Source organism: Natator depressus, chromosome 1, assembly GCF_965152275.1.
Source record: "Natator depressus isolate rNatDep1 chromosome 1, rNatDep2.hap1, whole genome shotgun sequence".
NCBI classification, from domain to species: Eukaryota; Metazoa; Chordata; order Testudines; family Cheloniidae; genus Natator; species Natator depressus.
The window spans coordinates 337835662-337891234 of record NC_134234.1 but is presented as its reverse complement, the minus strand read 5'-3'; the positions used below and the strand labels follow the sequence as shown (position 1 = coordinate 337891234).

Genomic DNA, 55573 nt, shown 5'->3' with positions numbered 1-55573 from the left:
AAAGATTTTTCTGTCGGCTGAGAACAGCTATCAGAGACAAAAGGTATCAGGTTACAGCACAGTAAAATTTTACAAGCCAGGGTTTTTTTTTGTTTTTCTAACTCTCGGGTGTAAAGTTAGTTAAAAACAGAGAGGTTAGGATGACAGAATGCAATGTTCAACAGAAGCTGGAATTAGCCAGATTTGAGGCTGAGGAAAGACAAAAGGAACATGAAAGATGGGTAGAACTCAGACAGATGGAAATGGAGGCAAAAGAAATGGAGGCAAAAAGAAAAGAAAATCTAACGCATTTTCTAGCTGGATTAGTTACTAACTTAACAGGAGTTGGAAGGCTTGCATTTCTGATCTGTTCCTGGCAAAAGCATCACACAGACAGACAGAACCCTTTGTTCCCCCCCCCTCCAGATTTGCAAGTATCTTGTCCCCTCCTTGGTCATTTTGGGTCAGGTGCCAGTGAAATTATTTTAGTTTCTTAACCCTTTACAGGTGAAAGGGTTTTGCCTCTGGCCAGGAGGGATTTTATAGCACTGTATACAGAAAGGTGGTTACCCTTCCCTTTATATTTATGACAAGAGGAATGTGTCAGGAGAGGGGATCTTAATGAATATTGTACATTGTGTGAAACAGCAGAAGAGAAACATGCTCTGTCCCTACATATGAATAAATCCATATGTTTGTGTAGTACTGCAGTAAAAGAACAGACGACAAGTAGCTATGACATAGCTAATTAGTGTTAGCTAATGGGCAGCTAACCAGTAGCCAGCATCTTTAGGGAGCATAGTGTTATGAAATTTCTTTCCATTAAGTATTTTTAAAAAATTGTGTTGAAAGTATTTGTAATATTCCAGAAATGAACCAATAATGACAGTGTTTCTATGTAAGAGCTTATATCAATCGCTCATATAAATGATAATGTCACAGTAAAACCAATATGGATAATGGGTAATGGAGTGCAGAATATGCTTATAAAATTTGCAGAGGGGAAGGATAGAAAGCACTTTTGAGGACAGGATTAGAATTCAAAATGACCTTAAGCAATCCAAGAATTGGTCTGAAATCAACAAGACGAAATTCAATAAAGATAAATGCAAAGTACTGTACTTAGGAAGGAAAGGTCAAACACACAACTACAGAATGAGGAATAAATGGCTAGGCAATAGAAATGCTCAAAAGGATCTGGAATTATAATGGATCACAAATTGAATATGAGTGAACAATGTGATGTTGTAGCCATGTCAGTCCTGAAGAAGAGCTCTCGTAAACTCAAAGCTTGTCTCTCTCACCAACAGAAGTTGGTTCAATAAAAGATATTAGCTCACCCATCTTACCTCTCAACAGTGTGATGCATTTGCAAAAGAGGCTAATATCATTCTGAAGTGCATAATCAGGAGTGTTGTGTGTTAGACACGGGAAGCAATTGTCCTGCTCTACTAAGCACTGGTGAGGCCTCAGCAGGAATACTGTGTCATATTCTGGGTGCCACATGTCAGTAAAGATGTGAACAAATTGAATAGAGTCCAGAGGAGAGCAACAAAAATGATAGGAGGTTTAGAAAACCTGACCTATGAGGAAAAGTTAAAAAAACTGTGCGCATTTAATTTTGAGAAAGACTGGAGGGAGGCTGATCAGAGTCTTCAGATATGTTAAGGGCTGTTATAAAGATGACAATGGTTCTCCATGTCCACTGAAGGCAGGACAAGAAGTAATGGGCTTAATTTGCAGCAAGGGAGATTTAGGTTAGATATTAGGAAAAATGTTCTAATTCCCATCACTGGAGGTTTTTAAGGACAGATTGAGCAAACACCTGTCAGGGATGGTCGAGGTTTACTTGGTCCTGCCTCGGGTGCAGGGGGCTGGGCTAGATGATCTCTCAAAGTCCCTTCCAGCCCTGCATTTCTATGATTCTATGAATATGGGATTGGTTCAGAATTTTACAAGAAGCAATACTTCCCTGACACTAGACTGGGCAGTATCCCCCTGTGATAGGGTTCCTGGGGTGCAACCTGGACTGTGGAACTGCTGAGTCCTCTGTCCCACTGACCTGGGGTATCCCTCTCACACTGTGATGCTGTTGCTAAGCCACAAACCTCTGGCAGGTACCACACATACACAGACATCCACAGACAGGACACATCCAACTGAGTTATATGAATGCTTTGCCAGCCACTCCCTGCAACCCCTAAGTCTGCCTCCTAGTCCCCATCACTCTCCTCATTCACTTTCCACAGTGTCTCCGCTGCTCCTCACAGTCCCTATGTCCTGTCCACCCCTCTGAACCATGGAGTAGCAGCCATTTTGCCTGTGGGTGTGGCTTCAACCGCACTGAATACACTGGGAGGTGGCAGACAACTTTATTAAGGGCAGCCTCACTTCTACATGCAGATGGGCTACAGGGAAATGGTGGCCATCTTGCTGGCTTAAGCCCCATTGACATAGTAGGATGTGGCAGCCATTCTGAATATGGGAAAATTCATGAGGTGGCAGCCTTTCATCATGTTTTCAAGAGACAGATTTAAAACGCTAGAGTCGCGATAAAATCATGAGAGTTGGGTTACACAATTCCCCTTCTTCAAACACAGGGAGTTTACCCCAAAACAGATTTGTTTGGCTAAAGCTGGCACAGCACTGTCCCTTTTACCTCTACACATATCCCCAAGGCAGTGCTCTTTCACAGTGCAAATTAAATACCAAGCAAGTGACTATTTAATGAGGCTATGTCTTGTGAGCAGAGCTGTAAAAGGCCTGATTTTCAACCTATTCTCCTCAGACTTATCATCTGCTGAGCCTGGGGTCCACCTTAAAACCTCTTTTTATATGTTTAAGTTTCATATACTGAGCAGGCTGTGGGATGTGTTATTATTACAGGCAGAGCTGGGTAGTGAGCCCTATATTTTGATTGCCTAACACTCTCTATAAAAGATTCTTACAACCTATGTTTGGAGATAGAGAGGAAAGTGTAAAAGTGGCACGTCCTAACCTTGAGGGGTTAGGCTGATGGCACCATTCAATATAACATAATATCATATACTGTATATAGCTACAGAAATGAGCCAGTCAGAGAGTACACACTGTCCAGGATATAACATCCTTTTTTAACCAGTGACTAGACACTGAGAGAGTATGGAAAATTGTAAGAGAGGAATAATTCATTTGGTCACATGTACCACATGTAAAGTACAGTATATTATATTCTACTATTTCTATGTCACTTCTGGCTATTAGAACATCATGACATACAAGTATTGGTGAGTCTCCTGGTTGACAATCCTGGATTAAATCTTTCTTCCACTTGCAACCCAGGACCTGGGACAGTTTACTGAGCTGTCTGTCATTCCTAGAGGTTGTTATATATTTCTGGGTAGAGATCAGTTGAATGAGGACATGATTAGTTTCAGCTGTACAAATGGGTGTTGTTATTAACTTGTTGGCTGACTTAGATGCACTTACTCAGCTCTGAATTTACCGCTTCATAAGGCGGTTACAAAGGGTTCCAAGAATTAAGCTTAGTCAGCCAGCCCATTTACCAAACTATAGCATTTGATACATTTTAATTCTCAGAGTGTTCTTTTCCTCACTATTTCAGATGAACTGAGTTGTATGGTTTCTTGCTTATGGTTACACTTAGGTCCCTAGGTCTGTGTGAGAAAATTGCTGAGGTCCCCAGGAAGGAAGCTGTTATGGTGAGAAAGTTAAAGCAGAAGGTAGAAAGGTCACATCTCATCAATCAGGTTAAAAAAACAGAAGAGTCTTTTCCTTTGTGCAGATAAATATATATTTTAAATAGATTGTTTTATCCATTATAGATTCATAGATTCCAAGGGCAGAATGGAGCATTGTGATGATCTATTCCAGTGGTTCTCAGCCATTTTGGGCTCAGGACCCATTTATAAATGTTTATGGCCTGTTGCGACCCAGTAAATAGTCTGGGGGTGGTTGCGACTCAGTAAATAGTCTGGAGGCCCTGGGGTGGTTTCGTTGAGGTCCTTCCCCCCGGGGAGTGCTGGATCCTGCCCAGCACTCATCCCACAGTGGCAGCTCCTGCAGTTCCTGTGCTGTGGGGCTGGCTGGGCTTGGCTCTCTGCTTTGGCATTGTAACTTCCAGGGTTGCAATGCCGTTCAGGTTTGGCCGCGTCCCCCCTGACTGGACAAAATTTGTGTGAGTGGAGCTGTGACCTGGCTCATGGGGCAGTGCCACTCACTCAGATTTGGCCTACCAAGACTCCCGTTATCATGGCGGCTGGGCTAAACCTGAGCGGTGCTGGGACCCCAGAGGTTGCAGTGCCTGGAGCAGGGAGGTGAGTTCAGCCAGCCCCATGGGACAGGAGCCACAGGAGCTGCCACGCAACCCTTTGAAACATTCTGGCAACCCAATTTTGGGTCCCAACCCATGGGTTGAGAAACCCTGATCTAGTCTCACCTCCTATATAACACAGGCCATAGAAGTTCCCCAAAAATAATTCTTAGGGCATATGTTTTATAAAAACATCCAATCTTGATATAAAAATTGTCAGCTATGGAGAATCTATCATGACTCTTGGTAAATTGTTCCAGTGATTACTTACTCTCAAAATTGAACATGTATGCCTTATTTTCAGTCTGAAATTATAGATCAGGGAAGTCCAACAGCTGGTTAATGACCTCCAGTAAGGTGTTTTGAAGTATAGCAATGGGCTCAAGACTGTCTACAAATGATTCACTAAGCTACTTCTTACACTGTGGTGAAACATCTATCAGGCTTCAAGCAGTGACACTTCCTGCTAGGTGTAGCCAGCCCAGGACTGTTTGAGGGGTACCAGACTCATTTTTGACATCTTCACTATAAAAACCCAGCCACCTCTCTTCACCTTTTGTTGCTGCTTCAGGGATGTCTCTTTCCAGTGTTTCTTTAGTGCAAATTCAGTCGTGATCAAATGTGGCAATGACACTACAACTCAGGGTGTAGCAAACACATAGGAAAGCAGAACTAAACTAGGGACAATAAAGCAGTCAGGTCGGTGGGCAGTTGGTGCTAATAAATGGAATTGTAGATCCAGAGAGAGGAAATTACAGGACAGATACAGATAAGTGGTTGGCAGCACCCTTTGCATTACCTTGCCTCCTCGCCTTATTGCTGTCCTAATGTTACTCTTTTGTGTAACCAAGCACCATAGTTGCCTCAAGGAAGGCATGAGATCAGGATTGAGAGTGGAAGGGGAGGCAGTCATGAGAGGAGCTCTTTAGAGAGGTTCACTCTGTGAAAACATTTGTGTTGCAATGATTTACAGTGACTTGAACAGTCTGTTCTGGTACATCAGAGAACTTCAATTCCATGTCCACTCCCAAGCAGAAATACTCCTGGTCTGCTCTGCCTGGCAGGGAACACTTTGGGATTGAAAGTCTCCAGTCAGTTTTCACTTGCACAAGCAAACTCCATCTACTGTAATTGTGCATTGGCTGAGGGCCTGTGATCACATCGAATCATAGAATATCAGGGTTGGAAGGGACCTCAGGAGGTCATCTAGTCCAACCCCCTGCTCAAAGCAGGACCAATCCTCAAATTTTGCCCCAGATCCCTAAATGGCCCCCTCAAGGATTGAGCTCACAACCCTGGGTTTAGTAGGTCAATGCTCAAACCACTGAGCTATCCCTTCCCCCACATCTCCCAATAGTTGCTGGGCTCAGCAGGAATAACACCTACTACCTGTTGACAGTGGATTGATTGACTCCCTTAGCTCAAAGTAGGAGGGGCTTTTGCCAAAGGTCCTGGCTGGGGTCAGTCCATAATGACAACCATGATATCTGTGGGGAGCCAGCTCTGTTTCCTTGCCATGTCCCACCTTGATGGTAAGTTTGCACGCTTCATTTTGGAACCAGCTCCCCAAAGCAGAGCCATACTACACACATATGGATAATTAAAGCCAATGAAAGTAAAGAAAGGGGTTGTAGATGTAAGCAGAGTCAGAATGAGCTCTACCCTGACATCTGGTGATGAGCTGTGGAAAAGGACTTCAGGGGCTGATCTCGTTTGCATGGGCACACCCACCCTGCCTAGCATGATGGACTGCTTGCCCAAATGTTCACTTTGGCTGCTGTGGGATCCCCAGTCTCTCTGTTATTGGGGCAGGAGTAATAGTGTTGTTATCCTGGTTATGTGAATCAAGGACAGTAGAACTGTACTTGGCATTTTATGACGGAGGGACTCGCCCTCAACTAAGTAGCACTCGCTAGGCAAGGGACATGGGTTCCAAAACCCAGTGAATCGAGAGACGTTGGGGACAGGTGTGTGTACTTGGTAGTGTGGGCCCCTTCTGCCCCCCCGCCCCCGCCCCCGCCCCCGCCATGGTGTAATAACAGAGCTAATTTTGGCTCCATTAGGAGTCTTGTTACAGGCTGTAGAGCTGAAATCACTGACACCTAGGTTTAAGCGTTAAATCTACTTTAGGCTAGTGGTGTACCAGCAGTGAGGCTCCCCCTATTACCAGCTAAAAATCACTGAGAGCTTTGTTAAGTGGGGGGGGGGGCCTAAAGACAAGTTGGTGAGTGGACAGCAGGCTGGCAAGAGGAGAGCAGATAGCTAGGTGGCTGGCGGAGGGGAGTGGACAGTGAGAGGAGTGCACAGCAGGGCAGCTGACGGAGAGGCGCGGCTGGTGGTGAAGAGTGCAGCAGAACACTGGCACTTGGCCATCGACCTGAGCAGCGGAGCATGTAAGATGCCCCCCCATACCTCCCTCCACTTCCACCCAGGCAGGTAAACTCTGCAGAGGAACTTCTGAACTCTGGGGGGCTGCACTGACCAAGGACAGAAACTGCGGGGGAGAGGGTGACTATTGGGTTGCTGGACTTAAGACCCTGAGGGGAAAAGGACACTGCCAGACTTACTTGGGGGTGGGTCTTTTCCTCATGGTTGGTGTTTTGAATCCTGTTTGTGGTGTTTCCCCAACATAATGCCGCATTGTTTCCCTCCTTTATTAAAAGGCTTTTGCTACACTCAGACTTTGTACTTACGAGAGGGGAAGTATTGCCTCTTTGAGGAGCCCAGGGGGGTGGTATGTAATTGTCCCAGGTTACTGGGTGGGGGCTTGAACCGGTTTTGCATTGTGTTATTGGAACGGAACCTCTAGATACTGAACCCGGCCTTTGTTGCTGCCAACTCTGACAGGCAGAAGGGTTACATATAGAAAAAATAGTATGAAATCATAGCATTAAAGACTGTATCTTAATGCATACACACAACGGGGCCAAATTAAGGTTGCCTGGCATTTCCTAACTTCTGAGTATCTGACTCTGCAACCTTTAATGTTCTTTTAATTTAGTTTTTTAAAATGTAATTTACTGGTAAGGACAGAACAGCTGAATGCCTGAAAATAAGGACATTCTGTTACCCTTCCAATGTCTACATCAATGCAAAATGGTGTTAAAAAAAGCCTGATCAGCTGTTATTATGGTGCGCAAGAGTGGAAAACCCAAAATGTTTGTTGTGACTAATAAACACCACAGACAATGAACATCCTCATTTATTAATGTTTTGTCAGCTCTTTTAAGGTTTTCAATGGAAAATACTCCAGATGTGATGTGTAGATATGTTCATGAGTTACACAGGAAGAAGTGTTACAATGCAATATGGAAACATGAAGAAGGATAATCGGACAATATCTGCGTACTTGGCTGTCTATCTATACTATTTATAAAGTGCCCACCAAGATAACACAGGATGTAGCCACCTGAGATGATATTAAGTTTTGCTTCAAATGAGCTTGGCTTTTCCCAGTCTTTGATTCAGCTGCTAATATCTAGAGTATTATTTTTTTCTTCCCTGCTTAGTTTGGAAAAAATTGATTTTGCATTGTGTTTTGAAACGGGTCAGGCTAGAGTTCATTCTGATCTCCGATGGGAGTCCCACAGTCTCTTGATAACCCACTCTGGAGAAAATAACAGGGTGTGGTGGTCTTGGGATGGAAGTTAGAAGGTAAAGAAGATACGGATTAGTAGAATACTATTTATCAAGAGCATTTAGTCCAGAGGGATCCCAGAGCACTATCTGTAAAGCTCATTCACCTGTCACTGGTGTGGAATGTGGCAGCAAGTGTGAGTTTTTAGCAGGGGGAATTAAGAAAAAGTTCTCCTTTTCAATTCAGAAGGTGATTTTTTGACAAGTAGGATATACTCACCCCAACTGAAATTTGGCCAGGTCATACCCATGCTCTGTGAAAAGAATCATGGCAAATATAATGACCACATATGGTCAAGCCTTCATTTTTTTTATCATCTCTGGAAGATGGCATTTTCAGTAGCACAGCATCACCGAGCAACAGTACTGATTAACAAGGGACAGTGCCTCAATATGATTCCCAGCAGCACCCTGAATTTTCCTTTGAGGTGCCCTGTCCAAGCACTGACCAGTCCCAAACTCATTCTAGAAAGATTAAAAATAAACACTGGCACGTAATAAAGGAACAGAAGGAGCTAGAAAGTGGAACCACCTGAGAATAAGAAGCAGTTTCTGCCACCAAGAGGCAACAAGATGAAAAAGAACGAGCCCAGAGAAGAGCGTTAAAACTCCTGAATTCTAATATGGGCTCTTCCACTGATTTACTATGTGACCTTGACCAAGTCACTTCTCTGCCTCATTTCACCCCATCTGTAAAAAGATGCTAATAATCCTTATCTTCTTCAATGGCGTGTTTGAGCATTGTCTTTATTAATGATGCTGCAGACTTTGAACATGCACAATGCTAAAAGTTTTAAGTAGTACTACTGTTTGTTAATTCTCATTAATTGAAAAACTGAATAGAAATTATAGAAACTTAGCTAAATAGTTCTTTAACTAATATATAAAGACAGCAGCTTCATTTGTTTTTGCTCCAGGAAGCTCTCCACTCTAACGGAGAGAAAAAAGTCCCTTTCTAAAATAACAAGAAAACCATTAGCATTTCTTGTTCGCTTTTTTTAAGGTCACCATTATAGATATTTTGATAACACATCCTTTTACGTGCATGTGGTGTCGTCTGATGATGTGGTAGATGGAGATAATACTGTTTACAAGCTTGTCACCTGTAGAAGGGATAATTTTTTGTCTGAGTTCTTCTGTGTTTTTCAGGAACAAAAGGATGGCTGCTGCTCATTCTTGGCAGATATAGACTTGTGTTCATCATCTTCCTTCTATAAAAAGTACAAAGGGTGTGAGGGGAAGGGAATAGGGCAGAATGAACATCATCATGATAAAAACAAATGAAAGCACTTACCTGTCATCTTGTTCTAGCTAATTAATTTGCCTTGCTTTTATACTTTTCAACAAGAAGGACCAGATTACAAGATGTTTTACAGACTCTCTCTGTGTCTATATTCTGTTTTCTTAAGGATTCTTTAAGAATTGCCACACTAGATCAGACAGATTCATGGTCAATTTCATTCAGTATCCTGCCCCCGACAGTGGTTAGCACCAGTTGCTTCAGAAGAAAATGTGAGAAACCCTGTGGTATGTAGATGTGGGATAATCTGCCCCTCTTGAAGATATTATCCTAGATCCTAATGGAGGTCGGCTAAATCCTGAAGCGTAAGATTTTATAATCCTTCCTATTTTTTCTTAGCATTAGTAATTATAATGCTGGATATTCTTGTTATCCACAGAAATTTCCAATCCCTCTTCGAATCTTGCTCAATCTTGGCCTCAGTGATATTATGTGGCAATGAGTTCCTCAGTCTAATTATGCATTGTGTGAAAAAGTACTTCCTTTTAGCTGTTTTGGACTTGCCACTTTTCAATTTCATGCATGAACTGTCCCTTTCTTCTTGTGTTACGTGACTGGGAGAACAGAAGCTCTCTTTCACCCACCAGTATAATGCAGATAATTCTTGGGTGACTTGTAATGCTCATTTGCCAGGGGCCTATTTAAGAGATTATCATAAGGAATAAATTAGCTAATTAAAACTACTGGGGGGGAAATGTAACAAGGCAGACTATAATGACCTGAGCTGAAAGGTCTGCCAGAACAACATGACTAACATGATACATAAGAGAAGCTATGGGGAACTGGGTGTGAGAATGCATGAGTCCTGTATCTGAATTGAGGGAGACAGCAACAGCATAGCAAAAATTTGGGATGATGGGAAATGTCTCCCACACCTCCATCTCTCTGTGGTTGCTTTTATGGCTAACACCCCTACCCTGGGAGGAGTGCTATGGAGAGGGATGGGGTTGTTGAGGAATGCTGCTCTTTGTCATCCTATGGGAAATTGAATTACTATTGAATTTAATCCCTGGAGCTGAATGTTTATTTTAAGGGGGCTGAATTTGTTGCTTTCAGAGGATGGAAATCTCTCTCCTTCCTGCTGATACAAGGGGGAAAATGTAAACAGGGTCGGAATTATGAAGAACTTTGAAGGAGCAGAGCTGTGATCTTAATACAGAAGAAGGGAAGTCTGTGTAGAGATTCAAGTGGCAGGGAGACATTGTCTGAGAGATGGGGAAGGAAGATAATCTTAACAACTGCATTTTGGATGGATAAGAGGGATACAATTGGAAGAGGGAAACACCAGCAAAGAAGAGAATGCGATAATTAAGGCAGGAAACCACCAGAGCATGGATTTAACATCTTGGAAGTTGTGTAAAAGGAAAGAGGTGAGTTCTGCTAAAGCTGGATAAACATCACAGCGTTTGAGAAAGACATGTGTAGTGATCTGTGTCAGTCCTCATAAATGACATGGAGAACTCTCAGATCCAGTGTTTCTCTACTGTACATCCAATGCTTCTATATTCAGAAAAAATAACATAGAACATGTTCTTAACCTAACAACTGCCACTGCCCACAGTGACTCCTGTAGAGAGGAGGTGGCAATGAAGGGGTTGAGATGTTGGTAGAGGTGCACCATTCTCCATCGTTAGAGGCTGGAATTAAGCCATGTCTAGATGATAATGAACATTAACATGACAAAGAATGCAACTATGGTATTGCTTTGCTGCGTACTTTCCCCTGCCTCAACAACAACTGTTATCAGATAATCTGAGGTCTTCAGAATCTAGGGCTGCTGGAAATGAATGAAGATTCAGGAAAATAAAATATGAACAGCCTAATTTTCAGGAAGAAATCAAGTTCTACTTCACAACAAATACTGGAGAGCCTAGAGAAGCTACCTTGCCCATCCTCCATGCCTCTCACAGACCCATCTCTTTAGCACTAGAATATCCCATTTCATTTGGGTATTTATTGTGTAATGTAATATATATTTGTACAGTACCTTTGACTTAAAAGTACTATAGATGTTTCACAGCTGATTATAATATATGTGGGCAAATTACAGCTGGAGGCATGTAGGTAAGTATAGCGGTCAGTAGGTTTCCGGTATAGGGTGGTGTTTATGTGACCTGCCTCCAGCTTTCATCCAGACCACATCACACGATCCATTGTCTACAGCCAAGCTGTAAGATACAACCGCATTTTCTCCAATCCCTCAAAATTACAATACCTACCTGCTGAAGTGAAGAAACAGATTGACAGAGCCAGAAGAATACCCAGAAGTCATCTACTCCAGGACAGGCCCAATAAAGAAAGTAACAGAAAGCCACTAGCCGTCACCTTCAGCCCCCAGTTTAAACCTCTCCAGCGCATCATCAAGGATCTACAACCTATCCTGAAAGACGACCCATCACTCTCACAGATCTTGGGAGACAGGCCAGTCCTTGCATACAGACAGCCCCCTAACCTGAAGCAAATACTCACCAGCAACTACACACCACACAACAAAAACACTAACCCAGGAACCTATCCTTGCAACAAAGCCCGTTGCCAACTGTGTCCACATATCTATTCAGGGGACACCATCATAGGACGTAATCACATCAGCCACACCATCAGAGGCTCTTTAACCTGCACATCTACCAATGTGATATAGGCCATCATATGCCAGCAATGCCCCTCTACCATGTACATTGGCCAAACCGGACAGTCTCTGCGCAAAAGAATAAATGGACACAAATCAGACGTCAAGAATTATAACATTCAAAAACCAGTCGGAGAACACTTCAACCTCCCTCGTCACTCAATTACAGACCTAAAAGTTGCAATACTCCAACAAAAAAATTTCAAAACCTGACTCCAACGAGAAACTGCTGAATTGGAATTAATTTGCAAACCGAACACCATTAAATTAGGCTTGAATAAAGACTGGGAGTGGATGGGTCATTACACAAAGAAAAACTATTTCCCCATGCTAATTTTTTCCCTTACTGTTACTCACACCTTCTTGTCAACTGTTTGAAATGGGCCATCCTCATTATTACTACAAAAGTTTTTTTTCTCCTGCTGATCATAGCCCACCTTAATTGATTAGTCTCATTATAGTTGGTATGGCAACACCCATTTTTCATGTTCTCTGTGTATATATATCTTCCTACTGTATTTTCCACGGCATGCATCCGATGAAGTGGGTTTTAACCCACGAAAGTTTATGCCCAAATAAATTTGTTAGTCTCTAAGATGCCACAAGTACTCCTCGTTCTTTTTGTTGATACAGACTAACACGGTTACCACTCTGAAACAATAAATAGAATGGCCAAATTTGTCAGCGTGATTGAATACAGAAAATCTGAAAAGTCTTTGCCTCCCTTGTTTTTAAAGAATGATCCTTCCCTAGCTCATAACAAAACTTTACCTCTGAGATGCAAAGAGATAAATGGGATCATGTAGGCGGGGACTTGTTAATAAGCTTGGTCATTGTTTGAATTTTGTTCCTACTGGGAAATGCAGATTGAATTTGCAGCCTGGATCAGGTTGTGAAGTTGTTCATATAAACATCAGTTTTTACGGAAATAAATGATAACCTCTCCTTTACCTCCCCACTTCAATCTCACTGTAGAACACAGTACCTAACACAATGGGGTCCTGTCCATAGGGCTCCAAGGCACTACAAATAATAAATAATAATAATAATTAACATCCACAGGAAATTCACTTCAATGCAAGTTGTGGATGCTCTGAAAATCAGGCCATGACTGTATTGCCATGAATCTGAGCACTTGGACGGCGTCGCTTTTCTCTGTGCTCTCCTACTCATGGACTTTCTCTGTTACTGCCTGGGAAGGTCTCTGTGCTGTGGATAAAGCAAGGGAGGCCAGTGTTATTAACTGCCAATAAAGGATACACGTGTGATAATGTTAAAGCAGCTCTTGAAGGCCCACCGAATCCCACTGTGAAATTCCAGCATGTTTGATCTCATTGCTTAGCGACGGGGACCACCTTTTCAAAATAAAAAGCCAGGATGCCTTTGTGGCAACATTTTGTAGGCTTGCAAAGTAGTGATAGAGAAGTATGTTTTTTAAAAACAAGTCCTGGTGTATCTGCTGCCAGCTTCTGACACAACAGCTACACATGTATATTTCTCAGAGAAGAGGATATTTGCCAGCTGTAAGCAAGGTCTAAATGAACTCTCCCCTGACATCTAGTAATGAGCTGGGGGGGGAAAGACTTGAGGACAAGACCACATAGGCACTGACTCCAGGCCTGGAGCACCCACAGGGGAAAAGTAGTGGGTGCTGAGCACGCACCAGCAGCCCACCTATCAGCTCCCTCCCTCCCAGTGCCCACCAGCAGGCCTTGCAGATCAGCGCCTCCCCCTCGCTCTCCACACCTCCCTCCGCAATCAGCTGTTTCGTGGTGTTCAGGAGGCTGGGAGGGAGGGAGGAGGAGTGAGGACGTGGCGTGCTTCGGGGAGGAGGTGGAACTGGGCGGGAAGAGGCAGTGTGGGGGTGGAGCGGGGCCAGGAAGAAGTGGGGCGTGGGTGGGACCTTGGGGGAAGGGGTGGAATGGGGGCAGGGCCTGGGGCAAAGCCAGGGGGTTGAGCACCCCCCACGGCACTTTGGAAAGTCGACGCCTGTGCCAGACCATATTTACATCCTAACACGCCTACTCTGCTTCAGTATCCAGCCTGCACTAGTCCTGAGGTTCCCTACGACCCACCATAATCACTGAGGGCCGGCTCAAAGTGTGGCGGCGTCAGAGTAAATGACAGCATCAGCGTGAACCGTGGCCGCAGAGTGAGGGATGGTAACTGTGAGTCAGTTGTGGAGGTGTCAGCTGCAGCTGAAGAATTGCTCAATACTTCCTTTCCCCCCTGCCCCGCTCTCCCCAGGGGCAGGATGTGAACCCACATGAACACACCTCTGGGTCTTTGCTGACCAAGAACAGCCAACTGTGAGTGCGGGGCAGTGGAAGGAGAGGCGAGCGATGGGCTCACAGGCAAGCGATGGGCTCATGTCAGACTTTCCCACTGCAAGCTGGGAGAATGAGGCAAAGGGCACTGCCCAATGCACTGTGGGGTCAGGCTGGCTTATGATCGCATGTTTTTGAATGTGGTTGTGGCATTTTCCCAAACCAGTGCTGGGTTCCCTTTCCCTTTTAAAAAAAGTTCTCTCTTGTTGTACACAGACTCACTGCTTGTGCGTGGGGAAGTATTGCCTCTTAGCAGCACCTGGGGGTGGTGTTAAGTTTTCCCAGATTAGTGGGTGGGAGCTCGAGCTGGTTCTGTGTTGTAGAGTTAAGAGGAGTCCCTGGATATTGAACCCGGTCCCTCTTGCTGCCAACTTCACCTGGCAGATTGGTTACACAGCTGCTTAGTGATCTCTATGAATTCATCATGGGATGGTGGACATGTATCATTAACATTCACTTGGAGCAAAAGAACAGCTTTTCTCTCCACTCCAAACTGCTCATTGCACTGAACTCTTGTTCCACCAGACGGTTCGCTCCCACTGAACACAGAGCAAATGCTGCTCACTACAGCAATATGTCTTCAACACATATCACATGTGATAAAAACCCAAACATTTTGATTGATGAAATGAAAAACTGAACACATTTAATGTGTCCTGAAAGCAGTTCCTGGGGCACTGGAATATCATATGAAAAATCAAGACTGTCCCAGTAAAAGCAGGACATAGGGTTACTTTATATTTACACTTCATTGTAACAAACCAAGAAAGGAAGGGGTTAATGAGTTCTCTAGCCCCGAGGGGAACTTTGGTAAACACTGTCTAATGTTGAAGAAACTTTCCTCTGCATGAGTCTTCTGCAAACTCTGTAGTAGCAGGAGCTGGATTGTTCCAAGCATGGTTGGGATGGGGGTTGGGAGGCTGATTTATCTTCCAAATACGGAGAACCAAACCCACCAATGTTTCCTACATGTGTGAAATGCTTTGTGTGCAGCTCCCTGTGGGTGTGATAGAGGCTGCGGAAATGAAATTTCTCTGAAGACCAGGTCTCTAAGAGTTAGTTCCATTTCCTACACCAGCAGAATTCGATCAATATGTGCATATTCCAAATGGGCTGTTAGGAACATGTAGACTCATTGTTTTTTGATAATTTACTTCTCATTGATTTTCTATTTTAAAAGTGTGATGAAAGTGGAATGACAGTGCAAGACAAATATAACAAGACATTTCAACACTTTTATTAAGAGGCGTGAGCTCTTCAGAGTGCACTGGTGACACCTTGTGAGAATAAAGATGAAAGCAATTTAAATTGTTGCTTTATATAAGTCTTTCCTGGGTCTCCAAATATTGCTGTGTATATTCCACTCTAACGAATTTCTCTTTTACATTAGCTGGCTTGCTATTTATATGGCTTTCATCACTGTAGAAATGAGGCACCTCACAAACACTAATGTATTTATCCACACAACAGCCTTCTGAGGTAAGGAATTATAATTATCCCCATTTTACAGATGGGCAGAGAGAATACGTAACTTGTTGAAGATCACACAGGATGAACTCTGATGTCCTAGAACACACACTGGCTGACAAGACCACTTTTCCTCTATTCCCAGTGCTGAGGATGAGAGAGTTCTAGTAAACCCAGCCAGCAGTATCATTCAGGCCTCCTCCATGGCAGAGGTGAAGTTGCCAGAGTTTAGGAGCAGGAATTGTACAGTGATGTATCAGCCTTCTGATGATTCTCTAACCCTACCTCTCCAGGATGCTTTCTAGAGACACTGAGCCATTTGGGATGTAGGATCCATCCTTGAGGGACTCCTTGATTGTAACACACAATTGTCCATCACAACCAGTTGGACTCTGCCTGGAGGGAAATCCCAGATCCAGCAGCATTCCCTGCTCCAAAGCAACAATCCATGGTCATTCATTCAACATGATCAAAATGTAGCTTGTAAATTCATCACTCTGCTTAGCATGGCCTCAACTCTAAAAAAGGGCAGGAACTACCCAGGATGTTGCTGGTACCCAGCTGGGCACACCTGAAGAGCCTGCAGCTTCTCCACACAGGGAAGCATAAAGACTAGGTAGCAAGTGAAAGTTGTGCCAGCATGAAGAGACTGTTTAGTTGGGGAATCCAACCTCTGTCTGTTTAAGGGTTGTCAGTCCCTTCTGCTTGCTGGGGGGAGATGCTTGTAATGCTGCAGGCCAACCCATGCATTCAAACAACCAGGAAGAAAAATTCCCATTTATTCTAGAACATCACAATCTGGGAAAAACATCCCATGGAGGAGCCTGGATTTTCACAGGATTAGCACGTAGCTAGTCTGAATCATAAGGAAGCATTGTGCCCCGGGGGGCTGGATCATGTAGGATCAGTCTCCCTATATGGGAGGCCTGAATCATAGGGCATCTCCAAGGGGTGTGTGATCTGCCTGGATTTGTCCTGTTGGGAAGCTGATTCTCTGCTCCTGGAGCAGTGGCCTGAACTGAACCCAGAGGAGCAGGGAGCACCAATCTCTGCCATTGAGGAGACTGCGAGAATGATTTCCATGCCTCAAACCAAGAGCAGCCTGTTCCTTTATTGACAGTGAGGAAGTATTGGGTGTTCAGTGTCTCTGTCAAAGCTGTATCAGACTCACTTAGTCCTGGTCTCCCCCTGCTGTGTTGGGCCCTGGGAGTCCTTCCTGCTCCCTCTGGACACTTAGGTCTCGCCCCCCTGGGTGTAGGGTCAGTGGGAGAAGTAAGAATATCAAATGACCTTCCACACCTGTGCTGGAACCAAGAGAACATCAGCTCAGTCTTAGTAACAAATTAATGCACAGGCCCTGGACAAATTGGGGGTCCCCACAGGAGCACTGGAACCTGGGTAAAAGTGGGGGGGCACCACTGCTGGACCTGTGGCCCTGCCCCCTGCTCCTCCTCTTCCCCCGAGTCCCTGCCCCCTGTAGGGTTGCCAATTTTCTACTCGCACAAAACTGGACACTCTTGCCCTGTCCCCCGCCCCTCTTTTGATGCCCCACCCCTTCTCCAAGGCCCCACCCCCGCTCACTCCATCACCCCTTCCTCTGTCACTTGCTCTCCCCACCCTCACTCACTTGCTTATTTTCACCGGGCTGGCTTGGGGGCTGGGGCGTGGGAGGGGGTGAGGGCTCTGGCTGGGGATGCGGGCTCCAGGGTGGGGTCAGAAATGAGGAGTTCAGAGTGCAGGAGCGAGCTGGGGATGAGTGGTTTGGGGTGCAGGAGGGTGTTCGGGGCTGGGATTGAGGGGTTTGGAGGGCGAGAGGGGCATCAGGGCTGGGGCAGGAGGTTGGGGTCCAGGAGGGGGTCAGGGTGCAGGCTCCAGGCAGTGCTTACCTCAAGCAGCTCCAAGAAGCTGTGGCATGTACCCCCTCCAGCTCCTATGCGGAGGCACAGCCAGGCAGGTCTGCTCGCTGCCCTGTCCACGGGCGCTGCACTCGCAGCTTCCATTGGCTGCAGTTCTTAACCAAGGGGATCTGCAGGTGTGGTATTTGGGGAGGGGGCAGCATGAGGAGCCCCCTGGCTGCCCCTACACATAGGAACCATAGTGGGGACATGCCAGCTGCTTCCCAGGAGCCGCGCAGCACTGAGGCTAGCAAGGAGCCTACCAGCCCCACTGTGCGGCACCACCAATTGAGCAGTCAACAGCCCAGTCAGCAGTGCTGACAGGAGCCTCCAGGATCCCTTTTTGATCGGGTGTTCCAGTAGAAAACTAGACACCTGGTCACCCTAGCCCCCTGACCAGGCTGGGAGCCAGAGTTGGGCAGTGGTAAGAGCTGCCCAGGGAGCCCGGGCCGCTCTGGTGAGTCCTAGACCCTCCACCTGCCCTGGGCAGGGGCTGGAGTGCCTGAGAGTAGCCTCAGGCCCTTGTCTCCACCCCCTGTGGAACACCACTGCCGGTGAGATCCAGGGGCGGGGGCTCCGGTCCAGCCTCCTCCCCCTTCCCCGGGACAGGCAGACACGTTCTGCGAGGAGAGGAGGTCCTGTTCCAGCTGGTTGGCGGCAGGGAGTTATTTGGGTTATTCTTCAGTAAATGACTGCAGAATAACCCAATGCCCTAGGAGTACGGGGAAAGAGTTACCACGTGGTAATATTGCAAAAAATTGTCCAGAAGATTAACTTTAAATCATAAAAAAACTGTAAAGGCACATCTGTTTCCAACATGTGTCTTAACCACAGGATACAGGTGTTGTGTCAGTGGTAATAAGAATAAAGAAAACCTACACAGCCTATAGAATTTGGGCTGCCTTATGTTTCTAGGCAACCCAGACCAGTAAGGAAAAGAGGGTTGACACTTCCATGTACATGTGCAGCATGTAGCTATAGACAGAATCACATTATAAAAGGAGGTGCCCAGAATGGGAAAATTTAGATTCTTGTGGGATAACTCCAGTGGGACCCATCCCTGTATTAATGATCATAGAATCATAGAATATCAGGGTTGGAAGGGACCTCAGGCGGTCATCTAGTCCAACCCCCTGCTCAAAGCAGGACCGATCCTCAACTAAATAAATCCATGGGAGAGCCATCAGACTCTAAGACTATCTAGGAGGATGCGCGTATGTCTGTAGTTATAACAGGTACATAAATATATTTAGGAGTATAAGCTGTGACATTCATAACTGTGTTGGCAACTTTAATAAAAGCTGGTGAATCTGGCTCTTGTAATTGTATGTGTTACTTGCCTATGGTTTCATGTGTTCCTCTGAGCTCCCAATCTAAAACAAGCAGAGATAACTCTGTTAAACTTAAGACTGTAGCCACCAGAGCTGAACCCTCCCTCATGTAATATAACTACTAAAATTAACTTCAAATAAAATAAAAGGCTGCAGGGGCAAGGACCTGAGGACAAATGGACTGTTCAGGTCATTGACTTGGTGGGAGAATGGAGGAACAGTGAGTTCTCAAACTTCAAGGGCTGGGAGTGAGCAGGGGTTGTGCTTGTTTGGTATCCCATTGGGAAGAGACTAAGAAGAAGTAAGACTTTGGGGGTTGCTATCTGGGGGTTGATATTGGTGAAGGACTGTAATGATCCAGAAAGGGTGGTCTGCAGAGGGACCTAGCTGGAGGGCCAGGTACCCTTATGCCTTGAGATGGATGACAATGCTGCAAGGCTCTTAGCCAGGGAGCGATGGCAGTGCCATGAGAGAGTATGTGAGAAGGTGAGGGATCATTGCATGCACCTTTATAAAAACAGCAACAAATATTGCACCCAGCAAATATTGGTTATGCAAGTGCAAGGTGTTCTTTAGGGGGAGCTAGTTTCCTTTTGGAGACACTGACCGGGACAGTGTCCCTTCATTACCACCTCTGGCTGGCCTCCATGACCCATGTCATTGAAGAACACCCTGCCAACTAGCCAAGCACTGCACAGCAGCATTAGGATAAAGGACAGAACAGTGGACCATAGCTTCTGCAGGCTACTCTTGAGAAAATCCAGTGACAAATATCAATGAGTTATGTCAGCAAACAAGGTGTGGGGGTAGGATAAAAGGACCAGGGTTATAACCAGGTTAGTTGGTGCTACAGGCACTAGTTTCCAGTCAATCCCTCAGTGCTGACAGCAGTTTGACTTAGGGAATAGAGGGGCCAGTTTTGAACTTTACAGTGCTGCAATGAAAGTAACCCTAATGCTTTAACCAAACTGTGAGGAAATAAGAGACCTGCCTGCTAGGGGGCGTGAAACAGGACCATTGAAGAGGCTGGTGTATTTCCTATTATAGCCCAATGACCTGAGGATTTCTTTCATCTCCATCACATAAATATTTCACTGGGTCATGCTCCCCTCTAACCCCTCAGTCCCCGTCCCCCCCTCCCCCCATTCGTCCTCTCCTTGTTCTGGTTGTGATTAAAGATCCAGTTTGAATTTTCTATAACTCCCAGTGGTAAGAGGGTTTCATATTTAGCCATGATACAAACTTAGATGAGGAAAGGGAAAACTCTTCTAATATCATGCAGTTCTTCTCTTCATACACACGCAAAAGCACCAATGAAGGCAACGTACAGCAGCTTAGAAATGGCTCTTACAAGCCTCAGATGGTTAGTAATATTATGGAGGTAACCTGAATGAGAGGTGGTCTGTTAAGACCATTGCTTACCAAGCCACCTGTGGTCTCTGGGCAGGGGCCCCAATCAAAACCCTTATTCTATACTACCACCATAAAGTACACAAAGAATCATTAGAGAGACAAGGGGTGAGGTAATATCTTTGTTGGACCAATTTCTGTTAGTGAAAGAGACACGCTTTTGAGCTTACACAGAACTCTTCTTCAGTTAGTTCAATAATAGACACTATCTCACCTACCTTACCTCTCGAATATCCTGGGATCAACATGACAGCAACAATCCTGCAAACAAAGAATGAGGGCTGCCATAGCTTGACATAACGAAGGATTAAGTGAACGTGGTTGTAAAAAGAAAGGAGAAAGAGACAGACAGGAGGTAGAAGAGAGGAAAGAGACTAAGTAGAGAATGATGTAGCTATGTCTTGGGCAGGCAGTATTTGTGAGCTACAATACTGGTAGAAGGCTTTGTCTTTTCTGTACTCACGCTAACTGTGAACCAGCTTCCAGCATGCTTTGCATCACATTATGAGAGCTGTGGAAGCTGCTGCTCACTTTGCTGTAGCCCCTCTTGTGCTGTGAGGCGCACACGCTCCGCAGCAGGGACTTGCTCAGATTGTCACAACACACCGCAGGCAGCAGCACTAGTTCGGGGTGCATGTTATTGCTGCAACTCCTGTCCAAAAAGTCGGGGGGGGGGGTTAGATTCAGATTCAGAAAGACCATCCTCTAAGGGCTCGACCAGCTAATATACTGTGCTGTACTAATACTGTACTGTACTGTACTAATAGAGGCTCTGTTTCTTATTGAAAGTCTGTAACCCACTCTGCAAACACTGCCAACCCATGTACCTCGATTTTACACGTCTCCTCTCTCTATGGGAATTTCTGTCAATGTATCCCTTGGCAGACAAGAAACAAAGAAGCGTTTTTGATAGAGGAAGGCTCACAAGTCTCCTTGCAAACAGCACAAAAGAGCAGTGTGGGTGTTATGTTTAACCAGCTGTCATTACTATTGTTACAGTAGAGACACCTGGTCATACACCCTTTTTAAGGAACTCCTCAGAAACAAGCAATAAAGTGAGGGGAAGAATGCAGTGTTTAGATTCATATCTGCTTTTATATCACAGCCCTAAGGGTTAGGACCAGCTTTTCTCCAGGGGTGGGGAGACATTTTGTAAAACTAGTGTTTAAGGTGGAGGAAGGAAATCATGTGACTAGCAGGAGGTAACGGTTTACGGTACCTTGAGACCAAGACAACAGTGCCATCTGCTGGGGTAGGAGAGCTCACTTTGTTGGCAGCCAACTCACCCCAGGTGCTTTCTTCCATTAAACAGTTGTCAAGCACGAAGGAAAATGGAATATGTTGAAACCATTTCAGGTCAGACAGGCAGCCAGTCAGTCTCTTTCCTTCTCCCCTCCACCACTTTGGGTACTAGCTGGACCAACCTTGTATTTTCACAGTTTCACTACCCTTATGTTCCTCTGTAATAGACAACTAGGTACTTTACTGCTTTAAGTGTTCAAACAGGTACTGGTTTATGCTCTGGATATTTGTCTCTGCAATAGCAATAGAAAATTCCCTTTGTCTCTCAGCAAAAAAGGTGGGGCTTACACATGTGCTGCGAGCCACAGCAACATGGCATCTGGGAATAGGGGTGAGAGGAACATGGGAGGAACAGAGAGCGGAGGCAGAGAGAAAGAATCCTGCTAGCAGATGCCCAGTGTTTCATAGACAGCAGCTAAAAATCACACAAGAATTACTGTAGGATTTCTGCAGCCTTCTGAAACTTATCGGCAGGCCAGGAGATTTGTAAAATGTCTGAATGAAGCAAAATCCTCAGAAGCCTATGATAGTCCATGATACTTGGAGAATTTTGACCAAAAATTGCAGATTGTGCAAAATTGGGTGTAGCGGGTATCTCCCAGAAGCTGTGGCATGATAATATTCTCATTTATTTGAATTGTGGTAGCAAGTAGGAGCCACAGTCATGGACCAGGACCCTTTTGTACTAGATGTTGTACTAACACATTAACAAAAAGATGGTATGTTCCTCAAAGAGCTCACAGTCTAAGTAAATATATACCTAGGGACAGCATAGCTTGTGGGGCCGTTTAATTGCAGTGTAGACTTCTGGGCTTGAGCTGGAGCCCAGGCTCTAGGACCCTGTGAGGTGGGAGGGTCCCAGTGCTGGGGTGACAGCCCAAGCTGGAACTTCTACCCCACAACTAAACAGCCCTGAAGTCTGAGCCCGTGAGCCCAAGTCAGCTGGCCTGGGCCAGTATAGACATTGCCGTAGGCTTCAGAGGTTTTGGTTAAGTTGAACAGGAAAAGCAGGTTAACACATGTATGAATTAGGTGGAAGGCTCTGTAGTAATAGTCTTGAGGACTACCCGGGGAGCGTTTGCTGGAGGGGTGATGCTGCATCAACTCAGGAAGAAAATAATAAAAACACTAGTGTGTTAATTTCAAAGCTTAATACACTGTTTGTTCACTGCACTGTTTGTCTGCGAGTGGCCTGAATTCTGAGAAAGCTCAGCTCATTTGCCTATATGTCTAGAAGTGCAGAACATACCTGGATATTGTAAACAAAAAGGTGATCAATTCTTTCCCATAAGCAAAAGAGGACAGAAGATGCAGTAATGGACTTGAGCTGCAAGACAGGTTACTCTGGGCAAGCTGGAACAAGCTACGGAAGCTGTGAAATTGCCCTTCCTGATTAAATTCCTGGCTGGACTGGACACCCATCTCTTAGGGATACTTTAGTTATAATGAAATTAATCCAGCCACTATAGAGGGAGATAGACTATGTGACCCACTTCAGGCCCATATAATGCAGTGATCTTTGATACAATTCCAATAGCCTTTAATTTATTTTAATAATATGATTGTCCATACGCAAAAATTAATTCTGGTGGAAATCAAAGTAAGCTTGTGTTAAGCTTGTCTGACTGACTAGCTGGGAAACCTCAAATGCCTGTTTAAGTGGGATGAGTAGCACTCCCCTTTCTTTCCTCCAAGTGAGCAGCTACTTCTAGAATGTTATTCAGTTCTTCTTTCACCGTGACTATATTGTCAGATTCTTGGGGGAAAGTCCCACATTTTTAGGTAAACTGCATTAATTACGAGGACTTTAAATTAGCTAATTCAATCATTTCATTCATGATCAGTAGGGCAGTAAGGCAAATAGTTGCTTAGGTGGATGTCCTGGATTTTTACAGTTGCTCCCCCCTGCCAATTGATAATCTATCATAGACTTCCAAGGGTAATACTAATGTGCATTGTCATTCTGCTTGGAAGGATTAGATTTTTATTGGCAAATGTCACTTTCACCGTACACACACACATTGATTAAAACATACTTCCATAGATAATACTCAAAATTTACAGATAGGCAAAGTAAGAAAAATGCTATTTGAGAACTTATTAGAATTTGATCTAAGGATATTTACTTTATATATTTTGACAATTTGTGTTTTAACAGTTATAAAGCTTTAATTTTTTGAATCTCAAATCTACTGTTATCTACTGTCATTAAATAATTGTCTGTCCCCATAGTTTCCTGTAACTGAAAAATTTGAATGGATAAAAATGGGGAAAAAATGCTTCAACAATTGATAATATTCATCCAAATTATTTAAAATAATAAAAATTGAATTGTGCCAAGCTTAATTGCAATGCAATAGAACTTAATGGCATCCGATGAAGTGAGCTGTAGCTCACGAAAGCTTATGCTCAAATAAATTGGTTAGTCTCTAAGGTGCCACAAGCACTCCTTTTCTTTTTGCGAATATAGACTAACACGGCTGCTACTCTGAAACCTGTCATTAATGGCTAGTGTGCATGTATTTTCTTGCCCTCTGCTGGTTGAAATGTCTTTGCTGTAAGCCCTAATACTTATGCCCTAATGCAGTGAAAGGACGCTCTCAGCCTGGGTTTGGCTGTCTGTTACATTGGTCAGGATCCTCAAGAGGGGAGGGGTGGGGGGACAGAAGGAGTTTAAACAGTGTTTTTTATTCTGTTTCTCCCCATTGGTCTGAATTATCCATGACATCCATACTGCATCACAGTCCAAATCATTAGAGGAAGGCCTCTGCTTGCACAGACCAGAGGATGTTTGGATTCTGATGTCGGCCCAGTTCTGCAGCCTGACAGGAATCAGGTGTTGTCCCCAGTGTACATAGAATTCTTCTTTGCAGCCAAACTAGTCTAACATGCATTTTGTTAACTGGAACTGGAGCAGCAAAAGAAAGAAAACAAATGCCTAATTTTCCAGCTTTGTGGGTGAGAGAACTATAAGTGAAGATTATAATGCTGGACACTGACAGCCTTAAACCAGCTGCCTCAGGAATCTGCCAAGAACTTTGTTGAAAATACGTTCCTCATCTTAGCAACAGAGCTAAGACTTATCACACATCTGCCCACCTTTATTCGAATGAAGCTCCTTCTGATCTGACAATTCAGGCATTGTCAGTTTCATCCAGAACAATTTACAAACTTGGAACCTAATCTTGTAAACCCTTAATCATTTGATCAATCCCATTGAAGACAATGGGACTATTTGCATGACTATGGACTGCTTTTGTGGGCTGGTAAGAGTTTCAGGAGTCTGTTCCTATAAAGGAAGTTGAATCCCCCATTCAAATGCAATGTTTGGGTATAATACCATAAAGCAGTTTAGGATACAGTTCTACCTAAAATTTGTCTTTTAATAAGTCACACATATGTTTAAATGGCTCCTAACCCAACACCAATATTCCATATAAACAGACTGAATACTACATATTTGGGGGGAAAATGTGCAGTTAAGCATGTTGATGTTTGTATATACAAAGGTGGGTGTCGGAGGGGATGGGGAAAGCATGGGGGCCCCAGGCTGGGGGGGGGCGGGGCGGGGCAGGGAGGAGTCACATGGAGGGTCACATGGGGAGGTAATGGGCCCCCCTTTTGTTCCTTCCATGAGGGCAGTACCAGCAAGAAATGATTTCTACTTGCACCACTGGAGCCAGGGGCCTTGGGTACCCCTCTTAGCTCTAGTTCTATTAGGCCATCTAGAGCAGCAGTCCCCAAACTTTTGAGGGTTGTGGCCCCCCCCCCCTGTTTGTGCCATCCCCAGAGCTGGGCCAGGAGCAGGACTGTGGCTTCGGTGGGGCAGGGGGGCTGAGGCTGGGCCGCAGCTGGGGGCAGGAGCAGAACCTCAGCCAGACTGTGGTGGGTTGCAGGTGCGGGTTGCAGGTGCGGCTCTGCTGCTGGCCTTGCCCTCAGCCTCGGCCACGGGCAGGGAAAGGAGCCATGGCTAGCAGCGGAGGCTGGGGGCAGGCATGGGGCCGGGACCCATGTCCGTGGCTGGGAGCAGGACCGGAGCAGAGCTTGGGGCGGGGAGGGGCTGGGGGTCGCTCCCTTCCCATCCCCATGGAGGCTGGCCCGGGCCCCGCCGCACACATGGATGTTCCTCCACGCCCCCCTAGGCGGGTGCACTCCACAGTTTGGGGACCTCTGATCTAGAGGCTCAGACCAGAGCTCTAGGATCTGGAAAACCCCAAATGGGTGTTACATGAATTTCAGAATCGATACTGTAAATGTGGGATCACTAGTGTTAATACCCAGTGCTGGTATTATAATCTGATACTGTTTCATATAACACATACCTATGGCATGGTCCAGTGCTCATCTGAGCCAGTGGAAAGATTCCAACTGAGTTCAGTGGGTTTTGGATCAGGCCCAAAATAAGGCCATGTGGCAAAGTTACACAAGTATGTCAGTAAAAGGACAAAACCCACTCAATATAGTTTGAAATAGTGACTATTTCACTATTACTGTAGTGCAGCAGGTGTTCCTATATGTGCTTGGGCTCAAACGTAGGCTGAAGAACTAGATGTTGTTTAACAGAAGTATAAACCTGGTGATAGCACAATCAAATATGGGTGGTTTCTTGTGTTCTATATTACAAAGACAGGGGTGCTGCCAGGGAGCGGGGTCGGGGTGCAGGGGCTTCCGACTGCAGGCGGAAGGGGTGGGGCAGGGCCCCCGATTGCTCTGGCCCAGGGCCCCACGAACCCTTAATCAGCCTCTGTACAAGATATTCTGGGCTCAGTTTCTCTCTCTCAGTACCCAGAGAATTCTTCTCAAATGAGTTTGAAGAAGCTGCGTTATTTAGCGTGTCATTTCATTTTTCAAGCATCCCTTAGCTGAGCTGGGGGATATTGTATTACCATCAAATATTATTTTAAAAAACCAAGAGAAAACAAGGAACAGAATTTATTTTGTTTTTATCGATTCCAGTGATTAAAAAAACCTGGTTTTGTTCCTTTCTCAAAGATCGAAGCTATTTTCCCCTCACTGTCTGGCTAGAGGAGTCAAAGCTGGAGGCAGACACTGTACAAGAACGCCCCTGCGCTGTCATCTCTTTCAGACACCCTCTTCCTCCCAGGCAGTTATTGGGATAATATTATGCAAGGTGTATCTGTGATCTCTGAGAGCTGTGCACTATGCATCTATTAAAGAAACTGGAAGGAAGCTTGTAACGAATCCACCTATAGCAGGCACCACCACATCAGTACAAGACAAATTACACACACTGGTGGAGCTGGACAAGGCCCAAGGTCCTTCTTCAAAAACACAGGCCTCTCTACTCAAGGACATGCCCCCTTGCTAGCTATAATAGTAAGTCCCTTGTCCTCCCTGTGGGCCAACCATTAGTGGGTGACATAACACTCATGTGCTTTACATGCACAAAGGGCTTGATTCCCCCCACAGTGCAGGTGCAGAATGTTGCACAAGGCAAAAAAGGAGGAGCAGGATAGGAGCACAGGGAAACACGCTCCTATATCACTGTGTTGCTGCTGAGGTCCCCAAGCTACTCCTGCTTCCCAGAGTTGCAAAGTGAAAACCAGGGCATCTGCCATAGAGCATGAATAAGGGGGTGGTTTTGGTCAGTCTCAAGGAGGTGTGCATCAGAGGGTGAAAAACGGGAACCCACTTCTCCTTCACAGCCAGGTAGCCCCTGCCCCCCTTTGCTAGTGTCCCATGGGACTAGCTATGTGTGTGGGATAGAGATAGGGATGTTTCAAGGAGTTGATTGCAGAACATTGGGGGCTTGGAAGTGGAGCTGGTAGGATGTCCACACATGAGAAGACTAGGGCTCTTATGCAACTCTTGCTAAACCAGCTGTGAAGTGACTCCTTAGACTCAAGTTCACCAGGGGATGGTTACAAAAATCAGGACAAAACAACCAACAGGGCCTGGGGAAAAAAGGGATGTTTGCAGTATTGTCAACCTCAAGGGATCAAAAATCATGATCTGTCCAGGACTCAGAAGCACTTCTGCAGTCCCCCTCTCACTGTCTTGGGACTTCTCTGCCAGGGACTGGGCAGCATTTCCCTGAGACTGCCACATCCTTGCCTTCTGCTGCCCTGGGACTTGGCAATGCTTCCCCAACTCTCCCCTGCCTCCTGCTGCGCCAGGACTTCTCTGTTACCAGAGCCCCAGCAGTGGTGTGCTGGGAAGCGTGATCACAGTAGGTTCTGGGCAGAGGACAATCCCTGGGGCAGCAAGAGGCAGGGGAGGGGAGTCAGAGAAAAGCAGCTGTTGCTGCGGGGGGCAGCCCTGATCATTGCGGGATCAGAGGAGCTTCTCGCATCATTGCGACAGTGGGTCCCAAGAGTCGCGAGCCAGTCATGAGAGTTGGCAATGCCGCCTTTGCGATTTCCTGGGACCCGGGGTCAAGCTGGCAAGGCCTATATGGTAGCGCTGGGTGAGGTGATCCCTGTGTTTAGTGTGTGTAAGGTTTGGGAAGCCTGTTCCCCTTCGATCTCACACTCACACGGGCTCCTCTTGCAAGGACATTAGAGAGACAAGCTGGGTGAGGTAATATCTTTTATTGCAGAGGATCTCAACTTTTTTTTTCTGAGCTGCTCTCTCCCCCCATGCTATAAAAAACCCCATTGCCCACCAGTACCACAAGAACTGTTTTTCTCCATATAAAAGCCAGGGCCGGTGTTAGGGGGTAGCAAGCAGGCCAATTGCCCCGGGCCCCACGCCACAAGGGGCATCCGTGAAGCTAAGTTGCTCAGGCTTTGGCTTCAGACCCAGGTGGTGGGGCTCAGGGCCCTGGGTTGCAGTCCTGCGCGACGGGGCTTCAGCTTTCTGTTCAGGGCCCTAGCGAGTCTAATGCCGGCTATGCTCAGCAGACCCCCTGAAACCTGCTCGTGGCCCCCCAGGGGACCCCAGACCCCTGGCTGAGAACCACTGTCTCGCTGGACCAACTTCTTGCCGCGGTTGTGGGTTTCCCCTCTGCTTGCAATATCAGGATGCCGACGCTAGGGGTCAGCAGTGGGCCGGTGCCTTCGGCTGCGCTCTCTATGGCCACGCTACGTCATTTGCGGAACACCGCCCCTAAGATACGACGTTCGCGCAGTTCCGCATTTTGGGGAACGCCTCCCCATCTCCAGCTCTCCCATCTCGCCCGGCCGCCCCCTTACGGAGCTTGCGTACCTCTTCCCCTCGCTCCCCCGGCGGGCCGAGTTCACGCAGCTTGCGTACGGGGTTTGCGCAGCGGCCGCGTACGGCGCGGCCCGGGCGCCCCAGCCGGACACAGCCTTTCCCTGCCTCCTCGGCGGCGGTTCGCTGGCGGGCTCTGCCGGGGTGAGCGGTCCCCGGTGCTACTCGAGGCCGGGGCGTTAGGCCGCGCCGAGAGGCCCCGTTTCCGGGGTGGGGGGCAGGGCCCGCTCGGGGGCTTCATGGCGGGGGGCCGCGGGTAATTCCGGGGGTTGTGGAGGGGTAGATTATGGGGGGCTGTGGGGGATAGGGTGGGAGGTTCGGGGGGGGGTAATTCAGGGGTTATGGGGTAGTTTAGGGGGCTCCTGGGGGGCAGATCGGGTGGTGCATGGGGGGCTGGGCCAGCCCAGGGGCTGTGGGGGGTAGGGTGGGAGGTTCGGGGGGGGGTAATTCAGGGGTTATGGGGTAGTTTAGGGGGCTCCTGGGGGGCAGATCGGGTGGTGCATGGGGGCTGGGCCAGCCCAGGGGCTGTGGGGGGTAAGGTGGGAGGTTCGGGGGGGGGTAATTCAGGGGTTATGGGGTAGTTTAGGGGGCTCCTGGGGGGCAGATTGGGTGGTGCATGGGGGGCTGGGCCAGCCCAGGGGCTGTGGGAGGGGTAGGGTGGGAGGTTCGGGGGGGTGGGGTAGTTTAGGAGGTTCCTGGGGGGCAGATTGGGCGGTGCATGGGGGGCTGGGCCAGCCCAGGGGCTTTGGGGGGTAGGGTGGGAGGTTCGGGGTGGGGTAATTCAGGGGTTATGGGGTAGTTTAGGGGGCTCCTGGGGGCAGATCGGGAGGTGCATGGGGGGCTGGGCCAGCCCAGGGGCTGTGGGGGGTAAGGTGGGAGGTTCGGGGGGGTGGGGTAATTCAGGGGTTATGGGGTAGTTTAGGGGGTCCCTGGGGCAGGCCAGCATGCGGGTTGTTGGGGGTAGATCGGGAGGAGTTATGGGGGGCTGGGCTATAGATCGGGGGCACCAGGCCCAGCCAGCTGGAGGGGCTGGTGAGCTACTTAGGAGGCTTGGACGGGGGCTGGGGCTTTCAGGCTTGAAGAGCGGCTCTACCAGCAGCTCCCAGGGCCAGACCTGTTCTGGGGACCAAGGGGGTGGCCAGGTCCAGTCAGCTGGGCTGGTTGGCTGCAGGCCTGGGGGGCTGACGATTTGGGTGACGGCTTGTGGTCCAGCGCTGGGGGAGTGGACCTGAATGGCCATGTCACTGTAAGCTCCCGCCACAGACTCAGGCATCCACCCAGCCCTTCACCCTTCATGCATCTTAAGCTGTGAGGGTCTTTATATAAGACTTCAGTGACTGAGACGTTCTCAGCTCTGTTCAGGGGCCAGTGCCTATGGGCCTTCCCCTCAGAACTGGGGTTTGTCACCGTTTCCCTCCATTCCCCACTACTGGTGTTAAGTATTGTAGACTCCTCAGGCAGGGGTCACCCCCGGTTGTGTGTTTACATGTGGCCAAGTGATCCTGATACTGGCTTTTCGGGGGCTACTGCAGTACAAACAATAGCAATAGCCCCAGCGAAAATTCCCATCTGTTTCTATGCAGTGTGCTCTGCCCCAGTTGACCCCCTTATTTCCATCCCAGTGCAAGATGAAATCAGTTTTCTGTGTGCAGTGAACTTTGTTACATGATCTTTGATTTACTGTATAATCACTGGCTTATTTGTTATGTATTTCAAAGTGTTCATGCACCGCCTCTAAGAGCACAGTGTTAAACGTAAATTATGCTAGCCACTTCCAGTGAGTTGTATAACAATACCACCAGGGCTCGGAGTCCCAATGTATTTGAATGATCAGATTGTTAGGAGCAATGCATCAAAATTAACATGAAGCTGAATAATGTTGGATGATGGTCCGTCCTGACTATTGTTAATGAAGTTTTTGTTCACATACTTACCTGGCAGAGGAGATACCATGATCGTGAAGGTGGTTTTCTCTGGGTGAGGCTCATCCACTGCACTGTGGGTCTGCTGACCTCTGCAATTTCCCCAAATAGGAGAAACTCGACTATAATTTGTAGTAGTGAGGGACTGCATTCATGCTTTCCTGTGGTTTTTTGGGGGACTTCAATAGGTATAACATATCTTGATGCAATATAGCCTGTTCTCTTTTCCTGTACAGTCCTGCTCTGGGTCCTCATTTTCCTGTCAATCATCACATGGCATAAATGTCACTTTGGCTTCAATCCTGCCGTTGGCTCCACACGGGAAAATCCTTGCTCCTCTGTCATTAGGGCTCCACTGCATGGATCTGATTGCAGGATCAAGACCTTAATAGTGAGAGGCCCATGACTAGAACATGTTACTGATGACAGTAGGCTGAGATCTCTTCATGCAGCTGAGGTGGTTGGCTGCAGGCCTGGGGGTGAAAACTTTTGCCTGAATCCTTTTCAAATTCGGGTGTAACATCACATGGAGAGTGTTTTTTTCCCCATGCTGTTGATGTTATGCATTTTTATTGTCTATAATTTGAAAGGCATTTGGGGGGCGTTTGTGTGCTATGGAAATGTCAGGTGATATTTTGGCAAACCTAATTAGTGTAGAAGGGTATTGGCTTTTTACTTAATAGGATGATACAAAAAAGTTCTCAGGTGTAGCAGGAAGAGTTAAATTTAAAAATCTACTTATAGGCATAGATTTTAAGACATTATGATCATCTAGTGTGACCTGCATGATGCCACGGGAACTCACCCAGTAGTTTCAGCCCGTAACTCAGGGGTGGGCAAACTTTTTGGCCCGAGGGCCACATTGGGGAATAGAAATTGTATGGCCGGACGTGAATGCTCACAAAAATGGGGTGGGGGGCGGGCTCTGGGGTGAGGCTGGGGATGAGGAGTTTGAGGTGCAGGAGGGTGCTCTGGGCTGGGATCGAGGGGTTTGGAGAGCGGGAGGGGCTCAAGACTGGCGCAGGGGGTTGGGGCGTGGGGAGAGGCTCAGGGGCGCAGGCTTCGAGTGGCGCTGACCTCAAGCGTGGTGCGGGCCGTAGTTTCACCACTCCTGCCATAACTTCTGTTTCAGCTGTGGTGTACATTTTAAAAATACAACTAGTCTTGATATAAAAGTTTTGAGTGATGGTGAATCTACCACATCTAACACCACAGATGTAATATTAGAAAATGTCTAATATCACTTGATACCTGGATGACATTTATGGAAGCACTGCACAGCTTTTTGAATGGTAACTTGTTTTATTGCCCTATGGCCTTTATGAGAGAGACAGACACAAGTACCACTGTCTGGGGGGGAAAAAAAATTAGGGACTAATATGTTGCTATTTTTTCATAATTTGCCCTTGTTTTGGAAAGGAAATTTACTGTAGGTCTGTTGATCTTTAATATTTCTTTTAAAAAAACAGAACCCTGCCCCCCCCAACACCTTGGAGTCCAAATGTTTCCAAAATAATATTTAGTTAATTTTAATAATATTAGACATAAATAGTTATTAATTCAGCCTAACTTTTCTTTTGTCTTTTAGTTTTAACCAGAAGGGGAAAATGTCACTTTATGATGACCTGGGAGTGGAAACCAGCGATTCGAAAACAGAAGGCTGGTCCAAAAATTTCAAACTACTGCAGTCTCAGTTGCAGGTGAAGAAGGCGGCTCTCACTCAAGCAAAGGTACAGATATTGCTGCTCCCGATGGCTCAAGGTTGCTGGCCATGGGGAATGCTGTCTTTTTAAATTTTTCTCCTGAAATGCTGGTCTCAGTAGAATTTCCTTTGTACTGAGCACGCTGCGGAGTGTACATTCCCAGCTGTACAGACTTTTGGATGCATTGTCAGGCTTTGTGCTTCAGTTGGTAGTGGGCAGCACTAGTAGAATACTCCTGGTGAATTCTGCGCCAAATTAAAAATTCTGCGCACCATATTTTAAAATTCTGCATATTTTTTGTCAAAATACCACAATATAATCAAGCTAGCTTCAAATATGTTGGTAATTTATTTAAACTGCAATACAATGGATGGAGAATGGGAGTGGGGAGCATTGGAGGAAATCGCCAAACCCCTTCTGTCTAATAGTAATGTAGCTAGTATTGACCCTTTACTTTTAGATATTAGTCAACAAATATATGCAGCCATATGCTCAGTGTTACATCGTAGGCAACTGAAGAGCAAGTGAGGACTGAGTACTCAAACTCACAATTTATACTGGCTACTGACCATCTCCTAAAAGGTCAGTAGCAAACAGTTCATGGAGCACATTTTGATAGGAAATTTTTTTAGTCCAAACATTTAGACTAGTTTTAATCACTAAAGCACCATAAGGATTTATAAGGTCGTACTTCCTTTACAATAAAGCTCCTTTACACCACTCTGGCAATGTAAAGGAGCCTTAAAATTTTTATACTCCTGGGGGAATTCACTAAGAACAATGGAAACAATTCACTAAGCAGGCAGGCTGCTATATTCTGCCCTGCCTGAGGGAACAGAGCCTGCCCCACGCCTGCCTCTTCAAAAACACCCCAAAGCCCTGCCCCTCCACGCCGAGCGTCCTGCAATAGCGAGTGAGAGGGACACAGTGTCTCTCTCTCACACACGACTGCCCACCCCTCCCCCCCATGGTGATTTGTGTCTCTACCGGCTGCTATGGGTGTCCAAACCGACCTGCCTGCACTGCTGGGGAGCAGGTGCAGGACTGCTCTTGTGGCTTCCCTTTGCTTCCCTGTCAGAAGTCATTTTTCTGCAGGGAAGCAAAGAAATCTGTGGGGGCCATGAATTCTGTGTGCATGCAGTGACACGAAATTCCCCCAGGAGTATGCAGTAGAAGCAAGACCAAAGTGGTATAAGTTCTCTGAGACCCTTCATATAAAGTATAGCATAATTAATATATGCACAGCATGGCTGTGGGAACTGCTCTCATTTCTTAAATAAATAATTGAGTTAAGTGTCGATGTGGAGCTCAAATTTAAACCTGAAGACATTAAATTGGGTACTTAAGTATTTTAAAAATAAGTGAATAGGCAAGGCTGGTTCAGCCTTTGATGGGAAATTGGAGATGTTCAGTTTTTTGTGCTGCTTGGTATTTGGTAACTGTTGTTGTTGGCCAACTTGCATCGTTTCTTGCTTATCATTTTAAAAGCTGCCAGAGGCTGCGGTGTGATTCCTGGTATTGCCAGTCAGGTCAGAAATTGCTGCTGAGAATATTTCCAGTCCACTTAGAAGGTTGAAAGGAAGGCAGAGAAAGTATAAACTAATTCCTTCAGGGAAAACGAAGAAGCAAGTTTGTACCAAGCTGTCTTCTCTCAATATATTGCAACATGACATCATCATTGTCCTACTTCTTTTGTTGATGAATGAATGAATGTATTTTTCGTGTGCTTCAGTCACAGGCTGCTGCTGTCAAAGTCTCCATAGTTTCTGGTGCAAAGAAGATCAATTAGAAGAGGGGGAAAAATATAGTTAAACTTTTAAATAGTAAAATCCTTTCTTGGGGCTAAATCCTGTTTTCAGTTACCCTTGTGGAAATCAGTGCAATTACTCCAGATTTATGCTGCTGTAATTGAGAGCAGAATTTGGTCCTTAATTTACGAGTTTTGTACAAATGAAACCTGAAATAAGGCCACAACTGATAGATGTGATCTTTTAAAGCACCCCCTTCTGTGTGGTTCTGAGGCACGATGTACCAATCTCAGTCTGTCTTTCCTTGGAAACCCATCCAACTGTATATATAAGAATGTATTAATCCTGTTTTTAGAAAGTTCTATTTTCCTCATGGTGAAATGTGAAAACCAACAGGACTTTAGTGAAAGAAAAGACCTATTCTGCTGCTCTTATTCAAACAAAGCTCTCCACTGAGGAGATTCTCTCAATTTTAAAGGTATATTTTCAGTTCTAGACTTAGAAAACCAAGCACATTTCTGGTCTGATCCTGCTCCTATTGAAGTTAATGGCAAAACTCCCATTGAATTCAGTCGGGTAGGATCAAGCCCGTTAAGGTTTATGTAGGATCTGTGTTCCTGTAAAAGCTTTACAGCGACAGTCAATAAACTTTAGCCATAGAGCTGTATTGTGACCCATTGTGCTGGTGCATAAATAACATATGAAATGAACAATCACAACTTCAAGCACGGTTAGAAATGCTGAGGAAGGACTATATGTTGGTAAAATGAAAATGCAAGTGGTATGGTAAGTTTTGCATGGGGCAGAGAGACAGGATTGAGGCCTGAGACGATATTCATCCAATTTTAAGCTTTCTTGAAATCAAGAAACATCTAGTTTAGGAATATGAAATAAATACCCCTTTTAAAAAAAAGAATGTATTGTCTTCTGCTTTTTTTGTATTTTGATGGTTTCAGAGTCAGAGAACAAAACAAACGACAGTCCTTGCTCCAGTGATTGACCTGAAGCGAGGGAGCTCTTCTGATGACAGACAGATTGTAGACACGCCACCTCATGTAGCTGCTGGGTTAAAGGTAAGGCTAGATCAGCTTAAAAACACAGCAGTTTACATCTGATTCTGAATTCTCGTTTTCTTTCTCTGCCTTCTGTAGTAGTCTGCATTTTACTTATTAATTTACTTGTCCTACTGGTCTAAACTGTTCTACTTGCTTTTAGCCTCTCTTCTGTTCAGACTTATTTTCACTCATGAAAATTCCAAATGTATGCAAACTTCTCCCGGTGCTACAGTCTCTAAATCTATAGATCACAGGGCATGTCGACATGGCGGGGTAGGGGGCATTATGTGCTCTACAGGGATGTGATTTCTAAAGTTCACTGACATGTTGCACATCATTTGGCCCGTGTAAACCCTGTTGGTGCACTTTTCCATAGTTCAACCACAGTAAGGAACCTTTAGTGTGCACTAGGAGAGTATACACAGGCCAATTAATGTGCAACTCATCAGTGCACTTTAGAAATCATAGCCCTATAGAATGCATTACCTCACCATGTAGACAAACCCTTAGTGTTCTTAAATGAACTAAAAAGTATGCGTTTACATAGCACCTTTCTTTTGAGGAGCTCAGGGCACTTTCCAAGCAACCCTGTGAGGTAGGTAGGTTGGGGGGAAAAAATTAAATTGCGATCCTATCGTGCTTGGAAGTGGTCTTTTATAACAAACAGAAGAAATCTAATCTAATCTCCAGAGCAGATATTCCTTCCAGATGGAATAAGAAGGGTTGAGGATGTCAGTCCTTAATATAGTAGCAGACAGATGGATACAAGCTCACAGGTTTCTTTCAAGCACCCCTCCCAGCCCTATGCAAGCAGGCTGTAGTTTTGGATAGAGAACTTTTTGGGTATTAATGTGACCTTAGCTATGCTTGTTTGGCACCTCTTTGTGTTTGGAAGGGAGTGGGTGGGATAGTTGTTTTCTGCACACAAAAAATTGAGCGGAAAGTGACATAGGGTAAAATCTTTGCCATTGAAGTCCATGGCAAAACTCCCATTGACTTCACTCAGACTAGGATTTCACTTTATATCTAAGCAGTCTGAAGATATTAAACTTATTTGTTGGTAGTGGTAAAAACAGCTGGCTTATTCCAACTGCTGCTCTTAGGTGTCTGATCACATTGATATTTATGCTTTTTCTGTGTAAGGATCCCGTACCTAGTGGTTTTTCTGCAGGAGATGTGCTGATTCCTTTGGCTGATGAATATGATCCTATGTTTCCCAATGATTATGAGAAAGTAGTAAAACGCCAGAGGGAGGAACGACAAAGACAGCGTGAGCTGGAGAGGCAAAAAGAGATTGAAGAAAGAGAAAAGTAAGACTTTAGTTTCGGTTCCTGAGATGGGACACTTTTTTATTCAGCATTGAGTTAAAAGAAGTTAATTGCATATTGTTTTTTGTGGCTTCTCAAAGCATGAGAGAAAATATTCCTCAATCCAGGTAAAAGCATTGGTGTCATTAAAATAAGCATTTACTCTACAGCTCCTTGGTTCCTGTATGATAGTGTATTTTAAATTAGTAGCTGATTAATCTTATTGGATATCTGGCAGGTGTTTTCCTGCTATTTCAATACAATATTGAAAACATGTCCAGCTTTATTAGTAGGATTAATGGGCCAAATTCCTCCATGATGTGTGTCCTCTGTAGTCAATGAAGTTACAAGAGGGATAACCTAGGTCCTACTTCTGCTAATTCCCTCCACCTTTCTGGTCAAGTAGACTGCTTCCTCTTCTTTTAGTCATGATCACCATCCTTCCAGTGAAAGAGGACGACCTGGGACTCTCTGAGGCCCTTTCATGCTGTTCCTTATTTGGGATCAAAGGGTCACTGAAATCTGAATTAACCTTAAGGTAATTCTACACTCAGGCAGGAGGGGTAGTTTCCAGCTTGCTTAGATGTGCGCACACTAGCTTTGAGTGAGCTAGCATGCTAAAAGCAGGTGTGGCTGGACAGGTTAGCTATTGGAGTAAGTACTGAGGGTCCTGGGTAGGTTTGTACTCAGGGTGGCTGGCTGCCCCGCCCATGCTGCCATGGCTATACTGCTATTTTTAGATACTATCTTGATCAAAGCTAGCACGTGTTCATCTACCCAAACCAGAAATTACACCTCCAGCTGCAGAGTTAGATGTACCCTTACCTACAGCTTCACCATTGGTTGCCAGGGCTCCTTCTTATTTTTCTGTAAACCCAACAAAAGAGAGGGAAAAAATACATAATGAATATTGATGGCTCTACAACAGTGGTGGGCAACCTGCGGGCCACATGCAGCCTGTCAGGGTAATCCGCTGGCGGGCCATGAAACAGTGTTTACATTGACTGCCCGCAGGCACGGCCGCCCACAGCTCCCAGGGGCCGCGGTTCTCCATTCCCGGCCAATGGGAGCCGCAGGAAGCGGCACGGGCCTCAGGGACGTGCTGGCCGCCGCTTCCTGGAGCTCCCATTGGCCAGGAACGGTGAACCGTGGCCACTGGGCGCTGCGGGTGGCCGTGCCTGCGGGCGGTCAGTGTAAACGCTGTCTCGTGGGCCGCACGCGGGTTAATCCGCTTGTGGGCCGCGGGCTGCAGGTTGCCCACCACTGCTCTACAACCTCAGGAAACAAACCATCTTCAAAAAATGATTTTATGTTATGAGATTTGAATATGAGATTACTCTAGAATGTGTTTCAATAACCAAGTCTGCACTAAGCAGGGATGCATTATTGCGGCAACACAAGTATTTGTACGGTGCAGTCTCTAGAAAATATATTTGGGGATCTTTGCTTTTTAATACAGAGAGTCTCTTGAGAGTATTGTCAGGTGCCTCAATGATACCTAACTGTGGGACCTCTATTCTTAACTAACCTCTGTTAGCACAATTTTCATGGCTAGTGCTGGGGATGGGACCTTTTTCCCCCTTTGTGTTTGAGGCTGTTGTAAGACATTTACAAATATTACACAAGTATCTACTTTTTTCTTTCTTAAAAGACCACAATCTGGGCTGTCATGATCCCCAATTAAGATTGTATTAAAGTACATGCAGATATTACATGACTTAAAACATGACCCTAAGGTCAAAACAGATATTTTTATTTTACTAATCTACGTTTTCACCGATTTGAGGTTTATACATGGTGAATGTTTTGACTGACTGAACCATGGTGATGTTCTTAATCTTTGGTTTCAAAGTAGCAGCCGTGTCAGTCTGTATCCGCAAAAAGAACAGGAGGACTTGTGGCACACAGCCCCCCAACGTGAAGCAAATACTCACCAGCAACCACACAACAAAAACACTAACCCAGGAACCTATCCTTGCAACAAAGCCTGATGCCAACTCTGTCCACATATTTATTCAAGGGACACCATCATAGGACCTGATCACATTAGCCACGCCATCAGGGGCTCGTTCACCTGCACATCTACCAATGTGATATATGCCATCATGTGCCAGCAATGCCCCTCTGCCATGTACATTGGCCAAACCGGACAGTCTCTACGCAAAAGAATAAATGGACACAAATCTGACATCAGGAATCATAACATTCAAAAACCGGGGGGAGAACACTTCAACCTCTCTAGCCACTCAGTAAAAGATTTAAGGGTGGCAATATTGCAACAGAAAACCTTCAAAAACAGACTCCAGTGAGAAACTGCTGAGCTTGAATTAATATGCAAACTAGATACCATTAACTTGGGTTTGACTAGAGACTGGGAGTGCCTGGGTCATTACACATATTAAATCTATTTCCCCATGTTAAGTATCCTCACACCTTCTTGTCAACTGTCCAAATGGGCCATCTTGATTATCACTACAAAAGATTTTTTTCTCCTGCTGATAATAGCTCATCTTAACTAATTAGCCTCACAGTTTGTATGGTAACTTACTTACACACACACACACACACACACACACACACACACACACACAGATAAGTTGGGTGTGTGTGTGTGTGTGTGTGTGTGTGTGTGTGTGTGTATATATATATATACACAATCTTACTATATGTTCCATTCTATGCATCCGATGAAGTGGGCTGTAGCCCACATAAGCTTATGCTCTAATAAATTTCAGAGTAGCAGCCATGTCAGTCTGTATCTGCAAAATAAAAGGAGTACTTGTGGCACCTTAGAGACTAACAAATTTATCTGGGCATAAGCTTTCAGCTCACGAAAGCTTATGCTCAGATAAATTTGTTAGTCTCTAAGGTGCCACAAGTACTCCCGTTCTTTCTTTTTGGACAGAAAACCAGTAAAGCGGTAGGCATACTGTTCAAAGCAAGACAATCAGCTATGGTCTTCTGTTACCTTCCTAGTAATTTCATCCTGCGTTTCTTCCATTGCAACCACCTAAATCTGGGGTTTGGTCCGCAAACAGATCTACATGTGCAGATCTTCATTTCTGTGCATTCCCAATGACTTGATTTCAGCATGAAAGTGTGAGTATCTGTTGGAGGATTGGACCCCATCTAGTGTTTAAAAAATGATTTGTTCTATTAAGGATGAAAGCAGAAAATGTGAAAACCAGAACGAATCAATCAAAACAAACCAAAGGCAGTTTGCTTATAAGAGACATCTTAGCTGATAAAGCATCGTATGAAATGCAGATGAGGAGCTAGTAATTCACACTGCAAGCATTTCTCTGAAACATTAGTTCTTTTTTCACTTGATAGTTTCTTACCATAATTCCTATTCTAATTATTAGGAGACGTAAAGACCGGCATGAAGCCAGTGGGTTTTCAAGAAGACCAGATCCAGATTCTGATGAAGATGAAGATTATGAGAGAGAGAGAAGGAAAAGAAGTAAGAGAAGAATTGTCTAACTTTATGTCCTTGGGCAAATCAAATTCTCCGCAGTCAGTTTTTTGCTGTAAACTATTCCTCCCTTCTCACCCCAAGAATCTAGTGTCCATTGGCCTCCTATAATACATTTGTCACTTTATTATGGAGTAGCTGTTGTAGAGTAGGAAACCACATTCTTTTTTAGGGGTAAAAGAGACCACTTTTTTGCCTGTGAAATTCCCTTTTAACATTAGTTTTTAGATACACGCGTTAGAGATTTCTGAATGATGTAGGCTCCAGTGAACAGAGGTGCATGAGCTCATTCTTGTGGTTTGATTTTAAAAGATTGAGCTCTGACTTCTCTTAATGTGTGCAATCACTGCACCTCTCCTTATTTGAAAGCCCTTGGAGCCACATAATAAAATGCGGCTCTGTGTGGATGGGTATCTCTCTCAGTTCAGAGAAACTAAAAATCTGCTCTGAATTTCAGTAACGGATTCACCATTGGTAATACAGACCCACTTCTTTAGACCTTCATTTTTGAAACAGGGCTATGTTTAATAAAACGCGTATGTTCTGTAATGTATGTTTAGAACTACTTTGCCATTCACGCTTCCCTGACTGGAAAAGGCCCTCTGTTTCGCACTCTTGTGTTAATGTAATTGTCCTTGAGTACAATATAATTTTTTAGTTGACTTGATGAGCAGACAATCTTTGAGGTGAGGTTCCATTTTAATGCAGTCTTTACTGCTGCGGTCTTTATTGCCACAGTCTTCCAAAATCACGGGTATTGATTTTAAGGCAGTTGTACTGCATAATTTTTATTCACATCCCCGTAGCACATCGGCTTGGTACGATATGGTACCCTTTGATATATTAGAAATCTTAAGTTTGCAACAGTTTAACAACTAACACCGCTAAGATTTCCAGAGTCAGATGCTTTTTCCATCCCTTTGATGCTTGTTATTGGCAGCAAGCTATATAAAAATGTGTGTGCAAAGGCCTTCAGCGAGCACCATGATTTCTTGTAGGAGTCCTGGGGTTGTATGTTTGTGCTTCCGGTGGCCGCCTTGCATTAATGTGTCCGGAAGAGTTTTGTTATCTCAAATGACAAAACACTTCATCTGCATGAATGTCTTACATTCCAATCACGTGATTTATAATTTCATTCACAGGCATGGGAGGTGCTGCCATTGCACCACCTACGTCTCTTGTTGAGAAGGACAAAGAACGTATGTATACCAAAATCAGTGCTTTGACCTTTACGTTTTCTAACCCTGGAAAAACAGTTTAAGTCCCTACTTCAACTTTCTGCTCAGCGAGGGACAGATCCTGCCATTCCCCTGCACAGGCATGGAGGTCCCTGGTTGCAGAGGGTAGGGGGACAGGGTGCTCGGAACTTGAGCAGGGGATTTGCACCACCTGCATGCTTCAGAGCTGCAGTTCACAGGGTTTTCTTCTGTGAGGAGTGGTATAACTGGCTGGTCCATAATGGCATGGATTGTGTCAGCCATTCACATGCTACATAAAGGAGGAAGTGCAGCAGGTAGACCAACCATGCAGCTGCAGAGCTGTTTCGCTCCATATTGGTGGGCAGGGGAGGATTTCTCCACCCTTCCCACACCCCTGGGTACTCTTGTACATGTTCTGTTTCAAGGGTCTGTGTGTAGGGATGGGAGTTTATCCCCTGGGAGGTGAGGGCTGGGTGGTTCTCAGTTTCTCAGTGAGATTAGTTTTAAAGACAAGATTGCAATATGTGTATCAAGGCAATTTAAATCACCAAGTGGAAAGCCTCAGTTTAAATCATCAATTTTAATCAACTTTTCCATTTTTATTTCAATTATTTTCTAAAGAAAGGTGCATTTTCATTCGCTGATATAACCATTAAAACATGTTGCTTTACAATTAAATAGAGCCTTTGCATTACTTTTTGCTACCTGGGAAGGTGCATTATAACTATATACCTTTATTTAAGCAATTATATAGCTTAATATTTTCTGATTCTTATTAATTGTATATTTTTATTGTGTTAGAAAATAGTGAACGATAATTGTTTACTAGATAATTAACTCTTTGCTCATGATTTACATCAAGCTGCATTAGGATGGTAACTAGAATCTAATTAAACACACAAAATATCATATAAAATTTACTTTTATTAAACAATACAAGTCCTAAATATGGTACATGACCTTTTGTGCCATATATATAAAGCTTGACCTCACAGGTTAGAATGAATGGAAAAACATTTTTCTTTATATAGAAAAGCAGCCTTTAACTCAGAATTTTTTATAGAAGCTTATGGATTCAGCATATTCATTTTTATTTAAATGTTTTAAGAGATTCTGATAAGTTTACGCCTTAACATATTTTGTATTAAATTCAGATTTCATTTCAAGCAAGTTTATTTTTAAAAAGAAAAATTATAATTTAAATAAAATAAAAAGCACACTCAAACTTTTTTGACATTTGTTTTGTAGTTTTAGCTTTTAATTAAAATTCATTAACATCTCATTATGCATGTACAAGTATAAGTGTGTTTGTGAATATTTTATACATAAAGAACTCTTTCCCTTGGGAGTCCTGAAATGATTTATCAGAATAAGGTGGTGGTGGAGGGCAGAGAATTGAGATGTAAAGGTTGACTAAGACTAAGTGGGGACATAACTGTCTGCAAATTTTTGAGGTTGTAAACACCAAAGACAAAGAAGAATTGTTTAGGGGAGTATAGTTAAGAGCAATTGGATGGAGTCAAGGAATGTTAAATATAGGCTGGAACTCAGAAAAAATAACCTAAGGGTGTGATCTCTTAAAGCGTGAAACGATCTCATAAGGGAATCAATGTAAGCCTTATTTCCTGAGACACTTATATCTAGACTGGACAAACCCTAAAAAAAAATTACTACAGGGAACAATCTTGCATTTAGACAGTAGATGGACTGGATTACATGAGTGAGGTCTCTTCTGTCTCCGCTTCTATGATTTCCCCAAACTGACGTCTAACTTTTTGTTTAGGTACAATTAGTAATTAACAGAAGTAATCACTCTGAAATGAAATCATAGTATTATATATGCAAACTCACTCGCAACTTCACACTTGTCTGCCACTTTCCTTAGCACCACCATAGTTTGACTTGACTTGTGAGACTGATATGCTCATCTCACTTGGGAATCTGTTATTCCAAAGCTATCAACAGAAAAGGAGCCTTTCAACGCACAGTTTTTAAGTTGCATTAGTTCTGTCTTAAGGAGTCATTCTTCCTATGCATAAGAGTACAGAGCACTCCTTTTAAGCCTCTTGTTACCAAATTTTGTGCATAACCCAATCTTCTATAATTCAGTTCGTGATTAAAGAACATATGTTTGGGTTCCCTCTTTCCAGAGAATTTACTGTTGAGGAGACAAATGGCCTTAAGATGCAATGGGGAATTGAAACAAACTAACGAAGGGCAGCTAAGTAGAGATGATAGAGCCCTTATTACCTGTAGAAACAAAAAATCAGTGTAATATGCCATACAAATATATCCCCAAACACTTCAGAGGTTAAACGTAGTTACAGAGAGAATTAATAGTGGAGAGGAGACATAGTAAGTTGTACGAGCAAGGAAAATAAAGGGCCTGATTCTCATTTATGCTAAGGGCTTGTCTACATTACCTGCTGGATCGACGGGCAGCGATCGATCCAGCGGGGGTCAATTTATCGCTTCTAGTCTAGAAGCGCTCTCCTGTCGACTCCAGTACTCCACCAGGGCAAGAGGCGCAGGCGGAGTCGACGGGAGAGTGTCAGTCGTCGACTTACCTCAGTGAAGACACCACGGTAAGTAGATCTAAGTATGTCAACTTCCGCTATGTTATTCACATAGCTGAAGTTGCGTAACTTAGATCGATCCCCCCACGCCCCGTAGACCAAGCCTAAGACCGCGTTGTCTTACTCTGGCAGTATAAAGGACCTTAACAGGCAAATTATATTTACGCTACCTTTAAGAGGCCTCAGTGTAAATGAGAGAGAGAGGCCCATGATGCTGTTAGATGAGATTTGAAAATGGTGGGAAGTGATGACATATATAGTTCATCAAATGTATTTTGACCAACTAGTAAATGTCTCATGTTTCTTCCAGCTGTACCATCCTTTCCATTTGAAGAGGAGTCAAGACCTCGTGCACCATCTGCCAAAGCAGCTATTCCTCCCCCGGTGTATGATGAGCCAGAAAGACCGCGGTCCCCAACAGGGCCCAGTAATTCTTTCCTTGCTAACATGGGGTAAATATCATCGACAAGTTAACATTTCATGAGAAGTGCCTCACCGGGGGAGAGGATGAAAGTTAAAAATGTTGTCTCGGTGTACAGAAGAACATACAGTCTTTGCATGTATATTCTTCACTGTAATAACTTAATCTGAATGCATACATGCCTACCCAGCAGGAAATGTAGTACACAATGGTTTTGTGTGAATTGGGCCAATGAGTTTGAGGAGGAATGGCCAGTTTTTAGTGAGTTCTGGAGCCCTCTCCAGTATAAAGGTTTATGGCTTGCCCATGCCAAGCTGGTGTGGCCAATTTGTAAGTACGTGTGGCTAGTTCAAGACCCCCCGAGTGCTTTTTCCTGCTTTTGTCAGAGGCGTGTTGTGTGTAACCTTGAGCAAATCACTGATTTTTTTTTTTTTCAGAGGCATTGAGCATCTCAACTCTGTTTGAAGTTAGTGGCAGCTGTGGGCGCCACACCCTTACCCAATCTGTGCCTCCGTTTACTCTTCTGTAAAACTGCTTATAATTCCAGCTAGGGGAATATAGTGAGGCTTAATTAATGTTTATAACGTGCTTGGAGACCTCAACTGAAAGGTGTAATATTTATTTGTGATAATTACGATTATATTCAACTCCACGCATGTTAATTTTTATGTGACAGCAGGATAATTACAGTACTAGCACTCACAAGAGTCACAGCCATGAAAGTAAAAAGAAAAGGAGGACTTGTGGCACCTTAGAGACTAACAAATTTATTTGAGCTATAAGCTTTCGTGAGCTACAGCTCACTTCATCGGATGCTGCAGCTCACGAAAGCTTATGCTCAAATAAATTTGTCTCTAAGGTGCCACAAGTACTCCTTTTCTTTTTGCGGATACAGACTAACACGGCTGCTACTCTGAAACCAGCCATGAAAGTGTACAAGTATTTTATAGAATACTAATAGCTCACTTTTTCTATATTTATATACTTTGTTTTTCATGCAGTTTTTCTAATAAGGTTTTTTCATCCGATCTGAAAAAGGATTCCCCCAATCTATTGAGTCAGACCTAGTTATTTTCTCTGGTTAGGATTGTCTGGAGACCTTATTTTGAATCAGTGATCCAGAGCTTTCAAGTACTTTTTAATATTTGTATTTGACTGTATTGTGTATTTGAAAAATAGCTAAATGGTCACTGATCTTTCATTTCTCTTTATAATCTTTCATTCCTATCAAGTTAAAAAAAAAAAAATCTTTTCAGAGAGTGGGATCTTTATACTGTGGTGCAGTGTAAACTTCTGTAGTCTTGTAAGGCCTGTCACATCTTGACCCATCCATTCATGATCTGCAAATGAAATGTTGAAAAGACATAACACAAGTTGTGTTTTGAAAAGGCCCATACTTGTTTGGTTGTGTAGCGAACTGTTGACTCAGTTTCTTCCATGGAAAATTAAAAGGTGGAAAAATCAAGACCAAATACAAGGAAATACTTTTTCATACAGTATGTCATTAAACAGTGGAACTCATTGCCACATGATGTCATTAAGATAAAGAACAAGATTCAGAAAGGGGTTGGACATTAAATGGGTATTGAGAATATCTTGAGTTGTCATAATGATAATAGTTTTGTGAAAGGGATATTGAGCTTCAGGACCTAAGCCTATCTGTGACCTAATATGGAGGACAGATTGCCCCACATCTGCTACTGCAGAGTTCTTATGCTTTCCTCTGAAGCATCTCATGGTGGACACTGTCAGAGACAAGATACTGGAGTATCTGGACCTTGAGTCTGATCCGTTCTGGCTGTTTCTGTGGAATCTGTGACACTTATGTTTGTTGCTAATGAAAGTCATGCTATACCTAACAAGTGCGAGCAGCTTTATTCAGTGATTGAACTGTCTGTGTCCCTATCTGTAATCCGGGGATGATAATAGTTAGTCAGCTTTGTAAAGTGCTGTAAATTTTTAGGTGTTATAAGCTCCCATATAAGCTCTTCTAGTCGATCTGCATGTAATAAGATTTTAGGAGTTAGACTATTTTATATGTTCTCTTAAATATTATGGCAACACTAAACTAAGACATGGGTTGTAAACTCCTTGGCAGAGCAGCTGTAGATACCATCTGCACACAACAGTTGGTTTCGCAGGGCAGTATTTGGAACTTGCTTATTGCGAGGGCCTATGTTGAGTTCCCTTGAGCACTAAGATGAAATGTGTTGACAGTGCTGCTTAAGAAATGAAATGAATGGTTGACAACCCATCCTTTTTCTCTCAACAGAGGCACCGTAGCTCATAAAATCATGCAGAAGTATGGTTTCAGAGAGGGCCAAGGGCTGGGGAAGCATGAACAAGGGCTAAGCACAGCACTGTCAGTAGAAAAAACAAGCAAGAGAGGTGGAAAGATCATTATTGGTGATGCTGCAGATAAAGGTAACTCGATTCCATTCTGTGGGAAGCTGTTCACCTTTCCGGTTTCTGAGAAGGAAACAGGAGTTAAGTTAGGGATCCGGCTCAGTGGTGGCTTTTCTTGTTTTGTTTACCCTGTATCTTTGTACACAATGTCGACTAGTTGTGGAACATTGATGACTGGTGACAGTTTTTTCTTTGTGGACATTGAAGAATTTAAGTGTTAACAATTGCTCTGTGCCCTACTGCTTTAAATTTTCAGCTCTTCATCCTCTTCACCACCACCCTCTCCAGTTCCATTCTGTGCCTTTCCTCGGTGTAGTCAGGCACCTCCCCTTCCTGCCATCTCATCTCCCTGTGTGCTCCCTGCACAAGCAAGTTCTTTCTCAGCATGCACCTTTGATGCAGCCGTCTTTTCCGCTGCTGCTTTCCAGCCCAAAGCTCAGGTCAAGAGGGGAGCTCCATGTGAGCACAGCCCAAGCCTGGAGGACAGGTGCCAGGGGTGGAGTGAGTTGGGACACAATCCAAGTAAAAGTCATTCTCCTCTCTACAGTAACTCCCTCACTTAACAGCCCTTAAAAACAGCCATCTTCCAGGTTATCACCACTGGGAAATTAAGAGATAAATGTAATGTGCAAAAGCTACTGCACATTTGTAAATGCTGCTTTTTGTTCTGATCTCCTTCTCCTTCGTTTCCTGGTAACACTTTATAGTCATGGTTGAAATCATACTTTCCGAGCAGAGTCCCCTGATCTGAAGTCCGGTGAACCTTAGAAGATCTGGTATCTGTTAAAACTGACAGAGGATTATTGGCAAATATAACATTGCCTGTATTTCAGCTTGGCATTCGTGCTGTCAGTGATCTGAACAGCCTGTTAAAACGGAGCCAGCTGTTCTAGTAATTGTTCAAGTAGCCATGAAGTGACTTGGTTCAGTGAAAGGCCTTTACTCCGAGACTACGTTTAGTGGTTTGTAACTGAATGCAACTATTGGAACAGTTCGATGTAGGCCCCCCCAATGAACATGTTCTAAAAAAATTTAACATATACCATGACTTACTCTCTTTATAGTAGATGCATCCAAGAAAGCTGATTCGAATCCATTAACAGAGATACTAAAGTGCCCAACGAAAGTGGTCTTATTAAGGGTGAGTCAGGAGGACATTTAACTTCACATTTTGTAATATAGACTGTGTGTTTCAATTTTAGTGCTCAAACCCCTTTCTCCTGTTATAAAAGCTCCATGAGATGCAAACTTTTTTCCCCCTACATTGTGCACTGTGGTCTTATTTTTGTCCTGCTGTGTTGTTGGAAAATACCTAACAGTTGCCATAATACCTCTGATTATTAGTCTTGATGTGTCTAGCGTGGGGACTGAAGAGAAGTTTTGTTTTTTGCCGTTTGAGTACATTGAAAGTACAAGGTTTTGATCAATAACTTGTGATAACACAGCTGATCTGTCCTGTATTAACCAGTTAATATGACTTTGGGCCATACAAAGGAAACAATAACTCAAGGATAGCATCTTAGTGCCAGGGAATTGTCTAGCACCATGTGATGCTAGAATGAGTGGCCTATGATTTGATGAACTGACACTTATAACTCATTCATAGTTTCAATATAATGCTCCCCCTGGTGGCAGGATGCACCCTTTGTTTAGCATCCATCTGTTGAATTGGTTTTCCTCCCTTTACTTGCAGAACATGGTAGGTGCTGGAGAGGTTGATGAAGATCTAGAAGGTGAAACCAAGGAAGAATGTGAAAAATATGGCAAGGTTGGGAAATGTGTCATCTTTGAGGTAAGAATTAATTGACCTCTTTCTCCACCACATCTATAAATGCTTAACTTTTCAGATGAGGAAGTAGGCAAAAACGCTGAGCTGGGAGTGCTTGGGACTATTTGGTTCTTGCTGCGATAGCCACGCCTTGTACATCAAGTTATTGTGAAGTTTGGCATGTAGCAGCGTATGGCTATAGACCTGTTCCAATGAACAGCCTTTCCCCAGAGAGAAGTGGGACTCAGCCTGGCTAGCACTGAGCACCACGTTGGCAACTTGATGGGACCACATCTGGTTGCTGTATGTTTTTAATCCTACCTGCTTTTCCTATAAAGCACAACAGTTCATAGCTGTATTTTGACCATTCTGATCAACTGTCTCTTTTGTCAGATTCCTGGTGCCCCTGATGATGAAGCAGTGAGAATATTTTTAGAGTTTGAGAGGGTTGAATCAGCAATTAAAGGTCAGAGATTGCACTATAATTCCTGTTAATTTCCAAAAGTTGATTTTTAAAAATAGTTATTTTTTTTAAAGCAGAACTGTGTTAGCTGGAGAATTGCTTACCTCACTTGGTGTTTAATGACCTGTTTTTGGCTTGGATTCCAGCTGTGGTGGATCTGAATGGAAGATACTTTGGTGGACGAGTGGTGAAGGCTTGTTTCTACAACCTGGATAAGTTCAGAGTGCTGGATCTGGCAGAGCTAGTCTGATTTAAGGACCTAGCTCAAGTTGTCACTGTGCCAGCGATTGTGTTTTCAGCTGGAGGCTGGGAGTAGAGAGGAGACGGCAGCATTCCAAGCAAACTGGAAACAAGCCCCCTTGAATGGATTTTTCACATTCATTGTGACTGACGCTTATTTTGTTTTGTTTTTAAGTATAAATCCTTTGAAAGATTCACATCTGTGTGTTTTGATTGCACAGGTTCTGTTTACTGGTCTGGAATCCTGTTTTTTGTAGCTTTCAATTAATTGCACTCTCTTGAAACCCACCGCTGAAGAGCTGTTTTGTCTTTTTCTGGTTTCCTTGTTCTAGTGCTGTAGTATGGAGCACATCATGCTACATCTGCTGTGAGCAGCAAGCTTTGGAAAAGAACTGTGGGCTGGGATATTTTTCTTTTCTGATGCTTCATGGTGGAATCTCTACTCAGCTCATAAACCTCCAGTTTCCCCAATCCAAAGTAATTTGGGGACTCTGGACAGGCAACAGTTTCTCTGTTCTCTTCTGACTCATTAAGGACTTGTTTGAGGGAAAATCTTTTCCATACCAGAATGCAGAGAAAAGTACCAAGGAAAGAATTTGAAATTCTTATTCCTCCCCCTGAACCTAGACAAAATACATAAATTAAACCCATGAGAACCAGGAGAGAGACTTGATGCAACTAGCCATCCAGAGCTGGAGATCTATGTATGAGCCCCAGTTTACATATGGTTTGAAGGTCTCCAAGTGGACACTTCATCAAACCATGTATTATTGGCCATCTTTGCTTGAAAGGGCCAGGACTGATCTATTAGGAGAGTTACAGGTCAGTACTGAAGGGCATGTAAATTCTTCATGCTTGGTTCTAGCCAGAGTCCTCTGTTTTCACTTCCGCTGAACACCAAATCTGTCCACTAATTGTTGGTTTTTTTTAAAGTGGCATGGTGGCACTTGTAGCTCTGTTTAAGCCTCATTAGATCTATTGAATGTTTTTTAAGGGCCGAGCATTTGAACTCCTCTTGAAATATTGTGTGAGCTGTACCAGTGTGTTGAAAAGAATCCATGTGTAAGAATCCAAAAGACTGTGAAGAGCTGGATACAAAGAACACTAAAACTGTTCTGTCTCGCATTGACTTGTACATAACAGCTTACTCCATTGTTTTGTGAAATAACTGATGCCTTGGGCTTGGGACACTTTTCCCTTATCTGTGTGTGTGAGAGAGAAAGATAGATGGCCCTGGGTGGTTATCTCTTACCCAACCTGTATCACAGTAGAAGTGCCACAGGAATCATACAAAGGTTTTAAAATGGATAGGAGCCTCAAGAGCCTTTTAGCTTGCTGGAGGGTGAGATACTTGGATGTCTTTTCCCCATGTATAAATGTATTTTTATGGGTGTAGGCCAGTAGTTGATCAGTGCTGTGAATATCTTATGTCACTGCATTTTTATCAGCTGATCCCTTAAAAAAAACAAACACCTTGATCTTGTTGGATTTTTTTCCTTATGGTATTTTTGTCTGTTTACTTCCCAGCAATCTCTGTGTGAACCTTTGTGTCCTGATTTACAAGCTTTTTTTAAAAAACAAGACTTGTATTCTACCTAGTGTATCTGCTTCGTCGCTGTTTTAAATGCAGATTTTTCTGTCCTTCAAGACCTGACCTCCAAATCAGTCACCTGCACGTTGTGTTTTGGACTGTTACGCCCACAGTCTCTCTTGGTGGCGACGGTTGGGATCTGCTCTTACGAAACCTTGACTACAGACATTAAGGAGTTATTCCTGAATGAGCAGCAGCGTGGCCTGTGGATAAATCACAGGACTGGGGGCACGGGATCCGGGTTCTATTTTCAGCTCTGCCATCGATTTACTTTGTGACCTAGAACAGCCTCTTTGCGTTTTAGGTTTCCCATGTTTAAGATGAGGAAATGCCTGTAATAAGGATGAGGCTTAACTTCTTTGTAAAAGTCAGATCATTCGAACAAAGGCACTGTTGAAATACCCTGACCTGAGCATCCCAATTTAACTCTCCCCAAATCTGCCCTAAAATGTCCTTTAAACTGTGTCACTTATTAATTGCACTTGCTTCACCAAATATGGATGCCCTAATTTACTGCCTTTAAGCATTTCCTGAGTAAAGGGGTGTGGTCTGTGTTTGTGACCAGCTATTGGTGTCCAAGAAACAAAACTTTTAAAATCACTCTTCCTGTGAGTGCGTGTCAGAATGACTGTCCCACAGCTCAGTGGTTAGAGCATGCTCCTGAGAGGTGGGTGGTTTCTGTCCAAATCCTTCGGGGGTATTGAACCTGGGTTTCCCACATCCCAGGTGTGTGCTCTAACCACTGGGCTAAAAGTTATAAGGTGGACACTGGCACCACCACCTTGTTCTCCTGTTCTGTGTGGGGCGAGAGAGGCAATTAATTTGTTCCTGCAAAAAATGCCTTTGGTGCTGGAACCACCTGGCTCCAGGCAGCAGGTGCTCATTCATGGGTTGCTTAGCAGAGACAGGTACCTCCCTGCAGCCTGGACCTAGGCGCTTATTTCTGAGAGAGGCATGGCTTAGTGCACACACCTCTCGTTAGCATCTCCCACTGGCTAGCTTAGATGGCTCTCCGCCTAGGGTGGTGGCTTTTGTGGGTCGGATTCTTAGGTGCCTCTCTCTCTCCATTCATTGTACAGGGAGCCTGGGCACCTAACTTTGTGGATTCCAGTGTTCCTAGATTTTCTAGGTGTCTGAAGTTGGGTGCTGCAATACTCAGTGTTGCAAAGCCTAAGTCCCTTGGTGGATCTCGACCCCCGGTAATCTGTGCAACCATCTGTATTTTTTCCCCCTCCAACATTAAAAGCTCTAATTGTGAGTGCCTGCTTATGTTCCCATTAATTCCTGAAATAACTTTCCACACCTACACCTTAAACCGCTACTCACTCAAATCTATCATTTCTTATTCTCTCAGCTGTTCATCACCTTCTGCAAATGCACATTACCCACAGAATCCAATACTCCTTCGCTCTTTTTTAAAAGTTTCTTATCTTCAAGTGAAGAGTGACAAGTAAGTGACACATTCCACACACACACACATCTCTCTGTGTGTCTTAAATAATCTGATTAGCGTGGGGCTTGAATGCGTTACTTTTTTTCTTTAACGCTCCTGATGGGCAACCATTAAAACAGGAGAGGAAAGTGGCCAGCTAGCATGAATTAAGAAGAAAAAGAACATGTTTATATTATGTATCCACTTGCCAAGGAAGAGTCTAGGTTTTACAGCATGAAGTGTTAAGGCCAGAATTTTTTATCTTGGCTGCCCAAAGTTAGGCATGTAACTATATTTAAGGGGCCTGATTTTCAGAGGTGCTGGACAGTTGTAGCTCCCATCAGTCAGTAGATGCTTTGGCTGTTTGGTACCTCTGGGAATTGGGCTTCAATACTTAACTTTTGGAAGGCATGGTTGGAGATAGTTTAGAGACAGGCTAAGACATGCATAGCTGTGATGTGGTAGCCAGGCAGGAAAAGAAAAGTACTCCAAGCTCAATATCAATCTTGCAAACTAACATCCAGACCAAACAGGCAAGCAAAAATGTTTTGCATTATTTGTATTGATAGCACCCAGAGGCCCAAACTGCTTAGGCCACCATTTGTGCTGGAAATGGCCCATCTTGATGATCACTTTAGATAAGCTATTACCAGCAGGAGAGTGGGGTGGGAGGAGGTATTGGTTCATGGTGTCTGTGTATATAATAATGTCTTCTGCAATTTCCACAGTATGCATCCGATGAAGTGAGCTGTAGCTCACGAAAGCTCATGCTCAAATAAATTGGTTAGTCTCTAAGGTGCCACAAGTACTCCTTTTCTTTTTAGGCCACCATTGTGTGAGGCATTGTACAAATAGGAAGAAACAGTCCCCGCCTCAAGGAACTGGATCTAAATAGGCATAACAGACAAAGAGAGAGAGAGAGGTACAGAGACAGGAAGTAACTTGCCTAAGGTCACCGAACCAGGCAGTGGCAGAGTTGGGATTGTAACCCAGCCCCCTGGGGTAAAAATGTTCAAATTCAATAGAAACAAAAGAACCCACTGCTGGGAGAGTTTTTGTTTTTTTAATAACTGCCCAAAATGTCAGATTCTCTGCAGAATCTTCTAAAATAAGAAAGAGGTGGGTGCGATTTTTGTGTTGCGCTGTGCATGAACGCTAGCCTTGCCTGGCTCACTTATAAGTTGAAATCAAACTCCTGTGTCTGATCTGGGTGTGAGTGCCCAGGCCAATTTACCAGAAGAGGGGCACAGTACAGAATGTGTCATTAGAAGAAAATCCATGTTTCCACAAGGCTAACATGCACCTTCGTGAAGTCTTCTGTGTTCTCTTTCTTTCAAAAGCTCTATGGAAATTAAATCAATGCTTTTAGTGCTGAATGTAGTTCGGGAATTGAATGAATTCTCCCAAGCAAGGGGTTTCTTTCTTTCTGTGTGTGTTCAGCAGCTAGCGCATTTGAGATCCTGGTCCTGCTTGAGGCCTCTGGATGCTGCCAGATGGTGAATTAGGAGCAGTAAAACAAAACGATGCTGCAACTCTAAAACCCACTGAGAGGGAAATAAAGTCCTATTTCTAATTAATCCCTTTTTTATTTCCCTTTTTATACAGTGTTCATCAAAGTAACACTTTCTACTTCTGTAGAGCCTTCCTCCTGAGGAGCTGAAAGGGCTCTTTACTCAGGAGGGGGCTATGTAGGAGCTGATTTTACAATGGGGACAACAGGCAGAGAAGTTAAGTGACAGGCCCATAGAATCTTGGCCGTTAGGACTGGAATCTGTATCTTAGGGCTCTCTGTGGTCTAGCCCCTGGCTTCCAACTTGAGACAAAGTTCATGCCATTAATAATGCTTTTGCTGCTGTACGAATGCTCAGAGTTCATGCTATTTTGATCATATGATTCAGTGATCTGTGGGAATGGATGAGTGGCTCTTTGCACCAAGTATATATAGAAGCGGGGGGTGGGAAATAGTTTTGCTGCCTGTTTCCCCACTTGTACAGCGGACCTAAAGATCTACTGTTGCCAGCGAAGAACTACTAATATATTGGTTGACATTCATAATGCACATCATTTAAAATAGCCTCACAATTGGTTCTCTTATTGGAAGGCTGGGGGTTGAGTGGACCATGGAGACCAAACTGGCTTCTTAGCTCTAAAGAGTCAGCTTCCTCCAGGTCTGGGTTGGGCAGCGTGAGAAAGCACATGCTGCCCATGCTCTGCTTAATAGAGGACTTGCTGTCACACCAGCACTTTTCTCGTACACTTAATTCACATGAACATTACAAACGAATAAGAGGTTTGATAATATATTGGAAGAAAATGAAATATAAATACTAAGAAATGTCAGCGCAGGTGCTTATCAAAATGCATTAGTGGATTTGGCTCTTACGAGATAGTCTGTCTCTCTAGTGAGGCCGTGCCTTTGGCTTTTTCTACATGAGCCATGCAGACTGACACTAGTAGAATATATACTCATGACGTTAATTTGACATGGTCCAAGGCCAGTACATACAGCCTAGTTCTGACTTGAGGGTTTTATTGATGTACTATTTTTGCTTTGAAAATTCCTGCAGTTTGTCATGCAATGTTTCAGTTTATAAACCAGCTGTCTGCAGTTTCACATAAAAGTGCAGCCTTCTGCAGGCCAGGCAGGCAATGCCACAGATTAGCTGACTGACCAGGGTTGTCTGTTGATACAACCAGTCTCCAGTTTCCTGCTTGGCAGCTGTCAGAATCAAAATTAGGGGATTTCCACTGTGCCAAAGCAAATGCTTTCTATTTTCTAAACACTTTAATTACCCATGTTACATCTTCTGGAAAGGGGACTTGGTTTTGTCTGATGCTGGCAGGACATTAGATGAGCCTGTATAAGAGATGGATTTCCCACAGCTGGGATGGAGCATAGTAAACCCCTCTTTTTGCTGATTCATGTAGCCAAGAGCTTGTGATAAATTTACTCTTTGTTTAAAGAAACCGCTTTGGTGGTTGTGGCTGTGATAAAACAATCCTGAAAATAACATTAGCCACTGTGTGGATCAATGATGCTAAAGATATGATTCTAGTCACCTACTCATTAATGGTTCAAATCCGGAGTCAGAGATGGTATGTTCAGAATCCTTTACCATCTGATCAGCTTTGTGGCTTATGTGAAATGACATTGGTTTCAGTTCAGTTCTTTGGTGGCTGGTATCTGTGTCACGGAAACTACCATCTCCATTGACACCTTGCCTAGAAATCTCAGCAGAGAGGTCCAGGACTGAAAGAATATGGGGAATCCACTTCATCATTACGCCTAGAGGTGGTCACGCCAGATCAGTTTGGTGGCAGTAACAGGGAAACTTGCACTAAAGTTTCCTGAGCTATATCTGGTCTGTGGAGAGAGGACCTCATCTGCAAGGCTGGCACCAATACTGAATTCACCGTGAATTACAGTATTATAGAAAATTAATGCACTAAATCCATGCTCCATTTGGCCCCCAAATCTTGGCTCATTGCTTTCCAGTGTAAATATT

At 44.3% G+C, this 55573-nt stretch overlaps 1 protein-coding gene and 1 non-coding gene across 4 annotated transcripts; both read left to right on the top strand.

Annotated features, from left to right (window-relative positions):
• Positions 1-28746: 28746 nt before the first annotated feature.
• Positions 28747-52661, top strand: RBM17 (RNA binding motif protein 17). 3 transcript variants are annotated; one of them, XM_074942693.1, is made up of 12 exons: positions 28747-28905; positions 32272-32413; positions 35091-35207; positions 36333-36499; positions 39862-39959; positions 41114-41170; positions 44057-44198; positions 46440-46591; positions 47641-47714; positions 48267-48365; positions 48735-48807; positions 48951-52661. In XM_074942693.1, the coding sequence occupies exons 2-12, from the start codon at positions 32291-32293 to the stop codon at positions 49052-49054; spliced, it is 1206 nt and encodes a 401-aa protein (XP_074798794.1). In that variant the 5' UTR covers positions 28747-28905; positions 32272-32290; the 3' UTR covers positions 49055-52661. The 3 variants fall into 3 exon arrangements, with proteins under 3 accessions (XP_074798794.1, XP_074798792.1, XP_074798795.1); XM_074942691.1 differs by having other exon boundaries at positions 47638-47714; positions 48951-52659; XM_074942694.1 differs by lacking the exon at positions 28747-28905 and having other exon boundaries at positions 47638-47714; positions 48951-52659.
• Positions 30688-30849, top strand: LOC141981115 (U1 spliceosomal RNA). The gene has a single exon (XR_012637669.1). It is a non-coding gene; the product is annotated as a U1 spliceosomal RNA (small nuclear RNA).
• Positions 52662-55573: the final 2912 nt, after the last annotated feature.

What these genes read in the sequence shown, in the direction of transcription:
- RBM17 (XM_074942691.1), top strand. Translation starts at nt 32,291, where the DNA reads ATGTCACTTTATGATGACCTGGGAGTGGAAACCAGCGATTCGAAAACA. An exon ending in GAGATTGAAGAAAGAGAAAA is followed by an intron (nt 36,500 to 39,861) that starts GTAAGACTTTAG and finishes TCTAATTATTAG; the next exon opens with GAGACGTAAAGACCGGCATG. An exon ending in TGGTGATGCTGCAGATAAAG is followed by an intron (nt 46,592 to 47,637) that starts GTAACTCGATTC and finishes CTCTCTTTATAG; the next exon opens with TAGATGCATCCAAGAAAGCT.